The 60948-nt window shown below is 40.2% G+C and overlaps 2 protein-coding genes across 5 annotated transcripts; both read left to right on the forward strand.

Moving 5' to 3' along the window:
• Nucleotides 1-5454: 5454 nt before the first annotated feature.
• On the forward strand, nucleotides 5455-53168 carry myo10l1 (myosin X, like 1). 4 transcript variants are annotated; one of them, XM_026151790.1, is made up of 43 exons: nucleotides 5455-6020; nucleotides 20358-20456; nucleotides 30760-30918; nucleotides 31998-32185; nucleotides 32823-32957; nucleotides 33526-33650; nucleotides 33827-33840; nucleotides 33955-34039; nucleotides 34266-34372; nucleotides 34751-34880; nucleotides 34982-35100; nucleotides 35227-35373; nucleotides 36362-36462; nucleotides 36606-36672; nucleotides 36941-37033; nucleotides 37123-37191; nucleotides 37275-37357; nucleotides 37731-37833; nucleotides 37992-38072; nucleotides 38194-38318; nucleotides 38420-38537; nucleotides 38654-38760; nucleotides 38842-39109; nucleotides 39178-40059; nucleotides 40194-40317; nucleotides 40486-40627; nucleotides 41226-41330; nucleotides 41635-41730; nucleotides 41834-41927; nucleotides 42149-42204; nucleotides 43082-43224; nucleotides 43506-43700; nucleotides 43941-44098; nucleotides 44190-44310; nucleotides 44767-44915; nucleotides 45026-45174; nucleotides 45272-45479; nucleotides 45811-45947; nucleotides 46046-46169; nucleotides 48824-49177; nucleotides 49381-49557; nucleotides 49646-49837; nucleotides 49949-53168. In XM_026151790.1, exons 1-43 carry the CDS (start codon nucleotides 6000-6002, stop codon nucleotides 50051-50053), a joined length of 6255 nt encoding a protein of 2084 aa, XP_026007575.1. In that variant the 5' UTR covers nucleotides 5455-5999; the 3' UTR covers nucleotides 50054-53168. The 4 variants fall into 4 exon arrangements, with proteins under 4 accessions (XP_026007575.1, XP_026007576.1, XP_026007577.1 ...); XM_026151791.1 differs by having other exon boundaries at nucleotides 40486-40624; XM_026151792.1 differs by having other exon boundaries at nucleotides 39178-40011.
• A 472-nt stretch (nucleotides 53169-53640) lies between these two features.
• Nucleotides 53641-60163, forward strand: pttg1ipa (PTTG1 interacting protein a). The gene is made up of 7 exons (XM_026152785.1): nucleotides 53641-53935; nucleotides 54811-54863; nucleotides 55156-55264; nucleotides 56995-57097; nucleotides 57982-58047; nucleotides 58611-58657; nucleotides 59527-60163. The coding sequence occupies exons 1-7, from the start codon at nucleotides 53848-53850 to the stop codon at nucleotides 59562-59564; spliced, it is 504 nt and encodes a 167-aa protein (XP_026008570.1). The 5' UTR covers nucleotides 53641-53847; the 3' UTR covers nucleotides 59565-60163.
• Nucleotides 60164-60948: the final 785 nt, after the last annotated feature.

Here is a 60948-nt window from a genome sequence, read left to right on the forward strand (position 1 = left end):
ATATTGTTTTAATATAGCTGCACGTAGCCTAAATATCTACACATAAACTGATGTTGAAACATCTTATATGAAGTCACATATTCAATCACATTAATAAACCCGTCTCCACCCATTTTTATTTCAACAGATGATTTGAAAACTCAAGATCCTAAAACAACATGCACATAAGATCATATTGATATCAATTTCCTGTTAACGTTTTACAAAATTGGAGACATGCTGACAAGCTTAGATTGTTTTATATGCTCGTGTTACATGTGCAACCTGAATAGAAACATTCCTAATCCCTGCCTTTTCTGTTAGTCAGGCCAGATACAATGTAAAAATTAAAATATGTATATCTAAAAATAAATTTATGTATCAATGGAATCACAGCTCATTGGAAGAGACTGCGATCTCTCTATAAGAGCCCACAGCAGCAGGAATCAATGTCTGCTGATAGTTTAAACATGTATATTTGTACATTTTACAAGAGGCCAGCCCACCACCCTCAAACCTTAAATGAAATATGAAAACATATTTCTTTCTGGGATTTATGATTTCAGGGCCACAAACATTGTTGCCTGACTCATACAGATCAGGTGACATCACATGTATATCACTCTGAAAGTGCTCATGAATTCATGAATGCAGCATTCATTCCTCTGTTCACCATCCCCAAGGAGTGAACTCTGACACCAGGATGCACGAATCATCTCTCAGAAGAACCACAGTGGCTCAGCTTCTTTGTATTTATTATTTCCGCTGTACCTTAGCTTAACTTAGCTACTGATACTACAGGAAAATTGCTTTGTAACTCGTTACTCATTTTTCTGTCTTTGCAGTCTGCACTCTTATCTCTGTTGTCCGTGCATTGTAAATGCTTTAATATTGTGCAGCCAGACATGCAAATCTTTGTGTCTGATTTTAACTGGGTTTGTCTTTATGTGTTGGTGAGTATCTCAGTGAGCATTGCTAAAATAAGTATTTGTCCTCTGCTGGCAGAGATTTGATATTTATGAGTAATTTGAAACAAATCAAATTAGAAAGACTTAATAACCTCAGATTCCTTACACCAAGCCTGTGTGTGTATCTCTTATTATTGTAAAAGCATGCAAACCAACATTTAAATGTGAACAAAACTGCTACAGTTGCAGTAATAATACTTTACTGCAACTGCAATAATACTTTTAATAATACTTTGGTGATTTATTGCAAGACAGAGACATGTTTAAATATTTTCATAAAAGAAAAATAGCCAGTGGGCACATTATACGATCTTACAGGGCTCTGGCTAACAACAAGGGCTGCGAGTCTTTTATCCACTTGTTAAATTATTTCTTTAAATATCTACAAGTCAGAGACTGTTTTAATAAAGAGATGAAACCTAATTTGATTAACATATTTGATGACTAAAAGATAAATAAAAGATTGAATATATGAAACTCCTAAAGGTTACCCTGTTAGGATGCCTGGGTCGTCGACCCAGGGTTTTTGAGTTTATGATATTATTTATACTGTCTAGTTTTTGGTTTCTTTGAGTTCTGTCTTATGGCTTAGGTCTCTGTCTTCTTTAGTTGCTCTGTCTCCCCTATCACCTGCATCCCCTTGTCTAGTTCGCGTCTATGTGTATCTTAAGTTCCTATATCCCCGTGTTCAGTCAGTGTTTGTGTCTGCCCTGTTCCCTTTGTAGTGCCTGCATGTGAGTCTGTGTCTTTGTTCAGTCTGTGTTATGTGTTTCCTGTTTTACTTTGAAGGTCTCCGTCTTTTCTCAGTGTGTTCAGTTTACGCTTCTTTGGTCTCGTCAGTTCTGATTTGCCCCAGCTGTGTTTCCCTCCTGTTACTCATTTCCTGATTGCTCCCTCTGTGTATTTAAGCCCTGTGTTTCTTAGTGTCTGTGTCGCGATCTACCGTTTTCTTAGCTGTGTGTTCTGGCATTCCTCTGGTTTAAGTTTGTTTTGAGTTTTTTCAGTTATGTTATATTTTTGAGTACCAAATTAAAGCCTTTTTGAGTTCACGTCTGTCTCCGGAGTCTGCACCTTGGGTCCTATTCCTGCCTGCACACAGCCACACCCAACATACCCAGCTGCTGATATTTGAGGATGATTGCAGTAATATCTGGAACAAAAAGCCTTCTTCATAATGGGAATGTTGGAGGCAGAGTGGTAAATCAGTCGCAGGCCATTTTTCATACATTTTCCTTACTTTACTTTTCCTTTATTTTACCCAAGGGATTGTTAGTGAAGAATATTACGTCTGTGAAATCACTGTCACATCATAAATGGGAAAAATCCAGAATAAACTAAAAAAAAAAACCCAAAACCTTAGTTTATCCTGGTCACAAGCTTGAACGTTATCATATAGAGGTGGATTCAAAGGATGACCCATCTGCTCCATCAGAGAAAAAATGAATTTTTTCGTAAGAATGCAACCTCATAAATATTTAAAGAAATACAAAACATTGACTAAATACTCCCTGTGATCCCATGTAACCTAAAAACTATTCTGTGATGCATATCTGTCCATGTATCTGACCACACAATGCTTTTTTTGTCTTTGTGTGACCATTTATAGAACTTGCTGAGAACTAAATATAGCCCTGAGGCCTTATTTTGGATTGCCCCATTTTACCAGTTAATCACTACAAAGTAGGGTTGATGATCAACTGGGACATTTCACGCTGAGTTTCTCTGGAGCTCTTTCAATCAACGTGTCCTTTCAGACAACCATAAACACATCCAAAGTGAGAGGGGGAGGTCACAGAAGATCAAAGACTTAAAATGAAAGATGGTAATAAATGTAGAAAGATTTATGGGTGCTCTGCTCATAAAACTGATTGCATGTATCACCGGGAGTGATGCCTGTTAGCACATGCAACATATGACATGCACACACTCAGTCAACTCAATTGTTAAATTACACAAAAGTCTTGATCCGGTCTTGGAAGGTGGCAAATAGGTGCAGTGGGTGGAAGTACAGTATGTAAGGTAAAAACTGAGTTTTCACAATACAAATGAGCTTGAAAGTCAATATTTGGTATGACCACCTTTAGTATTTAACCAGTTTTCACCCAGAGTACCATCAGACTTATTGATGATCTGTCCACAACACCCACCCACACCCACACAAATATTCAGTTAACAGTAAGAGGAGAAGGAGACATCAAGGGGAAAGAGATGAAGCTGTGGTCAGATGAGTAAGCAGAGTTGCTCCTGACTTGCAGGGAACAAAATCTATCCCACAATTCACTGCTGAGGGTCACTCAGTCCTGGTGTTGTCATGGTAATGAGAATTTAATAGCCCATACTTTCTTGTCTGTGTATTTCAATGCTTGTGTGTGTGTGTGTGTGTGTGTGTGTGTGTGTGTGTGTGTGTGTGTGTGTGTGTGTGTGTGTTCCTGTACACATGTGAACATTGGATGAGTTAGTCTGCTGGGTCATGAACAGCAACGACTCCTCTGTCTTTCCGCATCAGAGATCTTTCTGGGCAAATTTGTAGCTGTTACTTTTGCTCTATTGACTCCCATGTAAAAATCAAAAATACAGTCAGTGCGTTTGTTTAAATCACCCTCATGTAGCAGCCAGGAGGGGTTTAGTGCTGACAGATAATCAAAAAGAAGATCAGTGTGTTGTGTAGTTAAAACTTGAACTGGAAACAATAAACAACAGATTTTTTCATCATAGACATTTTTATTTTGCTTAAGAGATCATTTGTGGAAGCCCTTTTGCAACATCTGAGACCTGAGAGTTTCAACTACAGTAAAAAAAAACAGAAGGAAGCAGGAATTTTTTCCCATTTGATGGTCTGGAAGTAGAAAAAATGTTTTAGTAAATTTTAAAGATGATAATTAAAACATTTTTCGGATCAATTTGTGCTGAGCATTTAATCAGTGAATCAATAAATCAACTAATCATTTCCATTTTGCTTAACTTTACCTGAACTGTCTTAGTGTGACAAACCCCAGTCATTAGGTGTAAAATTGATGCTCAAAATCAGGTGAAAGTCCCAGAGTACCAATGTTCCTTTTCTTTCAAAAGTGAGATCAGAGAAATGATCAGTAAGATTGGGTCTCATTTCCTGAGTGTTTGTGTACATGCATGTGTGTATGTGTCTAATCACAAACACAAAACGCGCATGGGGCCCTGCTGGCGGGTCTAGTTTTTGAGCTGTTGCTCTGATGAAGACGGAGGGTACAGCTAAATAATACTTCCAAGCATGCACACAGGAGCCTCTCCACCCCTATACCTCCAGGGCTCCGTGGGGAACAGGCTGAGCTTGTGCTTTACCCAAGAGAGGCCTCAGCCTGCTGGGCTCCTAAAAGCTGCACCTGGCCCCTGCAGCCTGGTGCTGTGAAAAGAAGAATAAAAACCTCACACGGTCCACATCACATAAACCAGTTGTCTGTTTATTTATACCAAACTGTGGTCTTTGGAGACTTCGTTGGTTTTTCTTTCTGATTTTGGGATGTTTCACCCTCACTGTTATGGTCGTGTGTGTGTGTGAGTGTGTGTCATGAGATATCATTTTTCAGCCTGGGGGCAGGGGCTCTGACTGATTCTGTAACCAAGCCTACTCCTATACACCAAGCAACATTTTTTTTTTTGAAAGAAAGAAAGATTATATAGCAATGCCCCCCACCACCATCACCAATCCCTCTGGCCCCACTTTCTCTTTGTGCACTGGTTTTGGAAAAGCATGAATGCTCTTGACAGCACTTGCCTCATTGCTAATTTAGATATCATTTATTCAGCTTTATAAACTTCCATGTCAGCTTGTCTGTATTCATGGCCTTAATGGTTATAATAACTTTATACTCTTGATACACAAGCAAATTTTTGCACAGAAGGTAACAGCTGTGGTAACAGGTTTTATACAATCTATCTGATGTCTTTATTACTCAAATGCTCACTAATACTCTGGGAGCTACATCAATAGCAACATCTTGTGATTCACTGGTAAATGAAATTACAAGACAATAAAATTCAAATAATTTTGTTCATGATTTTTTTTGCGGCACATGCTTTTGAAAAAGATCAGACATCAAAAAACTATACATTACAATACATTAACACATTAATTTTTTTAAATAAAGTAGTTCTATAACAAAAAGAAACCGTCTACATTGGCTTTGAGTTTTTCATTCTCGAGCATTTTGACAGAACACATTTTTAAATAAGAGACCTAATCTCTCCAAACAAGGCAACCTGCTTCACCAGCATTTATCATCTTATTTCATTTATAAAAACAAAAATACTCTTTTCTTTCTTTCTTTTTTTCCGGAACTCATTGCTTTATGAACACTGACGTGATGGGATGAAGCCGGATAATCTGGTTCGGGATGATCATCTGTAATTAGACCAAGAGGGACAGAGGTTCTTTCATCTGTCAACAACCACAGAAGCGTCATCTCACCTCTAGGTGGACTGTCTGTGACCGCAAAAGCGCTGGTTAAGGTTTGCTTGCACATCTGTACGTGTGAGCTTATAATGTGTGCTTTATATCGGAGGGGGCTGTGTCTGCACCGCCCCATCGGTGTGTGCGAGTGGACAGCGTCAAGCTCATCCTACCCCCGGACTGGTCCTCTCGCAACCCCACGCAGGATACTCACATCCTCACACGTGCACACATACACACACATATATCTACACACATACGCTGATACACAAACCAGGCAGACCTGGAAAACCGGGGCGCTTCAATTAGCGTTCCTCCGACGGATCCCTGGCGTGGACATTTTTCATTTTTTTCCTCTCAGCCTCCGTGGAATTTTCTCATGTGTGGTTTTCTTTGCGCATAGAGCGTGGACGCAGCTGAGGTGTGTTTGAGAAATTGGGCTATTTCGGAGGTCATAGAATAAACGCTCGTTGAATGGGAAACACCAACACAGAGGCACTGCTACCTTTCCCTCATCTCGACAAACAGGCTCACTCTTCAGTTGGTGAGATTTGCGCACCCGAGACCGGAGCCGGTGTCTGCGCTCTGCCGGGCCGGGCGCGAGTCGTCAGGGAGGAGTAGGCAGGATGGACGCGTTTTTTGCAGAGGTAAGGCCACTGAGAATCTGTGTCACGGTTACGGAGATAAACATGAATGACATTAATGGCGTGATGATGCCTGGATTTACACCGCTGCATGTCTATACTGCAAGATACGGTTTCATTTTGATTCACGTCAATTATGGCAGGTGCCGCTTTGCTTCCGTCGAGCAGAAGCATCCTCACCGTCCGCCCCCCCAAAACCCAGAGGAAGGCCTGGTCCCACTATATGTTATAGTCTTCATGTATCTGGGGGAAAAACACCGTTTGTTTCATTATCACTGCAGAGGATCAGGGCCTGACTACCGGCTTGGTGAATTAATTCAGAGCAGAGCCGCAGAAAAATTGGCCAAACGGGAGCTGACATGGGCTTTTGCATCCATAAGGATGACTGCCGGATTAAAGCCAATCTGTTAAGGGAGGGTAAACCGTGTTGGCCTTCAGCAACAGCCCTACCACGGCATGCTGCCGCGAACAGACCCACTCTGTGTGTGTGTGTGTGTGTATTTTTTTTTTTTAAATTGCGCTGTGAATGGGATAGAGATCGGATCCATGGCAGGGTTTGGGCCGGTAGAGGAAGGTAAAAGAGGAGGGAGGAGGAGCAGTGCAAGGGATATGTCTGTGTGTGTGTTTGTGTGTATGTGAGACCGAATAGGTGAAGCAGGAGGGAGATAAATTAACTGCCCTTGTAATTGAAAATTAAGTAAAACATTGGTTATTAATCAATCTCCCACTCTCCCACTAAGATGACAAAACCAGTCTCATTTTCCTCTAATCTGATCCAGAGTTGTAAGCATTTTAGGCTGTCATTGTCTGTTGCTTTATTTTCTTTCCTTATAGGTCCTTTGCCGTACATGTTCACACCCTAATCAGGAGATACAAGCTTCCTACCAGTCCCTGTCTTCATTTGTGTCTTGTTCCTCAGACCCCCCATTTAGTGGCTCAGGCACCCAAACAGTCTCGTCCACTGACTCCGATGCCAGTATCCATCCTCTCCAAGCTACTTATCCTCCCTCCATCTTAAGTTAATCTGATATGGGTTTAAATGCCTCTCACATTGGCAGTGATGTCATGCAATTTATTAGTGTGTGTGTATCCATGTGCTAGTGGTTGTGAGGGTATATGTTTGGGCACCAGAGCTATAAGAATCACTGCTGATCATACTTCTTCTCAAACTGCATGACATAACCACCATAAGCCCACAGATTACCACACAACTACACCAAAACACAAAAACCAACACTCCCGCTTCATTTCCCATCAGTTTGTCTGTAATATATTGATCATAGCATTGATTCACAGACCACCATAAAGCAGCCCCACACTGCACAGACTATGAAAGGCTGCATTAGATCTGAAAATGGAGTGACTTATTGAGTTACGAGGCCCTGCAGACATGCATAAGCTGCTACCCAGAAACATGACTTCATGCAGTAGTCGGGTGCTGAGTAATCAATCCTTCTGGGAGGTGTCTGTCCAGCATCCACTTAGTTTCTTTCCTCTTCTGCTTTCATTGCTCCATCCTGTACCCCTGCATTCCTCCATTTGGATCGCTGAAAAAAAAAAAGAGTGAACAACTGACCGCTCTGTCTCTGTCTCTCTCAACCCAGGCAGAAAATGTGATGGCCATCCAGCCAAGCATGAAATATCAGGTGGTATTAGACTACTGTATAATCCCCGCATAATCATACTGGCCTGGTTAGTAGTCAATTATGGCAGTTGTGGTGACTTTATGCACTCTTAATATGAAAAGAACCCAATCACTTCCTTGTTATGGTGGCTGAAAAAAAACAAATTGTTACTCCTGGTGCAGATTCCATCTGGTATTTTGAGTGTTTTTTAAATTTAAAAAGTGCTTCTTAAGTTCTTAGATACTCTTAGCTAGTTTCAAACAAGTTATTTCCTAAACTGGGTTAAAATTTTAAAAACTTTTAAAAATGTCTTAGCTTCAGTTCTGTTGTTTATATGTAAACCTGACTGGGCTTTACAGAAGCTGGAAGTTTTGGAGCACAATCAGCAAACATTTTAAGTGCTTTGTCTTTAATAGATTCTATACATACAGTTTTATGTTTTATCAGTTTTATCAAAAATAATTTTCCCTGGAGCTGCTTCATGATGACTGCTGAGTACTTTGCTGTCAGCACTTGAGTATCTAAATTTGAGTATCTAAATGTGCTTATGAGTGAGTTGGGTGACATTTGTTTTCAGAGGTGATAGTTTGCGTTCGTGTCAGTGCACGTGTAGTAGATTTGAACAGGTGTAAAGCTGAAATGAACCAATAACTGTGAGATAGGCATGTGCGAATAGACAAGGAACAGCTTTGGTGCCATTTGTTTTTATCCAGTTTGATATTCACTAAAGACCCTTCTGTTTCTGTCTCGCTTGCTTGTCCGTGTAACTGAATAAACAGTAAATCTTTATTTACTACCTTTCAATTTGTTGAGTGGTCGCTGTATCCTGTACCGAGAGTAGCTGAGGAGCAATAAAAGGTTTCTCACACTATGAGGGTGATTATAAAAATGTAATATTCAGTGTGCATTCTCCATGGCAATTTGCACATATGCAGTGAAACATTCATGGAAGCATTTTTATGCAGCTTGAACAGCATAAAGTGTCTTCTAATTGCAGAAAAAGAAAAATCGGTCCTTTTTCTTTCGTGCAATGGGTGTTCATGGAAAAAACCTTAGGGTAAATTAAGCAGAGCCCATGCCAATCCATTGTGGTACAAATTATGCCGGATTTGGTATGAAGTGCATACTGCAGGAATCTGGTTCAGTGGAGGTAAGGGAACAGTCACTGGAGATGTGTGACCTATATTCAGCAGCTCCAAACACATTTGTTCTGCTTTGGAGCTGCATCAGTTTTGCTTCCCTCTCTCTCTCTCTCTCTCTCTCTCTCTCTCTCTCTCTTCTTTTCCCTTCCCTCTGATGCTCTCTCTCTCCCTGCGGCCACTCTCTTGGTGCTTCTCCATCTCGCTCAACCAACCGCTTTAAGAGCTGCTCAGTCAGCCTCCCTCCCCCTTCTGGCAGCTCTGTCTTTCTCTATTCTCTCCTCTCTGTTTCCACTTTATCTTTTTTTCTCCTTTAAATCACTTCTTTTTTTTGTTTTTTGTTTCCGCCCCCCAGCATGTGTAGGTGAAACAGCTCTGCCTCATCTAAAATAAAGCTATGTTACAAGATATGAATTTAATTACATTTCCCATGATGCTATGGTAGTATACAACTATCAAATGTCACAATTTTCTGGGTAACAATAAATGAAACCTAGCATATTTCATAATTTCTATTGTATTTTGTCTTTCCTGATTTAAAAGTCTTTAATTATATTTATGGGCTTCTGGACTAGACTGTGCCCAATTTGATTGATTGGACTAATGGTCCTAAACCAACAGAGCAGTTCGATTTCTAAACCAAATGAATTTGTCTGGTTTGTCCAATGTCAAAAAACATTCTAATGCTATTACGATAAACTCAGATATCAGATATCATACATATTAAGTTGTAATTAAATTGGCAAAAATCTGAACCATTTCCACAACCATTAATCATTATTAAAACAGCCATGAAGTAAACCATGGAGCCAGTGTACTCTCTGTACTGGACATTTGGTGTTAAATCTTTGCCAAATCAAACATGCGGATCGTTGAGAATGAGATTTCTTATGCTGTTGTTGAGTGAAAACAAAGGAAGAGGAGTGGGGGTAGGCACGTTTAGAGGCAGCGACAGAGAAGGGAAGGTAGTATGGTGGCTATAGAGAAGAGTTTTAAATGTAGGGACTGTGACTGGTAATGCCATTGAGGCAGGAGGAAAGAAAAAGGAAGATTACATACAAGGTTTATGGATATAGTGAAGGAGGACATGCAGATCGTTGATGTGTCAGAAGAAGATGCAAGGGAGAGGATAAGATGAAGGAAGATCATCTGTTGTGGTGACCCCTAATGAGCAGAGGAATGAAGAAGAAAAAAAACATTAGGCATGATTAAAAATCCCCACAGGCCATTGGCAGTGTTTTGCAATTTTTTACTATAGGGATCTAGATATGCAGGGTTTATTCCTCTGACCATGGTTCACCTCTAGAAATGTCATGAAAATTGCTCATTTAGATTTTGCATACTCCTGATGACAAGTTGCAAAAATTCTGCACTGAAAGCAAATTATCCCTTGATAGAGATCTGCACCAAGAGGTCTTCTTTCAACCCTGCTAAGCTTCTTCATTGCTGAAATTTGGTAGTTTTTGTGTAATCATGGTGGCAGATTGACAGACAAACAACAATAAAAATAACAATAAAACACAAGCTTTAGCACAGACGAAGGATATTTAAGACAAGTTAAAAACAGTTAAAAAAAATTAAACAAAACTGTGAGAACAGTATTAACATTTACTGTGTTCTTTGGTAACAGCCTAGTCCTTCATCAAGTTTTCTAAAATTTGACTTAGTTTTTGCTTAACAAACAAACAAACTGTGCTGAAAACATTCAAATCAGATCGCAACCCCCTTCACCTGGACATCAACTCCCAGCATCTACCAGTGCCTAGAGGAGAAAGGCTGTTTCCATGGTATCCTGTTTCCACACTGTTGCCGTGGAGTCCTGTTGCCAGGGTGTTAGTGGGGGTGTGACTGTAGTTTAATCCAAGATGTGAGAGAATGTGATAATTAGCACAGAGCTCAAAGAGGATTTGTACTTTACATACACACACACTTGCTCCTGGTTTGTAATTTAACAGCAGACCTTGATCCAGTTTACCTTCGGAAAATCATGTTTGTTTTGGAATTAAGCTGTCCAAGGCTTCAGATATTCCTAAAATAACAGCTATGCAGCCAAGCAGGAAATAAAGGGCACTTATGTTCTTAAAACTCGTTGCATTTCTGCTGTCCAGTAGTTATATGGACTGCAGGTTAAATCCATGACGTAAAGATCTTTCTGCATAAGTGCCTTTGCCATCCTAGTTGGATGGACACAGGGGGATAGAAATCAGGCACTTTGTTAATTGTAAAAAGTTTTGAAAAGGAATCACGTAGAGGTAATTTCTAAACCATACTTTAAAAAATCCCAGGCAACTATGGGAATGTTGGTTTCTTTCTTTTTTCCCTGTAAGATTGTTTTGAAATTAGCAGCCACCCATGTGTTCCGATCATCCAAGATTCCCCAGAAAAAAGTAGTTCTATAAAGATACATACATATACACTACATTAAAAACACAGGCATCCTGGTACATACATATAATGGGAAAACACTGAATGATGAAGTGTTTTCCATTGGTGGAGATGATGTTAGTAACCAGGACTGATGTTGTTATACATAGATCTGTCATAGTTAAAATGGTTTCTAATGCCCAAGCGATTTAAGATTTTTAAGACCAATGCTGATACTGATATTTGGTGATTTAAAAATCTGATATTCTGGTATTTTGGCCACTATGTTTTTCTTTCAGCTGCACAAAACCTAAACAGATTTCTGTAACCTTTGTTATGTGTGGTAATTCTTTGAGTTATTTATGCTCTGCTCAGATCAGTTATGTTTGTCAGTTGTTGTCTTTGTGCCGTTCCAAATGCATGTTGGCATCAGGCAAGTGGACAGACTATGCAATGTTAATCCTCTTAACAACATTAAAGGGTGTTTCTCACCTGTCTTATTTATTGTTTGTATTTTCATTTGTTAGCTGTTACAAATGCCAACACTAATAGAGCTAATACACTTATATTAGCTAATATTGTAAAAGTTATCAGTCTTGTGATACATTGACCTGGCTCTAATGGTTTCATTGCTCATTATCCTCAAGGTGCCAACATAGGTATCCAACAATTGCTAAAGAGCACTGGTAACAAAAGATGGCAGAGACTACAGAATGTAGACCGCTGACATATTCTGTTCTCAACTGCATAGAAAATATGGATTTTTCAAGATTTTCATTAAAAAGCAAAAAGAATGAATCAAGACACCTGAGTGATCAGAGACTACATTTGAACATACAAGCTTCTAGATAAAGAGGAGGGAATTCTTCAATTCTTTGCAAGAGTAACTGTGACCACCCCACATGAGTGGTCACATGGGGTTACGTTTGACCACTCATGTAACAATTTGTTACCTTATGCTATATGGTTTCCTCCAAGGATCGATTCTTGGACCCTTTTTTCATTTGAACATGCTTTCTCAAAGTGAAATCTTTTAAAAGCACCTGGAGACTCATAATATCTATGCAGATGACACCCATATTTCTTTAGCTCTCTTCCAAAAAAACCTTTGTAGATATTGATTATGTTTGTGTCTTGAAAACTCCCCTAAAAAGGGTTTTTGGCGACAACTGATATCCCAAACTTTCTCATTGAACCTTCCAATTTCAATTTAAAAAGTGTTAGTTTTAAGCTTTGTTTCCTACAAATAATAAAAAGGATAAAAATAAATAAATAAAAATAATTATAATTATAATAATGATGCCCCTGCAACATTTCAAAAAATGACCTGGAGTCATTTTATAAAACCTAAATTAAAAGACACTCATGGTATATGACTATGGATAAATTAATATGCTCTTAATGTTTTTTGCTGTGATCATGTTTCCATTTACGCTCAGATGTTTATTTATACCTGCAGTGTTGAATCTGCACTGCAATCCCTTTTAACGGCAGATGTACAGGCCAGTGACACCCACTAGCCCACATGCACATAAGGATACACACAGACACACCAACATGCACAGACCGCACGGATAAACACATGCTGTTGCTCTCCTTCCAGCAGCCATAATCTGCTAAAAGCCTCGCTGTCCTGATTGTATTATCACCTTTAATGGAATATTACTGACACAGTTTAGGTCTCCAACACAGGCAGCGCTACGCTAAGACGACAGATCAGAATGCTTTTTGCAAGGAAAAAGGCAAAGGAAGCTGTCTCTCCAGTTCACATACAAATTTACTACATATTTGTGATAATCCTACTTTCTAGGATTTTCTGCTGCTCTTTGATTTGTGCTCTCTGCCTCATATTGACAGTTCACTCGTGTGGCATTTTCATAACGTTATGGTGGAACTATAACTAACTAACTAATTATATATAGTGATACAGGGTTAATTAATTAACTGTTAATAACTTAAACTACAGTTAACTGAAGATTTGTCACATTATTTAACAAAATCACAGAGGACCAGGCCATAAGTGGTCCCTTCATCCTGGAGCCTAATAAAAATTACTACCTGATGCTTGTGGTTAGAAAGGGATTGACAGTTTTTACAAACACAGATACACAACCCCCCCCCCCCCCCCCCCCCCCAAAAAAAAACCACGCTGGTTTTTATTTTTCCTTTTATCTGCTGCTGAGCAGTCATCTGCTCTTGGCATCATTTATTAATTCGTGTCTCGTTTCTGTCATTTTGTGTCTTCTTCAACCTCCTGTACTTGTAACCTTTTGTTACACACTTTGCTGTTTTCCTGCCCTCGTCTTCATTGTCCTCATTTTCCCCATTTGTCTGCCCTCTCTGTCTGTCTCCTCTCCTCTGTTGTCCTTTTAGTTTACACTGAGTTTGTCAGACGTGACTTTGCCCCACAGTGACTCCTCTCATTCTTTAAGCTGTCATTTATTTATGTGTAGTTTGACTTTTTATCTCACCTTTTTCTGATTGCCATTTTTTAAGTCTTGTAGCTGTTGGTCAAAGTCAAAGTCAAAGTCTGACTGTCAGTGTGTCCAGTTTGAACATCTACAAGAAGCAATGGAACATTTTTCAGTGTCCTGATATTCAGTTTCCTCTGAAGATGGACCAGTCCAATATTATTATAACTCGCACTTAAACTTTGTATTTTAAATTAGCTAAACATTAAATTGCTAATACCAACATGTGCCATTGTGCATGTGCATTTAGCTTAAAACAGCACAACTTCACAGATAGCCAGGGCATCAGGACCAAAAGTGTCTGTTGAGAAGGTTAGCGCGGGCTCATTAGTGTTTGTAAAACATGCACAGCTCTTGAGTATGCTTACATAAAGAATTTTATGGTGCTTTTACAAGCCAAAATCATGCATGATTTAAAATCCCCTTCCTGTGTCCCTCAGAACGTCTCCCAGCTCTGCAGCTATTTTTAGATCACTCCCTCTAAGTCCTGTTCTGACCACAAAAAATGATATAAAACCAAAACCAAAAAAGCAGCACTAATGATAGAAGAAGTCCAGAAATGCACAAAAACAATCTTTAAAGGGTGGAGTCATGAAACACGTTGTCTACAGTTGACCCTTTGTTGCTACATTGGATTCATATGAACCAGAGGGGTTTATTTCTTCGTCTCTTATCTTTCTTCTCAATGCAGCCATGACAGTCAACAGCTTCTTTTTAAGTTGATCACATATCTCAGCTCGTGTTAACCACAGAGCATAGCTTTATGTCATGACCAGTGAAAAACATTTAAGGTTTAATGAGTGATTCCATTCCTGCGGATGTTGGTCATATGTTTGCACTCAGCATTTGCTTTGGAGAGAGCTCCTCTCAGAAGGAGAGATCCTTCATCAGAGACTATCTCCATGGGAAGAGCCTTAATTATATGGCACAGGTGTCCATGTAATTGCCTGAACAGACAAAAGGGCCTCTATCAAACATACGTATAGCTGAGCGCTCATTGGATATGTCTAAATTTATACCTAAATGTCTGACTTTAATCTCTAAATTGTGACTTTTCTCAGAAGAGGATTAAGGCCAGAATTCTGATAAGAATAATTCACAATTTGAAAAAGTGTTGAGTTCAATCAATCAGTTGTGAATAAAAAAAAAAAGAAGATTTGGGGCTCACAGAAGAAAAAAACACACTCATGCATTAGCCATCATCATCATCATCATCATCATACATATCCTGGCTGTACTTGAAATTATGCTGCTGTATTTCTGTCACAGCATTCTACAGGAAAGATGTCTCGCTATTGTTTTAGCATTTCTTGTTGGTTATAGAGTCGGATGTAAGACTTGAGGTCAGAGGTCATCTCTGAGGGTAAAGTGACAATAGACGCTTAATGGAGCTTGACGAAAGGGTAATGGGGCGGAGCCTGGGGCCTGTTTGACTGTGGTTTGGTTTGAATTTCATGGAGCAGAGAAACAATGCGAAGCATAGTGTTAAAGGCGATGTTACAGCCATAGATATTAGGCCACAGAAAGGTTTGGTGTTTGTTGTCATGCATGGCTATTTCTGTCTGTCTGGGGCAGTAATAGATGGGAGGAGGGGAGGAGGACACAAACAGGAGGAGGAGAGGATGAGTCTGAGTGGAGGCTTTGGTGCTGGCAGGTCATTTATAACCCTCTGTCTCCCCTTAGTTTGCCCATGAGATTGCATATCGATCTGGGACTGGAGACCAATTTGCTTAAAGAGGAGACAGAGAGAGAGAGTCAGAAAGCAGAAACATTCATTGCTTTCTGGTTCACATAAGGTGAGTTTATGTCTGTATGAGATATAAACTTGCTGTCTTATTTAATGAATCATTTCAATGTAAGCAGCTATCTCCTGGAAGTTTTCAGTCTTTTGAATATGTGGCTTTACAGCTGAAGGCCCCATCCAAAGTTGTGTTTCTTAATGTTTACAGGCCTCCCAAATACTGCACAGACTTTTTTAATGACCTCAGTGAACTGCTGTCTGTGATCTGTGTTGATTTTGACTGTGTAATTATTGCTGGGGATTTTAACATTCATGTGGACAACCCTCAGGACAAAGGGACTAAAGACCTGAGTAACACTCTGGGCAACTTTGGGCTGACTCAGCATGTAACAGAGGCCACACATAATAGAGGACACACTCTTGACCTACTGATCTCCAAAGGCCTGAGCATTTCAAAGGTTACTGTGTCTGATGTGGGCCTGTCTGATCATTACTGTGTTTTCTTTGAAAGTAAAATCTCAGCCCATACAAATATATCAACAACAGTGATCACAAAACGGTGTATAACTGAACACAGTAGTGCAATTTTTAACCAGGTCTTCCCATTAACACCTGACCTGTCCAGAGGGTCAGTCAATGAGCTCGTCAATAGCTTCAATGCTAACATGTTAAATGTAATGGACACTATTGCTCCCATTAAGGTGAAGGTTATCTCTGGAAGGAAAAAGTCTCCATGGAGAAACTCCACACTGGTGAAAAATGAAAAAAGAGAGTGTAGGAAAGCTGAGCGCAGATGGAGAAAAACAAACCTCCAGGTTCATTATGACATTTATAAAGAGAAACTTCACAATTATAATTTACAACTGAGGAATGCAAGGAGGTCCTACTTCTCTGACATCATCACTAAAAACAGCCATAATGCTCGGGTCTTATTTTCTACAGTTGACAGGCTAACAAACCCCCCTGTGTCAGTGGCAGCTGAACTTCATTCGACCATGGCCTGCAATGACTTTGCCAAATTCTTCACTGAAAAAACCCAAAAAATTAGACAAGCAATTGGTACATCAACAGCAGATCCAGGATATGTACTGTGTCCACCAAAAAACTGTTTAAACACCATGAAACAGTTTCAACCTATTAACAGCAAAGACCTGGAGGACATCTTAGGTCAACTGAACTCCTCCTCCTGCTGTTTAGATGTCCTGCCAACAAGTTTTTTCAAAAAGGTCTCAAAGACTTTAGAGTCAGACCTGTTACAGATCGTCAACTTTTCTTTATTATCAGGTGTGTTTCCAGAATCACTAAAAACTGCTGTAATCAAACCTATACTGAAAAAGGACAATCTTGACAAGACACAAATGAACAACTACAGGCCGATCTCAAATCTCCCGTTTTTAAGTAAGATCATTGAAAAAGCAGTTTCTCAACAGCTCAGTTACTTCTTAAAACAGAATAATTGCTACGATGCCTTCCAGTCAGGTTTTAGACAGAATCACAGCACTGAAACCGCTCTGACCAAAGTGTTCAATGACATATGTCTGAATACAGACAGTGGAAAAATGTCAGTCTTAGTTTTACTGGATCTCAGTGCAGCATTTGATACAGTTGACCACAACATATTACTCAAATGACTGGAGAACTGGACAGGTCTTTCAGGAACTGTACTAAACTGGTTCAAAACATACGTAGAAAACAGGAAATACTTTGTATCAATAGGTAACTTCACATCTGAGCAGACAAGTATCACATGTGGAGTTCCCCAAGGTTCCATCTTGGGACCCCTTCTGTTTAACATCTACATGCTCCCACTGGCACAGATTATAAAGAACAACAAAATAAACTATCACAGCTATGCAGATGACACACAAATATATATCACAATGTCACCAGGAGACCGAGGCCCTGTACAGGCTCTTGGTAAATGCATTGAGGAAATCAATGACTGGTTGTGCCACAATTTTCTCCAGCTAAACAAAAACAAAACTGAGGTAATAGTCTTTGGCGCCAAAGAAAAACGATTACAGGTCACCAGAGAACTTCAATCTATACATCTAAAAACCACAAACCAGGCGAGAAATTTGGGTGTAGTGATGGATGCAGACCTAAACTTAGAAAAACAAATTAAGACAATAACAAAGTCAGCTTACTATCACCTCAAGAATATATCAAGGATAAAAGATCTGATGTCTCAACAGGACCTGGAAAAACTAGTCCATGCATTCATCTTTAGTAGGCTTGATTACTGTAACAGCATCTTTACAGGTCTACCTAAAAAATCAGTCAGACAACTACAGCTCATTCAGAACTCTGCTGCTCGAGTCCTCACTAAGACCAAAAAAGTGGACCACATCAGTCCAGCTCTGAGGTCCTTACACTGGCTGCCTGTCCGTCAGAGGATAGACTTTAAAGTTCTGATGCTGGCCTATAAAGCTCTGAATGGTTTAGGACCAAAATACATCAATGACCTCCTGACCCAGTATGAACCATCCAGATCCCTCAGGTCATCTGGATCCGGTCTTTTATCAGTTCCCAGAGTCAGAACCAGACACGGAGAAGCTGCATTCAGCTTTTATGCTCCTTATATCTGGAACAAACTCCCAGAAAGCCTCAGATCAGCTGAAACACTCAGTTTATTTAAATCCAGGTTGAAGACTCACCTGTTCTCAGCTGCATTTGAATAAAGCACCAAATCCACACTTTAAGCTTAAATTTCAAAACTTACATTTAACTACTGATTTTATCTACTGTTCTGATTTTATCTGTTTTGATTTTATATACTGTTGTTTGTTTGTTTGTTAATTAGTTAGTTAGTTTATTTGCTTGTTTTAATCAATTTTAAATCATGCTTTTTATTTGTTCTTGTTTCTAATGTCTCTGTAAAGCACTTTGAATCACCTTGTTGTTGAATTGTGCTATACAAATAAACTTGCCTTGCCTTGCCTTGCCTAAACTCACCTACACAATGACTGTGCTTCCGGTCAGACGCTACAGCACCAGTAATTGAAGATTAAGTTGTCTCAAAGGCCAATTTATTAGCTAAAACATGTGGTGGAGTACCAGTGAACTGTGAGTAGGTCATCAGGTCATAATAATGTCTCAGTGCGGTGGAATCTGACAGGAAAAAAGACAGAGAGGATAAAGAGGAGCAACAAGGCCGCTATATATAGAGAGAGTTGCTGTGCAAAGAACAGTGAAGGAAACCTTTTTGCAGACTAGTGCAGAAGATCAACTATAGATGGGTTTATGTTTTGCAAAAGCCAACAGCCTTAAAGTCTGTTTTCAGATGGATTCAGTCATTTTATCCCCTAAGCCTCACCTTAAGCAACCCATTTGTGTGCATAAGTAACACACTGTATTGGTGTGTGACTGGTTTCTGCCTGGTTAGCTTCATAGCCTGAGGCATGACTGGGTTTCTGTTATTATCCGTGTGCGTATGTGTGGCACTGAGGGATTGAAAGAACCCAAAAAGAGAGAGTGGGAGAGAGGGAAGAGGAAACAGAAAGTGATAAAGGTTGTCAGGGGATGCTTGGGGCTGTGGCACCATCTGTTGCTAAAACAATTCTTTTCCATTTGTCTTCTGCTGCTCACGCCATTCATATGCACACATCTGCTGGTCCACCGAGCCTTTTAGGACTCACGCCTCTGCTTAGGATTTAGACTGGAGCACTTATGCCACGAAACTTTGCTCTAACTACAAGAAAATTCATACATTATGGATAACACCATCACTTAAAAGGTGGACTCATCAACAAGAGTGCAGTGAATGTGATTCAAACACCCACAAACATCACCATCATTATGACTAATTTGTCAGAAAAAGTGAAAAAAAAAAACCATTCCACACATTCCACATGTGAGAGCACAATGTAGAAAGAAATAGTTTAAATTAATTTCAGTGCACAAAATTCAGCTCTCTAGTGAGATTTTGTCGTTAACAAACTACAGTACTGTGTGTTTTCTCTGTTGACAGTGTAACCTTTTATTTTAACTTCCTCTGTTTTGAATTCAAACAGTTAACAGAGTGCAGAGAATAGTAGTCGTATTCAGCTGTAAGCACATTTTAAGTATTTATTGATGTAAAGTGTTTTTCATTAATAGCTTCTTGTCTGAGGATATATTTTATACTGTAGTAACACGACACCAGCCTCCAGCAGGCGCCCCGTGGTTGGAGTTCTAGTCGTTAATAAAATAAGCAACGTTTTTTATTCAAGTATTGTTTTGATTACATTTGACACCACTTCTTGGACCTGTTTTAGAGGCAGTGCTTGGGTAAACTCACAAGCGATTCAGTTTAAGCTAAACTGTACAAGTGGACGTATGGTGTGCCTCCTGTTTTTCCAGCGCTTCAGTCGCTCCATTGACTCATCTGTCCTCTGTTGCACTGTCCTTCTGTTTATGGTTTCAGGTCAGAGGTCAGTGACTGTGTGAAGGAGGGCTTTGTCTGTTTAGAAATATTTAGGAATAGTACACTTCCTCTGAACATGAATAAACTCCTTGCACAAAAAGATAAAGACACCAACTGCAAGCGCTCCTGCTTCACCATGTTAGAAATTAGGTGTGGATACTAATTGGATGGGATACTAATTCTAGCTTGAAAAACTAGCTTTAAAACAAAATGTACATACTTTATATCTGAGCAAAGCCAAACTATGCTTTGAAGTCACTCAAAGCATAAATAATTATCCACAGCTTACATCAATACAGTTTATCTAGATGAATTTTAGCCTGGCAACAAGATTTAGCAGTTACATATTTTCCTAACAAGTGAAAGATTTCCAGTTTGATTCCAAGATGCAAGAGGAGATATAAATCCTTTTGAGGTTGCATCAAGAAGGGCATCTGCTGGAAAAATCTGCCAAATCAATCATGCAGCTGTGGTGACCCCTTGTGAATAAGGGAGCTGACCAAAGTAGCTAAAAAGATGAATTATTTAAAATCTCACCTGTTTAGGGTTGCAGTTATTGGCTGCTTAACATATGTGATTTGTGTGCTTGTTACAGGGTGCCCGCGTTTGGGTCAGGGAGAAGGAGCAGCTGCTCCCAGCCACCGTCAACTCCTGTGGAGATGGAACCCTTGTGGTCACAACAGATTATGGGGAGGTATGAAATGCACACTTTGCACGACCGTCTTTCTGATCTCTTTTGTCTTCAACACTGTGATGAGTGAGCAAAAGTCTGATTAGGACCCTCCATATACAACCATGCATTACACCGCTCATCATTGATGTGAAGGTGAAGCAGCTGTGTAGGTACATCTTCTCCTGTGCTGATCAATGCAAACTCCTGGTCATGATGTTCCACTTTCCCTGCCCCAGTTTCTTCCTCCTCCTCTTCCTCCGCCTTCTCCTCCTCATACATATTCAAAATTCATCTCTGGATCGCTGACACACATTCTGCTATCAGAGGAAAGCCAGAATAGATAGAAGGCATTATGGGAGTGTAGATGAAAACGGTCAGATGTAAGGATGGGGTTGCCTGCGGCTGATCTAAAAAAACAAAACAAAACAAAAAAAACAACCTCAACCTTTTGATGCCACGCACACTGCCAAAATAATGGAATTGAATGTTTAAATCTCATTATAAATGTGTGTTCGTGTGTGTGTGTCTGCGCTCATCTAATCTGTGTTAGATCAAGGACAAGCACACATTGCTGTTTGGATTTAATATGTTTACACACACACACACACACACACACACACACACACACACACACACGCACACACACACACGCATGCTCTCCAATTGCTCTCCATTTAAAGATGGAGGTAATAATAGATTTGTTTATTCCTTCCAAAATCAAGAGTCTTAATCCTCCTTTTCCAGCCCTACAAGAACACAGTAGATGTACAGTAAAGATGTACAATGAATTCATGCTTTTGAAGTTGTTCCACTTCTGATCCAACTACTTCAGTGTTTCTGTTCAGTGGCCCAGGAGAGACAGACAGGGATTTCCCAAAATAGAGGACCAGTTATAGGAGCAGGCATTCTCTTTGCTCTGGATTATGAATGTCCTTAACCTCCCTAAAGCCCCATCCATCTCTCTGCCCCCCTTCTCTGCTAGATGATGGTGTTTAAATGTTGACTCTGCAGGAGGTGATGAATATTTGATGGAGAATCAGCAGGATGGTGGGGTTATACCCCACAACAACAGGATCTGACCCATGAAAACAGTCCCACGGTCCCTATTCATTCATTCCCACAGCTCTGCACCGTGTTCTCCTGCTCAGAAATAAATGTTTGATTTGAATGACTGCAGAGCACAGTGAATCCTAACCTTGTTTTGAAAGTAAAGAAAATTGCAGCAGTTTGCAGGTTTATGATTTTTTTGCTATGTTATACATGCCATCAAGTTACGCTTTAACAATGAAACACTTGTTAGTTTAGTTAGTGGCATGGAACACAACCCCCCTCCACATGTGAGCCTACAGTATAAAGAAGCCTACAGGTGAGTTAGGGTTTATCTTTACACTATATGTATAAAAATATTGGACCACCTACACATTACACCTACAGGAGCAGCTAAGCCATGGAAACTGATGCCATGAAGCTTATGGAGCACAGTTTTTGTGCTGATATTAATGCCTGAGGAGGTTTGGAAGTCAACAGACAATTGATGGACTTTATGCACTGCGCACCTCAGTGACCTGTAAACTTTATGTGGTCTGCCTGTGGTTCCTTAATGCTTCCATTCTGCAATAACACAGCTTAGAGTTGATCATGGAGGATCTCTGAATATAAAGATTAAAGGGTGTGGCCCACTACTTATGTTCCTGTATATCAGGGGTCCCCAACTCCAGGCTTCGAGGGCCGGCGTCCTGCAGTTTTTAGATCTCACCCTCAAGGCCTGGAGTTGGGGCCCCCTGCTGTATATGGTCAGTGGCACTTCTCAATGCTCTTTGGTGTAAAAACTATAGCAACACTAGGTCTTTTCAACTGTTATGAAAGCTAGAAACCCCACGAAAACAAACTACAGCCGTACACTAAGCTGAAGACATAATAGCTATAAAAATCTCCTAATGCAGTAAACTCAAAGGGCTCAAATAACTCTGATGTAGGTCGACATGAAGTGTTTAATGCGAGCACTCACTGAAGCCTTCTCTCCACGTATTGGCATTATATTGATTTGAGAAAACCACAACCTTTCTCACTTTCTCAGAGGAATACATGAAACAACCTTGAGGGTTATTATTGTTTGTTCACACTTTTGCAGTCTTTAATTACATCATCTTGTTGTGTGTTATTTTTCTGCAGTTACTTAATGGAACAGCGCCTTCAGCTGTTCATCTCAATAAACCGACTCCTCATGTAACTGTGGTGATTAGAAACACCGGCAGCAGGAGATAGCACTTTCATCACAGCTCGAAGAGTTTACACATTCTTCCTGTGGCTGTGTGAGCTTCCTCCCACAGTCTAAAGACATGCAGGTCAGGTGATTCTAAATTGGCGACAGCGTGAATTTGAGACATTTAAGGTGCTGTATCAATGTTTATGTGAGTGAATCTGGATTGGTAAAGCACTATTATTGGTCCAAATAACCGTTTATTCCAATTTCAAAGAGCCAGACTGTTGTAAATTTGTAGAGTGGTCTAGAGCAATAGTTCTCCAGTTTTAAACCGTATATTTGAGCACTTTGTTATTAGCAGCCTGTCACAAAACAAATCATTTGTTCTTATTTCTTTAGTTGAATCTATGTAGACCAAAGACAACACAGTTTAAAACACATAAAATAGTGTTTTAACTCCACCAATGTGGTTCCAAAAGGGACAAAAAACTTGAAGCAATATTAGTCATGGTTTGGCCTCCCCTGAACCTTTGCCTCAAAATTATTGAAGGAGTCTCGGATCATCTTGAAAGAAAACAGAATGAAAGGCGGGATGGCTGTAGCTCAGGCAGTAGAGCAGGTCATCTACTCATTGCAAGGTTGGTGGTTCAATCCCTGGCTCCTCCAGTCTGCATGCCAAGTATCCTCGGGCAAGATACTAACCCCAAATTGCTCTCTGATGCGTTCATTGGAGTATGAATGTGTATCAATTAGGAATTGTTAGCTAGCACCAAGAAACTTAGAAGACAGTGCTGGTGTGATTGGGTGAATGTGTTGAGCACACCGGGAGTATACGAATCAGTCATTTTAACATTAAAAGGGCTTTGAATAGACCTTCAAGAAGACTGGAGAACTATTCCTGAAAACTCATTTGAGTTTCTTGAATTTGCAGTATCATCCCATCTCTCACCTCATGACAAACTTATGACCATGACTGAGGGTTAGAGCTAAGCCAATCCAAATGCACTGATAAAAACATCCACCTTTTCCTTTAAGTCTGAATAGTTTTCTTGGTAGAGAACTTGATAACGTTAGGCTACATAAGGCAAAAAATGAATGAACCTTTGGGGAAACTGGGTAATTTAAAAAATGGGTAGATAAAACATACAGCAAATAGAGCACTTTAACTAGTTGCAATTGATTTCAAAGAGCTCCCATTGGCATTCTGAATATCCTGTTAGTTTGTGTTTGATATGATTAAAGGGCTCCTATCTATATATTCTTTAGTGGGGGATGTTACATTTTCTGCCTCCACCGGGCACCTTTGCCATACACTTATATAGCACACACACACATGCACGCACACTCAGGTTACGTTTGCGATGATTTATGGACTGTGTGTGCTGTGTGACCTGGATTTCAGTAGCTAGCGTGAAAGCTGCAGCGAGAGCTCACGCGAGCACAGAACATGCTGCAGGGATGCAGCACTCCTTGTCCACACACACAACAATTGCATACTTAGAAACACACACGCACACATGCACTACTACGCACAACTACTCCTCCCTCGTACTCGGTCAAATGTGCCTAATGAAAAGTTCAGAAATGTTTGGGCCGATTCGCCACGGAAGAAAGCTAGTGTTGTTGTGATCTCCTGACCCACTTCCTCTACTCAGTTTCACATTTCTAACCCTCTGAGGATCCCCGTAGTTACACACTTGCTCTGTATAACATAATGAGATTAACATAATTTCACACAAAAATACGGATGAACGCACACACATTTTGCTAAAGTATCTGTCTTACTCACTTGCATTTCATCTATTCACACCTTTCCAGGCACTGCAGTGTTCTTTATTAATGCAAGGCGGAGACCCCCTATAGGGTAGTGTGAGTGCTAATTTTTAAAGGAGGATTTTTAGTCCAATTTTAGTCAGTCCAGTTGATTAGAACACATATTCAGTGCTAATTCTGGCTCTGTGGAATAAAGTAATGTTTTAAGACAGGGCAAATTTATTCATCAAGTTTATTTGGATTTTATAATAGTCACCTAGTAAAATAATCATCTCCATGGGTGTTGGCTCTGTTTTATGTTTGATGCCAGTTGCAAAACTGTTCAGATGGCGATCAAGGCAAATTATTATTGAAGCCATGTTAGCATACTGATGCTAATGTTAGCACCGCTGCTCCGTAGTTTCCCTAGTTTGTGAGGGTGGTTCACAAATTACAATCACATGCTTCACACAATTTTAGTGTTTCCTCTTCAAACTCAAATCCTATTTTTCCTTAAAAAGTAATGCAGTACATTATTTAATTACTTGCAGGAGAAAATTACATTTCTCATTACCTTATTTTCTCATTACTACATAAAATAACCTGAAAAACATTTAACGTAAAACCTTACCCTACAGTCCTATACACCGACACAAATCCTTGTTACAAATCTCACTTATGTGATCTTTCTTTTAGTTTTTATGTATGAACACAAAACCGACATCACAAAACAACGCTGAAAACCAGCACATTGAGACTTCCACTGTGATTCCACTTTAGCAGCATGAGCAGGAAGAAACGAAGGTTCCAAGCCTGACTGATTATCTCTGCTTTTGTTACCTGTTGAACTTCTGGCTGCTGAGCTGTGGTCGGCTTTCACTCAGCTTCATCATCACTCTGTGTTCCTGTTTAGTTTTGTGTTAACATGCTGTCTTTGCAGGGGCTTGCAAAGAACTGAAGTTCTGCTAGCAGCATAATGTGGCTGTTCCTGATATAGTTGCTTTACTACAATAAAGCTGACTATAGCACAGAAAGAAAAAAGCTTGTTATCCACCTGCTGTGCAGATAACTGAAGAACCTTTGTAAAGCAAGTAACAATGTAATGCAGTTACTGAATTAAGTCCAGTAACGTGTTCCTTAAAAATGCAAAATGTTTACAGTAGTGTGAAAGCAAAACCAGTCATTATAATGTAATGCATTACACCCAATACTGTCTTGACTCATACCCAAGCAAATCAATGTTGTCTGTAGTCAGGAATGCTGATAAATGTTTTAAAAATCCTTCTTCATATTCTGCAGGCTTGATAGTTTTTAGCAAACGAGCACTGCTAAGCACTGCTGGCTGCCGTTGCCCACAGTGTACTTTGATTTCAGTGATCAGATTACACTAAAGACCTGCTCATCCCAACTGCACTCATTTAGAGCTGACACTTCAGATCCAAGGTCAGTGAGGAGACCTGCAGGTGCTGTACGGAACTATGTGATACTAAATCTGCACTGGCGAATAGAGGTCTACAGAATATGTAGGTCACTGTGCTCACAGCTCTCTTCCTCTCTGTCTCTCCATCTTTATCTCCTCGCTGTGGTTGCAGCTAATATGTGAAGTCAGATGAAGAGGCTCGTCTCCTCCGGCTCTCCTCCTCAATCATGCAAAGCAGCTTCAGACATCAGAGAGTTTTACAGAAAGACTCGAAGCACTGCATGTATATGTGTGTGAGCTTAAAAATGTCTTTACATGGCAAAGAAAATGATAAAAGGGAAGAAGTGTTCTGAAAAAGTGAATCATACTAACCTGTTTTGTCATTTTCAGTCTGAGATCATCCCAATAGGCTTTCTTTGCAATGAATTTGGTGCAAGTTTTCTAAAAACAATACTACTCAGCCACTTTAGGAAAGTAGTTTTATCAGATAACTATCTTTGTGAATCACAATTTTAAGTCTGGCGTCTTCAGCAGAGTGTAGGCCTGAATGTTAGGTGTTGTGAAGTCAGAGAGTACTCAGAGATGGACTAAAACAATTTTTCAAATTTTGTGGTGGGATTTTCTGACCACCTTCTCGCCGAGTATGATCTCCCACTCCTGTCTTAGTGAAGACAGATAAGAGTTAGTTAACCATCCTCTACTTCTACTTCAGCCTATCTCTGTATTTTCCTCTCGCTGTTCTTCTGCTCCTGTTCTGGATGATGAATTATTGAATATGAACTATCCCATTTTAGACTCTCTGGGTAGTCAGATTTATCGTGCGTACATCTGCATCTGCATCACAGCACAGTTTGAGTGTGTTCGTACCTATTTTCTTTGTGGGTTAATGTGCAGATAGGCTCCATGTAGAGAATGTGTGTTAAAACCTATTGGAGGGCAATGAAAGAAAACAGAGACATCTGCAAAATTCTTTTCCCCCTCTCTCACTTCAGCTGCAGGTTACTTCAGTTACTGACACACTTTCCAAATTTGAAGCATCTCATCTCCCTGAATTACTTGTGAATATCTGCTTTAAATGCTGGGGGTTTTTTTGGCTTCATAACCAGTTATATGTTGCAGAAAAGTATCCCAGGAATTTATTTGTTTAGTTATTGTGTTAAGAAATTCTTCAAATATACATTTTAGCAATCCCCTCCCCCCTTTAATGGTAGTTTGCCATTTGTTTGCCATTTTCTCTTGTATGTTATGAGGATGTGATTGTGGCTCGTTTGAATATTCTTTCAACCCTGTAGGCAGTTTATTCTTTCAGCTCCATACAAATTAAATATAGATATAAAACAACCAGTCTGAACAAATATAAAAAATAGGTTACCATTTATATACAAGTTGCAGTTTGTGGAAGAGAGTATGCTCAAATAAAAAAAAAAACCTAAAAGGAGATTAGGTGCATGAGTTTAACTCACTGATTTTCCTATTGTAGAGCTTCTTTTTCCAATATTATATGGATATAAGTGTCCTTAGGGTAAACAGTACAATCAGTAAACTCCTTCACTTCAGTTTGACGTAATTCTGCACATTTACAGATAAAACTCAGCCAGTGTAGAGAATAGGTCAGCTATCTCAATGACGCACAGTGAAATGTTAAAATAATGTCACAGCAGCTGCTGAAAAATAAATAAAAGAGCAGGAGTGATGTCACAGGTGTTACAGTTTGAATGCATGTCTATGTTTTTTAGTGCTATCCCGCTAACCTGTTATACAGGAATGTTAGACTTGTATGAGGAAGTTGTTAGAATTTATAGAAATATTCAAAATCCAGAAGAGCAAAATCAAAGATTATTTTAATACATTTCAAGACTACTGCTGGATATTCCTGTTGGTCAGAGTTATGAAGATAAGTTATGCAAATATAGCTATGTAAATACAACATGCAGGCATCCATTTGTGTTTCTTCTCTGTTGACCTGGTGTGTTTTTTTTCTTAGTGTTGTGTGTGTGTGAAGTCTTAGCTTCCCTTCCACTGTAATTTACTCTGGATTGCACAGGCGTGCTTGACTTTCTGATTGAAAAGGCTCTCGGTGTGCCTTCAATTACAGACGGGGGTCTCAGATTGAGCCATTTAGGCATTAAGTGATTCACTGTGAGGGATACACATACACAGATAGATAGCAAAGTATACTGGAAAGACTTGAAGTATAAAAAACAAGCTGAAGGAAAACAGTATTGACGACGAGAACAGCAATACAGAGGAGAGGAAAAAGGAAAGGAAAAATGCAGTGTGGGGCAGATAGAAGAGAAGGAGGTAAATTAATGAAGAGTGGAACGATAAGAGAGGCGAGATCGAAGGAACAGAGACACGAGAAATGATGGGGGAGGGATAAAAGACGGGTGACATACAAAGAGAAAGAGAGATGAGAGAGACAGAAGTGATGTTTAAGACATGAAGACATGGAGAACTTCAGAAAAAAAACAGTGGGAGATCATGATTTAATAGGATGAGAAAGTAATGGAAAAAAGTGGAAAGAAAAGCTTTATGGAGTGGAGATCTTTCAAGAGTATTTTCATCTTTCTATTTTTAAAAAAAGGTCTGCCTGTAATATCTGCAATATGGATGTGCACAGCTGTCCACATCATGACAAACAAGCACGATGGTCCATCTCATTTCGTAGACAAGCGTGTGTCTAACTCACACATCAGGCAGTGATGATAGCACAACCACACTCACACATAGATCAGCTTCAAAGGTTGAAAATAGCAGGACGTAGCATTAATTAAACCAAGAGAAAACAGATACGGTCAGATATGGATCAACATCATCATTCATTCACAGGGTGGATTTAAGTTCAATATTCATCCCTGGTCTCCGATGAGCTTTTAAATGTCTGGCTTTTTAGCTCTTAAATGCTCCACTATGATTAGCAGCTGGTTGCTACCTTTTTTGGTCTGTTTGGTCGTGAGCAGGTAGCATAAAATGAAGCTTTAGAGATTCTTTAGCAGTGCAAAGTGTGAATAGGGAAGAAAGAGCAGTGGGTCCCAAAATCAAAGCAGTGAAGTGAAGACTAATAACTCAGACATTCAGATAAATATATCATAGATGTTTTCCATCTTCTCATGTAACTCTCAGCAAGAAAGTAAATGACGCTGAGTTCTTAAATTATAAAATATTAGTAAGTTATACTACGTTATCTGGTCACAATCCTCTTCATCAGCTTCATGCAGCAAGAGGGTCAACACTCAGGCAGTCTTTTCCATGCATAAAGCATTCTACAGCACGTAACATTAAATTGATCCAATTTAGAACACAGGGCCTTTTAAATGGATGGGGTCACAGTAAAGATGCAGAGCTGTTAGCTGCACGTGTCATCATACATGAGTCATGCCTTCTATAATGGAGGGTGAGGTACAATTGGGTCATTTCATTTACAGCTCAGTGAGTGCAGAAATGTTACCGACTTCATTAGCATTGCGATACTTTAACTGATGTTTTGGCATTTCAGAGAGAGAAAAGTGGAAACACGGCAGCATATTGCACACAGGTTTCTTTTGTCAGCCACATGCAACAAACAGTTGGCATGGGATGATTTCTTTTGCCCTGAGAGAGTCGTCGGCACGCAACAGCTCTGTGCAGTGCAAGGCAGCGTCACTGGAGTGAAATAGATTTATTTAAGAACAGGATGTCGGAATGCCTACAGCTCACCCTTCTGCCGCTTTCAACAGACTTCCACCACATCTGTTACAGCAGCAAGCTCACTCAGGGTGGAGGCTGGCTGTGAGACTGAGATGACATATTAACGACCCAGTATCGTAAAGGCCGTGGTTTCTATTCTTGGCCGGGCTGATTTCGCTGGAGTGAATGAGCGACCTTTACGCTGAAGTAGAATGACAGCCTGTGTGCGTCTGTGCACCGTGTGTGAGGAAGACGGATGGGAATTGTGGCAGCAGCATCCATGTGCCTGACCTGAATACACACTGAGCTGCATTCACTTGTCATGTCCTTCCAGATCAGATCCATTGCCCTCTCTCATCTTCTCTGCTTCTGTCCTCACGGTGTTCCTCTCTCGCTTCTTTCTCCTCCCCTCCCACAGCCGGCTTCTCCACCCGTTTTGTCCCCTAATTCTCTAGTTGCCATGGCAATGGATGACATAGATGAGATGGGGGGTCTGAAGGGAGCCGTGAGGCTCTGTATTCTCACCATGTGGATTTTCATCATGTTGCATCACAATTAGCCTGTAATGCTAAAAATGGAGAGACGTTGGAATGCTGGAGTCTTTCATGTATTTGTTTGTGTCAGAAACATTGATTAGCCAGTTATTCAGTTTTGGTCTGTGTTATTTATTAGAATATTTCCTTTTAAATTACAAACAAAAGCCTTTAAAGGAATATTTCTAGTTTTGGGGACTACATTTACTCTAATTTCATTACAGTGAATATGAACCTATTTTACACCAGTGACAGGTTATGTTAGCTCAAAAACAACAATAACAAAAAAAGGTAAAATATAATTAAACTGGCCTAGAAACCTTTAGACTCAAGAAACTTACAAAAACAGCAATAGCAACAAAAAAACTACTAAAAGGAATTCCCTTAATAACGGCTGAATAGCACAAATAACCTAGGCAGAAAAGCAGCTCTGGACTCATAACATGTCAAACTGTAAGACGTCAAGGCTTCAGCAGCAGAAGACCACACTGGTTGCCACTCCTGTCAACTAAGAATGGGAAACTGAGGCTGAAATTCACACAGATTCAACGTTACCTGGTCTCACGAGTCTCGATTTATCCACATTTGTTGTCTCCAAGTGACTGTCAGTGTTGCACAATCAGCACATATGCTGCTTTGCATTGCTGTTAGATTGCTATTTCACAACACTTGTGAATATTATTATATTATTTCATGCCAAAGTATGAAGTCAAAAACTGGGTGATGATCTTTACGTCTCCTTGTATACAGGTGTTTTACTTGCAGCAGGCCGAGGTCACCAGGGAGCGAGTGTACGCTATGCACCAGTCAAGCATCGATGGGGTGGAGGACATGTCAGCACTGGCGGAGCTGCACGAAGCCGCTATCATGCACAACCTTTACCAACGCTACCAGAAGGATTGCATCTATGTGAGTGCATTCAGCGAGCCATGTGTGTCTATGTCTATGTCTGTGCAGGGCCATTATGTGTGTTTATATTATCACACACCTCCTTCTCCTTTGCTTACACGAGTGAGGCTTTTAGAAAGAGACACAAATCCACTCATCAGGCCTCCCCGTCTGTAAGTGAAAAAGACGGAGAGAGAAGTGAGTGCTATGAAATGAAATTGTCAGTGGTTAGGACAGGCCAACTTTAGCTCTTTAGGAGGACTGAAAATTGCTCCTTATTGAAACTGTCTAAAACTTTCATGTTTTATTAAATCAGGTGGTCATTTAGTGATTCTGCAGCAAGAGGAACCTAAATCGTCTCACGCCATTGGCAGGATTTATTCTATTTTTTCTTCTTACGAAATAAATTTATCTGCTTTGTTTCATATGTTGATATTTAAGCCCACTAACTGTAGAAGCATCATATCCCTGCTCACCATTTCACAGCATATATCATTCTCATTGCAAAAAAATAACCATATGAATGACTTTATGGTGCGATAGTGCAGTTTAAAATCTGCAACATCACTTGATTTGATGGCCTTGTGGTTTGAATACATGCGCGTTTTACAATGCAGATAGGAAATAAAACGCATAAAAGTTTCTTTTTGATCACTAACCCAGGCATCCTTACACATGAATGCCCTCTCCTCCAAACTGTGGGATCAGTATGCATTGCAGTCTTTACATTTTGATCACTTTTATGCTGATGCACAGAAATTTTCAAAAGTCTGGAAACCTGGAAGATTACCAGACAGCTAGATTATCTAGACTGCCTAATCTAGATGATGAAATATTGTCCATATACGGATTTACCTTAAGATGATCAAAATAATTTCTCTTGTGTGAGTCTGCTTTCTGTATTACTGCGCTCTCATGCACTCATGTGTATCTGTGTCCTTTAGCACTATTTTATATGTGGATAGTCCACTAAATGTGCCAATAAGGTCATATGAATATAGAAAGTGGATAAACGTGGACCAAATATAATCAAATAATAAAAAGAAAGGAAAGATGATACAGACACTGAACCTGAAATGTCTCTCCTTCGCTGTTTTCAGACTAACATCGGCAGCATCCTGGCAGCTGTCAACCCATACAAGCAGATCCCTGGTCTGTATGACCTAGAGAGGGTGGACTTGTACTCCAAGCACCATCTGGGGGAACTCCCTCCACACATTTTTGCTGTAGCCAATGAATGCTACCGCTGCATCTGGAAACGCCACGACAGCCAGTGCATCCTCATCAGGTAATGATGGAGGACATTCAGGGAATTCTTTACCCATCTATCCCTCTATCTTTCTCTACTAAGCTATCAAAACATGACTTTGTTTCCTAAATCTTGTCTTTCTAGTCTACTATTTCTAGTATGCTTATTCCCAGAAAATCCTGCTGTTCCTATGCCTGTTTGTAGTTGAAGCCTGTGCATAGATAGTGAAACACTGACAGCTATTAGACCTAATGAAAAATCAAGGTAAAGGCTTAAGGAAGTGGAAGTGGTTTGCATCCCAGACATATTGATGTCAGTGGTTGATTGGAAATGCGAGACAGAGCAATATTCAAGACCAAGCTAGAGAACAAATAGATTGTGATCATGACCGTGTCTCCCTTTGTTTTGAAAATAAATACAATTTCCTCTTCCAAATTAAAGTAGGGTTATTGGTTCGCATGATTAAGTGGCCTGATCTGGTTCTAGTGTCCACCATCCCATCATGCTTTCACTTGTGCTCAGCCTGATTACGATAGGCTGAATATCTCTGAGGTCTATCAACCTGCAACACCAATTAGATAACCGGAGAGGTTCAAGATACGGGAATGTCGGTGAAGGTCATTGTGTGTAGGATTTAATTGGGCTATGTGTGTCTTTGTGTGTATGTGTACTCCAGTGGGGAATCAGGAGCAGGGAAGACTGAAAGCACCAAACTGCTGTTGCAGTTTCTGTCAGTGATGAGCCAGAACTCAGCCGGAACTCCTCCCTCAGAGAAAAGCACGCGTGTGGAGCAAGCCATCGTACAGAGCAGGTATGCGAATCAGTGAAGTAAACATGACAAGCTTCAGGAAATGCCAAGAAACAAGTCAGTGGGTTAGCATCTTTTCCATGGAGCGTGCTACCTGCTAGGCTGTGGTGAAGAAATAATCACTAACGCCAGAAAATATGATGAAGTCTAAGTTTCTGTAATGACTACTTGTGTAAGTAGTAAAAGGACGGGATTAGGAGTGTGTGTTTTACACATTTTATATATCAGATTAACAGCTTACATGGTAAAGATGGCAGCCATTCAAGGCCTGCTTATGGCCTTTGCCTTTTCTTTGGGATTTTACCAGCTCATTTTACTTGAGACTTTAAAGCCTTTTATTTACATCTCTAACAGGGTGTTAAGTTCTCAAAGAATAATGTTTTGTGTAACTGAAATTTCATATCATTTAAATCCAAGTGTCAGGATTACAACTGTGCGAGTGCTAAGTGAGCACGGTTTGAGCTCATATGGATATTATGTTCTCCTTAAAATGTCGAATTTGTTGAAGTTTTTTCTGGAAAACATATGGTAAAAAAAAAATACTGTAAAAATAATTTTTCCCCCTTTTCAGTCCCATCATGGAAGCTTTTGGTAATGCTAAGACTGTTTACAACAACAACTCCAGTCGCTTTGGGAAGTTCATCCAACTTCACTTCTCTGAGAGCGGCAACATCCAAGGAGGCTGCGTCATAGATTGTATCCTTGCTTTAAAGCACAATACATCTAACTGCATGAAATTTACACCTGTGTATGATTGAACGGGTGCTTGTTTTTGCATACACGCATAAAAAGTTGTGGTAGAAATGTATGTTTCTGATTCTTAGAAGGTGAATTATATGAATGATGAATTTCTTTGACTCACTTCCTGTCAGATTTACTTGAAAAGGTAAGGATGTCTCGACCTCCTCGTATCAAATTTATTAGGAGTCACGTGTCAGTCTTACATTGTCAATCACAATAAAATGTTCATGGAAACTTTGCTACCCTGATTTTTCTGTAGAACCGCGTGGTACGACAAAACCCCGGAGAGCGAAACTACCACATCTTCTACGCTCTGCTGGCAGGAGCTAGTAAAGAGCAAAAAAGTAAGAAGCTGTGCGAGCGTAAATATAAACAGCGAGCTTTTATTATTTTTATTATTTTTCAATGATCCAATTTACACTTTTGGCTTCATGTGAGAAGTTATTGTAAAAATAGTTTGATTTCAGTTATAATAGAGAAGAATAAATATTGATGGACAAACATTATTAATCATTAACTTTTACCTGTGAATACATATCGTTTGCTCACATTATACATTTGCTCTTGCAGGCCTCTACTTCCTGGAGGATCCCGCTGAATCTTACCACTACCTCAGCCAATCAGGATGTCTTAAGGACAAGAGTCTAAATGACAAAGAGCTGTTTAACAGTGTTATGGTCAGTATTGATTTTGTCTTCAGTTCTTCAAGTAGATGTACTGAGGTCTGTAAGAACAGTTCTCTATTGTTATCTATTGTTTTTTTTATCCAGTTACAAAAGTAGCAGAGAGATTCCAACGCTAACAGGATGATAGCAGGGAGGATTGGTGGCCTTAGATTGTAAAGTTTGATGTCCTCACAGCCATAAAACTGTTAATCTTTTTTGTTGAACACTGACATATTGTTGTCTTAAGAGCAGAGCAGGTTAGCCTCAGAGAAATAAAGATCTTTTCCCCTCCATTTATCAAACCTTTTTCTGGGATGTGAATGTTATCAATGAACCTTTGGCTCTGAGAAAGTGCTCACAATCTCTTTCCCCGTGCTCGTCTTTGCACAGGAGGCGCTAAAGGTCTTGGAGTTCACGGAGGAGGAGATCAGAGACATGTTTAAGCTGCTGTCGGGAGTCTTACAACTTGGCAACATTGAGTTCATGACTGCAGGAGGAGCTCAGATCACCACCAAGCAAGGTCAGAGAAGTGCTCATAGAAAGTGAGTTAGATGATATAAAAATCGAGGTAGACATAGAAAACGTTCCAGATGTTTAACATGTCTTTGTCCATGTTTCCAGTGGTTACCAATGCCAGTGAGCTGTTGGGGCTGGATGCCTTCCAGCTGTCTGAAGTCATGACTCAGCGCTCCATAATCCTCAGAGGAGAGGAAATCTGTTCCCCACTTACTATTGAGCAGGTCCCTATACACACATGCATATAAACACACTTTAATTTACCCCTCCATGTTTGATTTCTGCCTCTTCCTGACATAGTCACATTACTCATTTCATTCCTCCCTTGGGTTTCCCCCTCATTGCTGCAGGCTATTGATTCCCGGGACTCTGTCGCCATGGCGTTATACTCCCAGTGTTTCTCCTGGATCATCCTCAAGATTAATCAGAAGATTAAGGGGAAGGAAAACTTCAAATCCATCGGCATCCTTGACATCTTTGGCTTTGAGAACTTTGAGGTGAGGGCTTTGACCTTCCCTCTGTTTGGCATATTTTTGATTTTGAGGTCATGAATTTTCTCCTCCGCTTCCTAAGCTGCCAGCTGCTACTCATCCTGTTACTAAGCAAGATTAATGAGTTTCTTACTACTGACTAATCACTTCACTGAAACACTGAGTTATCATTCGTACAGGATTCTGACAAAGACAAATGAAAAAGCTTACTAATAAGGTTTTTCTTTTCTATAAAAGAAAGAGCTATACGAAAAACAGAAATTAGAGGCCAGGTGTAACAGAGAATAATTTATTAACAAAACTTAAGAATTTACAAAAGTATTTTTTGAGTCTCTTTAGATCAGGGGGATAAAAAGGCAGAGAGGCAGACGGGAAATAATATGGAGCTGGCAGGTTGAGTACTGACTGCAGGAGAGCACTGAGATGATCTGAGCCAAGCCAAGGAGAGGACAGAAGGAAAGCCAAATTAGGGAAAGCTGCAGAAGCAGGAAAGCTCGATAGGACCAAAGCAGGACCGGATCTGCCATCTGATTAGTGGACACAAAAAACCCCCCATATAAACAAACATATTAAACAGCGGTTGAATGAGACTAAATGGCAGTCTAATGGTGGAGTTTTTAAGGCAGAGGAAACCACAGAAGAGGGTATAGGGTTCCTTTCTGCTTGGTTAACTTCTAACAGATTAGCAAATGCATTACTTGTTCATAATGATACAGCAAAGAGCCAGAATTAGGACACTTAAAATAAAAGAAGAACTTGAATAAGCATTTTCTCTTTTTTCTGGCAAAACTGGAATACTTTGGAAACGTGCTACTAGCTGGATTCATGAACCCAGAGTTAGCTGAGCCACACGATAACCAGCTTTGTGATTGCCGTTATGCAGGATCGCCATTTTTAGATTCACTGATCCAGATGATCCAGACAAAGTTGAGCTTGTTTCACGACACAGAACCATGACATGTCTGTAAGTCAATCCCTGCCTCTGTGCCTGTAGGTCAACCGGTTTGAACAGTTTAACATCAATTATGCCAATGAGAAGCTTCAGGAGTACTTCAACAAGCACATCTTCTCTCTGGAGCAGCTGGAGTACAACCGGTACGGACGTGAATATGGAACCTAAAGACATTCGGATTGTGAAGCGGACTTTAAAGTGTTTAAGGAAAAGGGAATGGAAGAGTAAATTTAAATATGACCTTTTTCTTTTTCCTTGCATAAATATTTTGTTGTGCTCTCCACAGGGAAGGTGTTCAGTGGGAAGCAATTGATTGGATGGACAATGCCGAGTGTCTTGACCTCATAGAGAAGGTAAAAAATACATTTGCTATAACTCATAGCATAAATGTAATGAAGATGTTAGTTTTTGAGTGCATGATCTTTTCTCAGTCCGTTGAAGGGAATTGAAATAAAAACTCCAGTACTTCACCATTACTAAAGACCAGCTTGGGTGCCTCCTTCAGATCTGTTTTTGGAAATCTAATAATTTGTGGGGCCGATGTCTTAGAAAGTGGTGCTGATTTCATAATACTGATGCAATAACACCACTTTACCCCTCCCCCCTCCTTCTCTGTCCTAGAAACTGGGCTTGTTGGCACTAGTGAATGAAGAGAGCCGATTCCCCAAAGGAACAGACTTCACTCTGCTGGAGAAGTTGCACAGCCGACACTCTGTGAGTTATTTACACATCTCCTAATGACCTCTATGCGTAATTCACTAAATGCTGAGCTTATGTTAAATGCCATGCTTCTGTTTTTGCAGACAAACCCTTACTATGTCAAGCCCAGACTTGCTGATCATCAGTTTGGTATCAAACATTATGCTGGAGAGGTGAGTTTTATTCAGAACGGACCTGCTGCACGCCATCATTGTGTTGTAAAGTCAGTGTAGTTTATAATATCTGTTTCCGACAGGTCCTCTATGATGTCAGAGGAATCCTGGAGAAGAACAGAGACACATTCAGAGATGACATCCTGAACATGCTCAAGGACAGCAGGTAATATCTGCAGATATGATGGTTAATTAGGACTCAGAGGTCTAATTAACCAGTCATTCAAAGAAAGAAGGGTTTTAAAGGTAAATCCATGTTTTGTTTGCCTTGTTTTAAGCTGATATGAATTATTGGGCTGAAGTCCAAACAATAACCAAAATAATGGATATTAGTTTCTGAAAATATGAAAAAAGTGTTTCTAAAAGCTTCTAATGAGCTTTGAAACTGACCATCCAAACACACTGTGGTGGATTTTTTGTTTATTTTTTCCAGCTCTGCCAGTTTCCTTGTTGTTATCCCAATGTACCCTGTAATACGTTTTCTAACATGAGTTAGCAGATGCGTGTGTTTCATCCTTTGTATTTCTGTCGATTCATAGACTGGACTTCATCTACGACTTGTTTGAAAAGGTCGGCAGCAGGAACAATGAGGAGAAGATGGGAACAGCCCGGCGTAAACCTACAGTGAGCTCCCAGTTCAGGGTGAGTGATATGATGTTGGTGCTAACTGTTAACTAAGGGTCTTGAACTGAGAGAATAATTAAAACGCATTAAAGAAAATGTTTTTGGGGTTTTTTGGAATGGTAGTTATGATTGTTATGGCGATGTATCGGCATTTATTGTTTTCTTAATCTCTTTAGGACTCTCTTCACGCTCTTATGGCCACTCTGAGTGTTTCCAATCCTTTCTTCATTCGCTGCATTAAGCCCAACATGGAAAAGGTCTGTTTTTTCTATCCAATGTCTTTATCTACTCACATATTCATGTTAATATCACTATCTGACAGTATTATTCTGTACTATATCAAGGTTACGTGTTAAATCCTTTGTATCATCCTTTCAGACTCCAAATGTGTTTGACCCGGAGGTCGTGCTGAATCAGCTGAGGTATTCTGGGATGTTGGAGACCGTGAAGATCCGTCGTGCTGGCTTCCCAGTTCGCAGAACATTCAAAGATTTCTTCTCTCGGTAAAGATCTCTAAATCTACATTCTTACATATTTTTCTATATCTGTGATTTGTTTTTTAAAAGTATCAATTCTTTTCTTTAACGTTACATTTTTATGGCAGTTATAAGATCATTCTGAAAGAAAAGGTGCCGACAGCAGGAGATGATAAGAAGAGAACCACAGACCTTCTGACCAAATATGATAAGACCAAGAAGGAGTGGCAGTTAGGCAAGACTAAGGTGAGGTTTTTTTTTTACCTTTTGGAGATCTAAAATGGCAAAGTTTTGTACAGTGTCTCATATCAAGGTTGTTTAACAGGCTGGCTATAAACTGTTGTCACCTCTTTGTTTTGCAGGTGTTCATGAAGGAGTCTTTGGAGCAGCGTTTAGAGAAAGACAGAGATGAAGTCCGCCGCCAAGCTGCCATGATAATCCGAGCCCACCTACTCACTTTTTCTGCTAAGTAAGAATCTTGTGACGTGAAGTCATGTTTTTGGGACCAGTTATGTTTGTTGCTTTGAATTTTGTGTTATTCGATCCACAGGAAGCACTTCAAACGTGCACGTGCCAGCGTCGTCACCCTCCAGAAACACTTACGAAGGCACATCCAACGCAAACGGTTTGTGAAGCAGCGCAAGGCAGCGGTGGTGCTGCAGAAACACCGACGAGGTCAGGTGGCGCGTGCTCACGTTCGAAAACTGAGAGGGGAGAAGAAGAAGGAGGAAGAAGAGCAAAAGACGAAGGAGGAAGAGGAGAAGGAGAAAACGCTGGGCGAAGGGGAGACGGAGGAAGCGGAGGGAGCAGATGCAAAGGTAAAGCCTTCAGAAGCATCTTCACTGGCATTAATGGGAGTGTTTTAACCCTTTCGTCTGCTCTTTAGGATGAAACTCGCCAAATGGAGGAGATCCTGCAGCTCGAGAGAGAGATTGAGCGCTTGCAGAAGAAGAGGGAGGATGAAGTGTCGCAGCTCTGTGAGTCGTCCAAGCAGGAGCTGCAGCTGCGCCGGGACGCTGAGCTCAAGCGGATGAAAAAGGAGGCATCGCGCAAGGCCACGGAGCTCATCGACCTCCTGAACTTTGGAGGCGTTGATCCCTCACTGGGAGCAGTCGGGGCTAAGCCCGCTGCAGAGGTGAAAGCTCCAAAAGGTGCCAGCACCACCAGAGGAGCATCCAAAGAAGAGGATGTAGACGAAGGCTTTCATGCTGAGGAGGAGTGTATCCCCTTGCCTGACTTCCCTCCCCCTGCTGAGACAAATGCTCCTGTGGATCAGGAAATATTTGCCCAACTCCCTCCTCCACCACCTGCCTTTGCAGAGGGAACAGTGCCCCCTGTACCACCTCCTCCGCCCCCCCTTCCATCAGACAGCATGCTTGCGGGTGGAATTCCTCCTCCACCTCCCCTCCCTCCACCCGGAGATGGCACCACTGTGCCTCCACCACCGCCTCCACCAGGAGAGGAGGAGAAGAAAGAGCCAGAAAGGAAAGTGAGCATGGTGGAGAGCCTCGTAGATGGCGAGGAGCCGATCTACAGCATGCCGGCCGACACAGAATCAGATTACGACCAAGAAGAGGAAGAGGGGTCAGTCACCGCCGGAGACGACAGCTCCGTGTCGGGAAGCAACCGAGGGAGCGCGACTGTGGCGGACGAGGAACACCCCAGGAAGTCGACCTGCACCAACGCCAGCATCGAGTCCTACAGAGGCAGCTCTGACTCTGTGAGGACACACACTTACACGCATCCTCACAAGCGTGCACGCAGATATGTATGAGCAGCTAGAGTATACAGTGCATTTTAACTCATTGTAATAAACTGTTAGCGTGCTATCTCATTATGGAATAAAAGTAATTATTATTAAAAGCATAAGCAGGTCACTAACGTTCTTGTGTCATGTTGCAGTATGCGGACAGTGATGATGAACATGATGGCATGATGGACACTGATGAAGAAGTGACAAATGGCAGGGTGACTTTGCTCAATGGAAATGGGCCACCATATTTCCACGGCTACCTATACATGAAGGGTATAGATGTTTTTCTTTGTAGAGCTGGTGTTTCTGATCTATTTCTATAGCACTTGCATTATTAAATATAGCAGATAATCATAGCTCTGCTCTTTCAGTGTGGGCACCAAATCCTATCCACTAGACCTTTTTTTTAATTGACTATGTCTCCCAATTGTGCTCCCTCAGCTGGTCTCATGATCCCATGGAGGAGGCGCTGGTGCGTGTTAAAGGACGAGACCTTCATGTGGTTCCGGTCCAAACAAGAGTCTCTGAAGTCAGGCTGGCTCTACAAGAAAGGAGGAGGACTGTCCACTCTGTCACGGAGGTTGTTGTAGTTATTACTGAGCGAAGCCTGCATGCTTTGCAAATAAAAGCACTATTACAGCTCAGCGCCATCTGATGATGTGATGATTTTTACAAAGCTGTTCAGAAAATGTCAACAAGATGGGTCTGTGAGATCCTACCACACTGCCAAGCAGAAGATCTTAAAATGTAACTGAATGTTTCATATTTCCTCATAATTCTATAAAAGGTGAAGTATAATACAGTATGACAGCTTCATGTAACACCACAGTGTTTGTTAGCTTGATTTATTTAAATGTAAATAGCTTAAAAGTCACAGATTTATTGAATCCGCATGAATGGGTTAATTTGTCTGTAGTTCTGAATGCCGTTGAGTATTTGTGTAACTATAGGGATTAAACCCCCTGCAGGAGTTCACTACAATACATTAAAGCCAATGTATTAAGCTTTTAGTGGTTCTTCAATTAGTTGGTAATTGATTTAGGAAAAGTATGTGTTCAGAGTAAAAGTTGGTGGTTTTCTTTTTGGGGAAAGAGATGTAGTTGTGATCTTGTTAAATAGAAAGGTTGAGAGGGCAATATTAAGCTTATGAAGAGTGCTCATGGTGTCTTATTTCTCTGCAGGAATTGGAAGATGCGCTGGTTTGTTCTGAGGGACAGTAAGCTAATGTACTACGACAACGACAGTGAGGAGAAACTCAAGGGAACCATCGACATCCGAGCAGCCAAGTAAGATTTCTGACAAACCCCACCACCAGAAAATCACACAAAGTTTTCTTCACTATTTGTCTAGAGTTGTGTGGCTAGCAAAACTCAAGAAAAAACAAACAGAAAATCACAAGCAAATACAGAAACATGTTTCAAGCAGACCAGATCATAATGGAAATTTACTGATTTAAAATGTGTTGTATGCAGCTCGGGCATGTTCTTCAGCTTCTCGCTGGATCAATGGAAATTTCCTCTTGATTTCTGGTCCACTGGTCCAGACAGAACCTGAATTTCTCAAACGAGTGTCCTTTTTATGACTTCATAGGGAGATTGTGGATAACCATGAAAAGGAGAACGCTCTGAACATTGTGACCGATGAGAGGACATACCAAGTGTTCGCAGAGTCGCCTGAGGATGCGAGGTATGACGTAGACTTGACCATAGACTGCTAATAATAAAAACAAGCACCTATCCCTGTCTGATTTCATAGCTTTAACATGATGGCATCCTCTTCGTCTGTGCAGTGGGTGGTTCAACGTGCTCAGTAAGGTGCGAGTGTGCACTCCCGAGCAGCTGCTGGAGATGTCCCATGAACAGGCCAACCCCAAAAATGCTGTGGTCAGTCTTTTAAAAACACGAATCAGTAAATTCCTCTGATCTGAAAATATTCTTCCCACAAAATGTGCATGTTCGATAGCTTGTAATTGGTTGTAGGTGATTATTGTTTTAATGGTTTTCTTATCGAAAACGATACAGATAAGGTTGTGAACAGTCACGAGTTGGATTGGTTTATTAAGACAAATAGTTCAGTTTGAACAATGCTCTCCTTTCTCATTCAGGGAACTCTTGATGTGGGATTGATTGACTCCGTTTGTGCATCAGACAACCCTGATCGGTAAGTTTGATCAGCTAGAAAAGAAGCTGATGTTCTCCTCATATGCAGAAGAAGAAGAAATTCTCTCTCTGGTTGGAGTATGAATGAAGAACTTAGTAGAAAAGAATGACGAGCAACTTTATACAAGACCTGAGACTTACTTTAGTGCCAAGATCAGCACTAAAGAAATGCAATGCAGCCACAGGTGCTTGTTTTGCACCATGTGGCTGCAAAACAAACCCAAATCATCACCCCTCCAAAACCAAGCTTGACAGTTATTATGAGGTGTTTCTCCTGATTTGCTGTGATTGGTTTTCACCGAGCGTGCCACTGTGCATTATCTACAAACACTCCACTTTAGTCTCATCTGTCCAAAGGACTTTGTTCTTGTTGTGTGTTCAGATGTAACTGTGGAAACCTAAGCCATACTGTTATGTTCTTTTTAGAAAGAAAGAGGCTTGTTCAGTCTTCTTCTAATTGTGCTGTCATGAAATTTAACATTTAGCATGATAACTGAGGTCTGTAGAGTGTTAATTTTTGCAGTTTATGTGCACATTGCTTTATCTGAGCTTGAGATGAAGTCGCTCGCGGGAAGACTGGCATCGGTCTTGAATGTTTTCCACTTGAAATCTTTCTCACTGTAGCACCATGGTTTCCAAATTGTTTGGAAATCAATGTTTGCCTACTCAGACTGACTGGCAGCAACAGTTCTATCTCTGAGATAAATGCTGATATTTTTCCTCTGTGGCATGATGTCAATACCTGAATGGTCCATATGAGAAACCTGGCAGAATTTCTCACTATATTGAGGTGGTCACGCTTGCTGATCATCAATTGGTCAAGTGCATTTTGTTAGCAACACCTGGCTGCTACTTACCCTCATAGTTCATGTTTTCAGGCCAAACTCTTTCGTCATCATTACGGCCAATCGTGTGATCCACTGCAACAGCGACACACCAGAGGAGATGCATCACTGGATCAGTCTGCTGCAGAAACCCAAAGGAGATGCCAGGATAGATGGACAGGAGTTCCTTGTCAGAGGTGAGGGTTTTGGATATTTTCAAACTTATAGATGCAACTCTGTGCTTTCTATATTTTATTACTTTTTTTTTTTTTACTTTTGGGAATATTTTAAGCAAGAAAATATTGGGCCATTTATAGATGTTAGAACTATACGCATTATCTGTATTTAATTTTCGCTAAAAACACCATACTGTCATTTTTAAAACAGTCTATCTTCAACGTAAAGGTTTAGGTATCACAATATTTTCTACATTCTTTTTCCTCTTGTTGCCTTCCTCCCCTCTCCTCTCCATCTTCAGGGTGGCTCCAAAAGGAGATGAAGACAAATGCCAAGAGCACCTCCCTTAAGCTGAAGAAGCGCTGGTTTGTTTTAACCCACAACTCCCTGGATTACTACAAGAGCTCAGAGAAAAACTCCTCCAAGATGGGAACTCTGGTCCTTAACTCCCTCTGTTCTGTCATTCAGCCGGATGAACGAGTGCACAGGGAGACAGGTGAGCAGAGAGAAATGAAAGGAACGGGAAAGAAGGGCACATTTAATCAGGGATTATACTTACGAGGTTAGGGATATATGCCGGTGTCTCAGTTTACAATTATAGACTTGATAAATGTACCAGTACCCTGGTTTTATTGAATTAGATTAAAAGGATTTATTGCACAACTCTCATAAAACTTAATCACGATGTTAGTAGAAATAATTTTATTGGATTTAACCCACCCTCTGTTTTTTACAGGCTACTGGAACATCATCGTGTACGGGAGGAAGCATTCCTACCGTCTTTATACTAAGATGCTGAATGAAGCCATGAGGTGGACAGCTGCTATACAGGGAGTCATAGACAGCAAGACCCCAATAGAAACACCAACTCTGCAGCTCATCAGAGACATCAAGGTAAGACGCTCACATAGACAGAGTAAATTCAAATTCATCAGAAGATGTGTGTCTTTAAGATGATTTTTTTTACACCATTGTGTCTTCTCAGGAAAATAGTGTGAACCCAGAAATAGTGGAGCAGATGTACAGGAGGAACCCCATCCTCAGATACACACAGCATCCTCTGCATGCGCCTCTACTGCCCCTCCCTTACGGAGAGGTCACCAGCTGTGAGTGAAATAGAGAAACCTCTTACGCTCCCAACTTCCTGTTTCATAGGAAATTAAAGAGGCCAAAAAAACCCACTCAAAAAAGTGTAAAATGGAGTAAAAGTTCTGTCATAGGGTGAAAAACTGGGTATACCCAGGAGGGGTCGCCAGCGGATCACAGGACTAACATAGAGCTAGACAAGGACAAGCTCACAGATCCACAGCCAGAGCTAGTTTAGAGTTGTCATTAAATTTAACAAGCATTTCTCTGGACTGTGATAACAATTGGTTTCCACAAACAGGAGCTTCAGAAGGGAACCTGCACGGGCAGCCACAGGGAGAACATGCAGACAACATGTTTAACACTTTAAAATGCTGACATTGGCACAACAGTCATCCTTTAATGTAATCTTTCTTGATGTTACTGTTCTCATCTTTAGCCTAATTGATTACCTACGTGTTTTTTTCTCCGTGCAGTACAAAGGCAGCAGGGTTACGCCAGTCTGCAGGATGAGGCTGTGCGAGTTTTCAACTCACTACAGGAGATGGAGACACTGGCAGACACGGTGCCCATCATTCAGGGCATCCTGCAGACCTGTCAGGACCTGCGCCCTCTCAGGGATGAGGTACTTTTGTATATTTACTTTCAGAATAAAACTTGAATATTTTATTTCCCATAGAATATTCTTTCAGTTTTCCAGCTGTTTACACTCTGATAAAAATCTTTTCCCCACAGGTTTATTGCCAGGTGATCAAGCAGACCAATCATGTGCCTCAGCCTAACAGTCCAGCCAATCGTGCACACTGGCATCTGCTCACCTGCATGAGCTGCACCTTCCTACCCAGTCGAGCCATCCTCAGATACCTCCGCTTCCACCTCAAGAGGTGAGCGTCTGCATTAGGGATAGCATTTCCCTCGCAAAGCATCCATAAAATGCATGCGTGTAAATGTGTTGTGTATATTTGTGTATTTGTAACTCAGGATACGTGAGCGTTATCCAGGCGCGGAGATTGAGCGGTATGCCACCTTCATTGGAGAATCCCTGAAGAAGACCAAAACTCGTGAGTTTGTTCCCTCTCAGGAGGAGATCGCCGCCCTGCTGCTGAGGCAGGAGATGAGCACTACTGTCTACTGCCATGGAGGAGGTTCCTGCAAGATCTCCATCAACTCACACACCACTGCTGGAGAGGTGCATAAACACAATAGATACACAAACATATTTCTCTTTGAAATGCATTATTTAAAATGCACACCTGTAAGATAAAGTTAGAAGTGTGTTCATTTTACACTTGTATTGAGTGTAATGATCCATCACTCACACCTATATCTGGAGACTTGCAGTCGCATTAGCTCATCTTAAACATAAAAGAACAAAAATTAACCTTGAATAGAAGGAGAAAGCTGAGGCTGGGTGCATGTGATTTGCAAGTGATCTTTGAATTATTTGAAAAACCCTTTCAAGATGAAATAAATCAGTTTCAATGGGAATACTAAACGCCGTCTGAATGTTGTTACTGCAGGTTGTAGAGAAGCTGATCAGAGGTCTGGCCATGGAGGAAAGCAAGAATTTGTTTTCTCTGTTTGAGCACAACAGCTTCACAGACCGAGCTCTGGAGAGCAGAGTGATTGTGGCAGATGTTCTGGCCAAGTTCGAGAGGTATCCGAGTCTTTGTGAACAAACACTGCCGTCCATTTAACCGTGTCTTTGTTGTACACTTTGCAGTAACGCATGGCATGTTTTCCTTTATTTTTCAGACTGGCAGGCAGTGAAGAAGAGGAGGAGGAAGGAGAATGGAAACTCTACTTTAAACTGTACTGTTTCTTGGATGTAGAGAGCATGCCCAAAGAGGGAGTGGAGTTTGCTTTCATGTTTGAACAGGTGAGATTTACTCTAATTATTATGTTTAGCTCAAAGTGATAACCTAAATGCTGACACAAGAAGAAGCAGGTGAGACCAAAAAAGGTGAGCTTTAAAAAATATTGCTGAAGAAGAACAGAAGGTAGATCAGGCATGAGTAAAAAACTCTAAAGGATGTCCGAAAGAAAACAAGGAAATCTTATTTGTATAGCACTTTTAAAACCAAAATGCTTTAGAATAAAATTAATGAAATTTTCATAAAGTTTAATCCTACACACATTCACAATATTTCTACATAATAACACAACAGCAGCCTGTCTTCCAGAGTTCCAGAGATTAGCAGCTTCTAGAAGCTTCTCAAAAGTTATTAAGAAATAAACCTTAATAATCTTGAGTCAGTGTGGGTGTCTCGGGTTGGTGTCAAGGTTGACCCAAATCCACAAGAAGAAGTTCAGCAAGTGACGGACAACAATGTCTATAAATCGAAGCAGGAGGAAACATAAAGAGGCAAAAGAGAACAAACAGAGAACAAAAAGCACAACAGGGCAGAAAAATAAGGCAACCTGAGGCTTCAAATATACTGGTGACTACAGTTAACTAAAAGTGATCTAACAACTAAAACTAACTAAACAAAAATAAAAACTAGACTTTAAAAAAACCAAAACGATCTGAAACAGTTTTGTATCCATCCATCCGCTTCTGTTTATCCTTTTCGGGGTCGCGGGGGGCACTGGAGCCTATCCCAGCTGTCTTAGGGCGAGAGGCAGGGTACACACTGGACAGGTCACCAGTCTGTCGCAGGGCTAACACATAGAGACAGACAACCAATCGGACTCACATTCACTCCTATGTGTAATTTAGTGTTTCCAATTAACCTAACCCCACTAACTGCATGTCTTTGGACTGTGGGAGGAAGCTGGAGTACCCAGAGAGAACCCACGTAAACACGGGAAACATGCAGACTCCACACAGAAAGACCCCAGCCTGATGGTAGAATTGAACTCAGGAATTCTTGCTGTGACGCAACAGTGCTAACCACCGTGTCACTGTAAAATAAAAATATAGATGAAATATCGCTAATTTTAGTATTTGTTAGCTTAGCAAAATTGTTATTACAGGTTGCCTGATGTATCTGTTTATTCAGACTCTGGATATCAACAAGACTCTAAATCAACTGCTATGAAAAAGTTCTGTGTTTTTAATTTTAATATATTTACTGATTTTCCTAAATCTTGCCTTTGACATATGTCCACCATACAATGATAATTAAAAAGACCAAAACTTACACTGAAACTAATAAACCTAACCATTCTCAAACAATAAAAACTAAACCGAAACAAGAAAATCCACTCAGCAAACTAACTGAAAGTACACTGTACTTAAAAAGTCAAAATGAAATAAGAATAAAAACTAATTAGAAAAAAGTAAACTGCAATGATTCTTCTGGGGATTAATCTGGTCACAGCTAATAAAGCTGGAGAAAATAAGGAACAGGTGAAACAAATGAATGATACCAAAACATGGGAAGTAAAACTTCAAACATCAAACACAGGAGTGAACTAAATACCAGAGTAAAACAGGAAGTGAGCAGGGCACAGAGACGGCCACTTAACATGGGAACACAGGTGAGGCAGGAATAAACTGAAAGCATGAAATGATATGAATCACCAAAAACAGAAACCAGATAGTGAGCAAGAACACAAATAAGAAAACTTAAACAGAAGAAAGAAAAACTGGACTCATGATATAACAAATCTAAGTTAAAGCAACAACTCTACAGTAGGCAAACATTACTCATAAACCCAAACCATGCGATAACTAAAGATTCAGATGAAACAAAAAACATTGATCCAAAAAGAAACTAAGAAAACTCAAAATCCTGCGTCAGGGACCCAGTCATGTATGTAGGTTCAAGACCATTTAGGCCTTTAAACACAAACAGTGCCACTTTATACTGGATGTTTCTGTAAATTTTGGAATAACTAATAGATGATAGATAATTGACTAACTCCAGTGTACAGTGAAGAAAAAGATAATAACATCATCCTCCTAAGATAATAAGATAGTTCTGAGCTGGAAGAAACTGCTCTTGACCCCAACATTTCTTTGTTAAATTTCAAATTAATGTCCCAAGATTATCCCAATGTTTTTAACATGAATGAAAGGAATTAAAAAGCCCTTAAAATGTCTTATTTAACCTCTTAATTCGTAATCGTGCCAAATTATATGACCTCTGTTGTGGTTTAGCTGTAAGAAACTGTGTGACATCAAGTAGTTTTTATATCTAAAAGCTCCTTGAATGAAGAACAAAGCCATAATAATCTCAAAGGAGTAAAAACCAGAAACCAAAACTAATTAATGTTGACACCTGACAACAATCAAAATCTAAGTCTGGGTTAAACAAACTGGGGAACGATACACAGATAAATCAACGAGGACCTAAAGATTGTAAGTAAAACGAGGCTTTCCTACATGAACGATGTAGTGGTGGCTGTTGACTCGCTGGTTCTCTGGCATGAATGTATGACTAGGTGTATTCATTTTTAGTAAGATTACAAAAGCAGTATTTGAACGCAATTCCAATTGAGCCTGATATTTTCTCTTCCTGCTGAAGATGTGATCCAGTCAGGAAATATAAGTGTCAGAAATGCAGACTGTCTTGCTCTCTCTCCCAGGCGCACGAATCTTTGATAAGTGGTCACTTCCCGGCCTCGGAGGAAACGCTGCAGCACCTGGCCGCTTTACGTCTTCAGTATCTCCACGGTGATGGGGCAGGTCGAGCCGGGTGGAGCCTGGGGAGCGTCTACCCAATTGGACGTCTGCGCAACCGCATTTTGCACTCCACCAAACCGGGTGTGGGGGTCACAGGTGGAGCTGGAGGGGCTGGAGGTGTTGGAGCTGTAGATGGAAAAGGCGTGGCAGTAGGACAAGGTGGTGTCGGGCCCTGCGTAGAGAAACGAAAGACTCCGAGCTTCCTGGATGGCACCCTTAGGAGAAGTTTCAAGACTGGTTCACTGAAGAAGCAGAAGGTCAGTGATGGAGGAAAAAGTAGCTTTTCATTAAAGTTAAAGAAAATATAGCTACTTCATTTTAAAATTCTACTTTGCAAAAGTGATTTGTACAATTCTGCATCTTAAGTTCACTGAAATCCGTCTCCTGCTATACTAAATAATAAATGAATAAATAAATAAATATACACATGATAGTTCGGAGGATTCGCTGATTGTTTCAGATGGAGGATGAGCAAATGCTTGAGATGTGGGTGAAGGAGGAGACGTCTGCAACACGGACCAGCGTGCTCGAGAAGTGGACTCGTCTGCAGGGCATGCCGCAGCATCAGGCCATGCTGAAATACATGAGCATCATTAAGGAGTGGCCAGGATATGGCTCCACCCTATTTGATGTGGAGGTGAGGAAAAACGCTCAGAAGATCAATTTTGGAGCTTTGTACAAATAAATTTGATCTGCTTCTTTTCCCTTCTCTCCTCTCTTGCTAGTGTAAAGAGGGAGGTTTCCCTCATGATCTGTGGCTGGGTGTGAGCGCTGACAACGTGTCTGTGTATAAACGAGGAGAACCCAAACCGCTCGAGACCTTCCAGTACGAACACATCACCTTCTTCGGAGCGTCACAGCCCTGCACCTACAAGATCATCGTGGATGAGAGAGAGATGTACTTTGAGACTCCACTGGTGAGAGCTCATCATTCGTTGTCTAATCACCCCCCCCCTCAGCATATTTTCTCAGCGTAGGATTTGATACCTCTTATCTAGGATGTACTAATCTCCTTTTTCACATTTTAGGTCGGCGAGATCACCAAGATTATGCGGGCCTACATCAACATGATGGTGAAGAAACGCTGCAGCATCATGTCTGTGTCCAGTGTTGCCAGTGCCTGGGTCAGGTGATCTCTCCCAGCCAGTCAAAGCTCTTCGTTCATCCATCTAGTGACACCAGACGCCTTGGCTCCTTGCATTGGTTGGTTGTGTTTTATAAAGGGCAGTCGCACCAACCAGCTCAACCTCCCACGTTGAATCATGAGCAGGGAATGAGCATCAATTACAAAAATGGGGAAAAAGTGGACACAGAAGCCAAATGCACACTCAACTGGCCTGGAGATCTATTAATAACGTAACATGAAATAGCATGAAAAAAAAAACTGTTTTGGGGGGCTGTCCCATCAAATACATAACCCTCAGCAGTAGTCCTGCATGTAGATGTTCAAGCACACACCAAACTCTCCGTTTTTGGACAAATTCAGAAACAACAAGCACAAAGCAGCCACCCAGTCCCAGTCAGCCCCAGGTGGCTCCTCCAACCTCCATTGCACTGCCAGACAGAAGAAAGCCACACTTTCTCAGTTTTGTTAGTTTCTATCTCACTTCTCCTCTAATTTCCGAGTCTCTCTCTTTCTCTTTATATATCCTCACTCTTTGTTTGCGGTCGCTGTTAAGTTAAAATGCTAAATTCTTGTTCTTGCTTGCTTTCTCTGTCTGTTATCGATAATATCAGCTCTGTCACGTCTGAGGAAAAGGACTCGGTGATTCGTCACCAAACAACATAGTGTTCACCTGCTCACTCGTCAGCGCCACTGTGTGGCCACAAGAAGAAAACTCAGCCAAAGGAAGCGGCTTTAAGTATTTAAAAAAAAAAAAAATCCTATAAATATTCCAGAGAAGAAAGATTTACTTTGGATGCTCTCCAAAGTATGTGCATGGCTACGAGCCTCACTTGGCTCTGCAAGAACAATATCCAGAACAATGGCCAGAAAACCCCCCAACAAACTTTTCCCTATTTATGTCTACATGTCACACAAGCTGGATAAATGTGTATATTCGCCTACGTGCACACATAAACTGAACAAACATGTATCATTTTGTATCGTATATCACACATTATAATAAGAATTATTGTTACATTTTTGGTGGCCGCTGCACTGTACAGTATATAAATGCCATACTAAATGCAATGTGACACCTGCCATGTAAGATACATGCAAGTGATTGGTGTTAATAATGACCACTGTATGTCTGAATATGATGCCAATACTGTACACTGGCTGTGCCATTAATGTGACTCACAGAGAAGTAAGAGTAAGATAAAAAAAAAAAAAAGGAAACAGACTATAGTGAGTCTGGCTGGTATCGTGGTCATATTTCTAAGAGCATTTTGATGAATTTATCATTGTTGTTATTTGTTGGACTCACTCTGAAGAATTAATTGGAGCCATGAAATCCTGTCTATCCTCATCTGCTCAAGCTATTCTCATTTTTTTCTTCAGAGATCAGGAGACTTAAGCAAAAATGCACACAACCTTGTTTGTCTGTGTTTTTAGCCTATTTATGAACATGTGATTTTTATTTAAACAATTACTGATAATACTGTTATTATTGTATTCCCCCTATCTTAGCCAACCTAAAGTGCTGTGTCTGCATTGCTGCTGTGTGTGTGAGTGTATTAATGGCGTAAACTGTTGGATACGAGAAGGGAAAAGAGAAGCGATACTACTGAAGTGATACTAGTGATACTACTGTATTCCTTGGAAAAAAAGAGATGAATTTACATGAGTAACTTTTGCGAAGAATGGTGTTGTAATTGTGAGTTAACGGGAAAAGCATGGAATATCAGGGGAGGGTTGAGGGGTTGTTTATTTCCTATTGTGCTGTATGTGTTGCAAAGTTTGTTCAGGAAGAATGAAAATATGCTTTTGATTATTCTTTTTTTTCGGCATCAGTGTACAAGAAGCAGATATGACACTGTGAGGACACGGGCTTGAAAAAAGTTTAATTGTGCACTTGGAATGCTGAAATTCATCACTGCTTTGTGTGTGTGTGTGTGTGTGTGTGTGCATGCGTGCGTGTGTTCTTTGGACTCGAAGTGAGGTCACCTGATGCTGTGCATTGCAGCTAGATGGCACTCATGTCAAACACCTGCAGAGAGCACTGTAAACAAAGTGTTCCCACAAAGCAGATATCCACTGGGAGTGCTCGCATAGCATGGAAAGTTACCGTCCAGCATGACAACATGCTCCAGTTATTTGTCTTATCTGGTTTAGATGAAGTTTCTAAACTTGTTTCTGTGGCAATAAGATTTTCAGGATTTGCCCCAAAGACAGATCTGGTTTGGCTTTTCACACCAGACACTAAAGTGAAGTTCTTCAGGTGAAATATGTTGTTGTTTTTCTAGTTCATCACATACTCTACAGGGTGGCAGCGATGATTTTAGAAAAACTGAGGCTGTGAATCCAAAACCCCTCCAACCCCTCTGAAGTGTTGCCCAGTAACCAAAAATAAATTTATCCACAGATTTAATGGAAAAAAAACCTGAATTGCTTCTTTAAATATAACAATTTAAAGTCTAAGAATATTGAAATCAGTCTCTACGACATGTAAAGTTGTAAGTGTACAATGCAGAGATTTGCTAAAATTCTCCAAATTTTAATAACCTCAGTGTCTTTAATCATAGCTACGGCCTGAAAGCATACACACAGCCCACTGGGATCCTGCCTGTAGATTTAGAATAAGCAGAACTCACTCACAGGTTCCACTTTGAACTTTTGGTTAATTTAGTTTAATCTTAAAAAAAAAAAAAAGGAGTGAAAAACTGAAAAATTGAAGTTCACAAGCCATAAATCCTGAGGACCCTGGAGCTGTGAGATCTGGTTATTCTACATCTGTGGTTCTGTCTGTCACTGATATTACACTGAGTAAGAAGAACTTGCCCTGTAGTTGCTGAAATGTGATCAGCATGTTTCTTAATGGAAATTCTGATTACAAATCTGTCTTCAAGGGCAACTTCATCACAAAGGGTCCTGTTATCAGCCGCAGGCGGCCAAAGTGGGGCCCACTCTTATCTTGTGTTACGCTTATTATCACCTTTACATAGTAAAACATTGTGCTTGTTTAAACAAAAAGAACAACAAAAAAAAAGAGAGAAAGAGAGAGATATGTGTGGTGTTCTTTTTTTATTTGTAACTGGCTTTACAAAATTATGCTTTAATAAATTATTGAAAATGGTCCTATATTTACCGTGATCTTTGTGTACTTATTTTTGAACAGAGTGGAAGTTTTTCAGGGAGCTGTGCATGTGCTGGCACTAGGGCTCCAAACCTCTTTGCCTTTGGATGTCCTGTTCGTTTCATGAAGTTTATCATCTAATTTGTTGAAACAAAATATGGAAGCTTTAGAAGAGCTGAGGAGCTAAGCTGCCCAACAACATCTAGCTCATGAAGTCCTCTACAACAATTAGCTGTTATGTGTTAGCATTTGTTATAGAGTCACTTTCCTACTGTGGGAGGCCAACACAGAGCTTGGGAATGAATGGATTAAACGAAACAGCTGTAAAAAGGTATGATCCATCAGGAAAAAAGCTAATGTTTTAACTGTGACTTTTTAAAAATATACTTTTTGTGTGTGTCAAAGCAGCTATTTTTGTAAACTCCGTTTATTCAGCGCATAGTTTAAATGACGTATATCGAAATGCACTGCGCTCTGCCAACGCCTTTCCCTCTTTTGTCTGTTTGGGTGCGTAAAGAGAGCGTGCGTCAGGATTTTGCTTTTGGTTCCTTCCCAGCAAGTTCACTTCTCAGGTTTCAGACTTCTGTCGGAGCAGCCGAGGCATTTCCTCCTTTTGCGCTTACACTGTCTTCTAAAATCTTCTGAAACATAAAAAATTGGAGGAGAATCTGAGTCTACGGTCTTGGATGATGGGTTTACGGATATTATTGGCTGTTCTTCTCTTTGGTTTCGGCCTGGCGAGCGTTTTCGCCGATTCGTCCACACCTGAGAACGGTAGGAAATGAATCGGTGAATGTGGGGGCTGAAGAATTAGTTAAGCTGAAAATCTTTGTTTTTTGTTTTTGATCAGATGTAGCTGCTTTCTAATTCATTATTATTATTATTGTTTTTAGTAGTATTGTTGTTTTTATCTTTATAGCTACGCGCAGGTTGCTCAAAACCCCGAATGTGAGTCTTTTATCTGTTCAGTAAAGTCACAACAGTTTTAAGGGCTATTATATTCATAAAGCATTGTTTCATAAGCCTTGAACTGAGGAGAAAAGCACCCAAACATCTAGAATTAAAATGTCATTGTTTGCATTTTCTACACTGAAACTATTTATTATAAAATATATTAGATAACCTTACGTACCGGCCACATTTAAGCTTAAAAGGAATAAAAACACAACTTTGTTGGTAGAATTGTGTCTGTGTAAGATTCCTGTCTCTGAAAACTGTTGAAACCTCTCAACAGGAACAAGGAGTCTCTTTTTCAGCCCCTGGGGTGCTTGATTGTTTCAGAGCAGAGACTAAGAGAAACTGTGGCACACAAATATGAGACATTGTTTCTCCATTTTACAGATGCATGGCTTCACTCGCACAAACCCGGCTGTTGTTCTGTGTATGTCTGCTGATAATAACATGACTGGTTCCACAGGCTGTGTAGTTGCTGTACTTAGTCGCCATGGAAAATGTCCCAGGAGGATTACCAGTAGTTGCAAAAACCAGAGTGGGCACATGCCAGGCCTTTTTAAATCTGCTCCTCATGGTGCTTTCATTTAAACTCGACAAGTTTTGCAGTCATGTTTGCCTTGACGTTTGAGGCAAAATGTTTCCACCTTGCCCATTATGTCCTTTAACTCGATTGTATTAACTTCTTTGACTTACAGTGTGTGAGTTGAAAAACGGGACAAGCTGTGAGGAATGTCTGAAAAATGTGACGGTAAGTTCGCTGAGAGAGCGTTTTATTTCTGCTTGGCTGATTTCTTTTTTGGGTTAACAGAGTTTCTGTGTGTGTGCATGGTCAGAATAGATGTCTCCTCCTCCAACCCAGACCTGTTTGACTGGTTTGAGAAGTAACTGATCTCATGAATTCTCACCCTGCTCCTTTTTTAGGCTGTGTGTGCCTATCACACACAGCCTAAAAAAGGTAATTTCCTGTAATTAGCCTGCATACCTCCTTTTTTGTTTTTCTGTTTAACTAATAGGGACATTGTGCACATTTTTTTAAACAGTGCTTGTGGTGCATCACAACAAAGTCATGTGTAACATATCCAGTGAGAACCATCCTCCCACCCCATGCGCTCTGCCCTCTGAATGATGCACGATGGGGACTCTGCTGGAGTAAGAAAACACACACACACACACAAGCTGATCACATTGATAACATTTAGTTAATTGAATTAAAGTCGTTAAATATGCTGTCCAGTACACTGTCCGACTGAAGCTTATTTGCTGATTTTCTTTCTTTTTTTCTCTGTGTGTTAGTGATAATTAATAAACGATATTCTTGTATAAGACAAAAATACTTACATGTCCCTGAAGTTGAGAAATTACTGTGTTGCATCAGTCCAATCATGATAAAAAATTGGAAAATTAAAAATTACTCCAAAGAAGGAGCTCAGGTTAAATGAAAAATACAAGAAAGTCAAGTGCTTTATGGATTAAAATCTAAATGTGATACTATACTAGGAGGTTAAACCTAAAATGAAGGCATGTATTGTGGTATGAGGTAGCAAAGAACTTCTGCGTCTGTCCTTGTGGCAGCTGAGCTGAAACAGATGTTAGATGAGGTGTTAATTAAGTGGTGCAGAGAGGATCTATAGCCACAGTCATTTGGCTGACCTCAGCATCAAAATGCAACAGCAACAATTAATTCCCTTTACGCATAACATGGACTCATTCCCACAGCTAGCACTTCAGTGTTCCAGATAAAATGTCTGGGATTGTGCAATCCCTTCACATAACACATCTTACTAAAGTCCTGAAGCCAGGTACAGTCACACTGTGTGCACAGTGTTTTGCTGCTACTCCAACACTCACTGTGTTCCCTCTGCTCTTAATCAGCTCACTGAACTAATCCATGTTATTGGGCAGCCACATACATTCCCCATGATGCTGGCTGTAACAGCTTCGTCTCCATCATTTTCCTCATAGGTCCCCCAGGTTTACAGGCCTCGCTCCGGGCAGTAGAGCCCCTTTCTGCGACTTGCTGAAATTGTAGTGATACGAAAAACCACTAGTAGGCTTGTTAGGCTATTTCACCTCCACATAAACTACAAGGAGCAAGAAAAATCCACTTTAGTAGGTTATGAAATAATTTCAAAATAAATAAATTGGAACAAGAGCTACTGCAACAGGCTCCCAATCAGCACCGTGCCAAGGATAAATAAAAACTAAATAGTTATATTTAAAGGCTCTTTCTCTTAAAAAAACTATTTTTTTTCCTAAAAAACCCCCCAAAACTTACAAATAGAGATTAAAAGATCCTGCATCTTCATAATTCTTATTTTTTTCACAAATGAAGATTGGAACAGTTTATCCTGATTTGCTGTAGATGAAAGTTTCACTAAATCACTAGAGTGGAAAAACAAAAAACCCCTCCATGTTTGTGGATTTTGCGTCTGGGGTTGTTTGTTTTGAATAAGTGCTTCAGCGTGTAGATACGTTTTAGACAATAGCGGGATGGGGGAAAGCCCTATCCTGTTTCACCGTGACAGCCTCTCCCTGTACAAAGCGTGCTATCCAATAGTTTGGTAGTAAAATAGGAACCCATTCATGTTAACATTCATTTTGTCCACATGCTTTTGTACTATTACATCTTTAAAATCTTGATGCAGAACTTTTTACAGAAGTACATTTGCATATTAAACATTAAAATTGTCTTTGATCCTTGTTATTTTTATCAGTGAGTCAAAAAACATTAACGTTTTATTCAGTACATCTGTAGAATGATTTGGTTTGAGAAGAGGAAATTAAACGCAACCTAATGAAGGAGGAAGAACAAGAATTTTCTATCTGGAAGATAAATTTGTGATTTCTGAATGACATTGTCACTCTGGTTCTGTCTGCAGTGAACTTCCAGATCTTGATAATCACCTTGTCAGTGGTTGGTGGCATTCTTATCATTGCCTTTTTGGTCTGTCTGTTCTGCTGCTGCAAGTGTGAGAACATCGGGTAAGTGTAATGTGAGCTCTGGTTGACAAAACCCTCTCATTCCAGCCAGTGTGATGCTGGTAGAATACATTGTAGCAATTATATTATTAGTTGTGTGCAACAGGTTAAGATATGTACTGACTACCCATCAAGTCCTTCAATTAAATGATTATGTTACACGTAAGCAATCCTGAAAATGGGAGTGTTTCCGCTTATGCGTGAGCGTGAAGTAGCACAAAGGCAGTCTGCAGGCAGTCAGGTACTGCCCGTCTACCTGCAGAGAGTGTTTATTGTGGATTGGGGCTGTGTCAAAAACATGTGACACATCCAGTCTGTGGGCTACTCTTGCTTCTGCTGTTGTTGGTTCATGAGCCAGCCACAGAGAAAAGTGAAATTATAACTACAAAGAGCTGAAGTGAAACTGTTTAAAATCAGTGAAATGTGTCTACTGTGGAGCCTGTCTGTGCTTTTCATGGCATATTTTTATTCTTTGATTTACTCTTTTCTCATTCTTCTCCTGTTCTTGCTGGACTCTGTTGTCACTCTTTAACTCGACCCCCTTGTCAAGCAATTGGCAGTTGACTGATTCATAGGTCATCCACATCTGGCACCATTTTTGACTTTCAGATGCTGTTTTATTAAGTTAAGGCTGAACTAAAGTTGATTCAGTTCAGAAAAGTGTGGTAATTTAAAAAAAAAAAAAAAAAGAAGTTTTCTACGTTTGCAGGGTTCAACCCCATCTTAAACTCACAACACTTGCCCACATTTATTCACACTAGGAATGCCACTAAATTGCTTTTCTTTAAATATACCTTGCAATGATTGCTTTCTTATGAGTTTGTTAGTAATAATCAGCAATCTTTTCCTTCTACTACATAAATCTAACACTGGTCTTGTTTTTTCAGATCTAGCAGGTCTGAGGCCAAGATGCAGCGGCAGGCCAATAAGCTGAGAACCAAGCAGGACGAAAGGTGGCAATATCATGTTTTGTTTTGTAATACTGTTTCACCCCCTATGACTGGTTGGTCTCTGTATTTGATACATCCATAGCTATAACTTAACAAAACGTGGCTTTAAAGAGTTGGTGGACTCTAAATTGCTGCCTAAATCTCTAGTTTATATAATTAAAATTCAAAAATCATGAGAAAAAACAAAACTACAGTTCAGCACCATGTCTTTATGACCAAGTTTCTTCCTATAGAACAGCATCTCTCTCAGCTAACATTAAATATTTGCTATAAACACATACAAATTGGAGTTATTTCTCTATACTTTACATGTATTTCCTCTAAACAACAATTATACATTTTGGGCTTTTATTGGTTCTGTAATAGTTGCACTAGGTGCGACACACCGGCTACCTTTTGCATTGATAGCTATGATTAGCATCGCTTTCTTTCAACACACACGAGGGGGAAAAATGCAGACGTCATACTGTTATCAGCCCAAACTGGTTTGTTTCCACGAGTCTGACATTCTGAAAAATCATTAGTCGTCGCCCTGTGACTTATGGAAGAATGTTTTGTCTTTACAGGAGGGCGGAGATGAAGCAGAGACACCAGGAAATCAGGCAGAAATATGGTGAGCTTTTCTCTTTGTTAGTCTGTGTGTGTCAGCAATCGGCTACCTATACAGCATCTAAATTATGACTTACTCTACAAAACAAAATGTGGCTCTTTTTACACCTGTAATGTCATTTAGTAGATATGAGAGCGCGTGATTAAGAAAGTTGATTCTGTATTGTGCTACCAGTATGAGGCACTTTGCCCAGTTTAGCATAACTGCTGGGGAGGGGAAAAAAGAGCTTGTCTGACTGTGTCCATAAGGTCCAGAGAGTTCAGAGCTATACTATTTAAATGTCTCTTTTCTACTAATGAAATTCAGATGTTTATGGATATGGAACTGGCTACTGCAAGAAATTCAGAGAAAGCATCAGATTATGTCCTCCAGGTTTTCTTTGAGTGGAAATCACCCCAGTGGGCAACACATAACACTATGTTAACTTTGCAGGCCTGCTATAATATGAATGATTTTCAAAAGACACCAATGAGTAATTACTTCTGCACTGGCACTCGCATAGTATCAGGGTTAATTGAGCAGAAAAGATAGACACAGTCGCAAGACTTGTTCCAGTTCATCCTGCAAGAGCACCTCCTGGAGTCTGATCCATGGAGGCCCAACCTACAACCTAAATGTTCCTGCTAAGGTCCTTGTAATGTTATGGCTGATGGGTGTATACCATAAAGCTAAATATAAAAGTTTAAGAGAGGCTGGTAAGTTTTTATTTAGCTATGATACAATACAGTGCGAGGCTAGCCATTTACTCCTGTCCGTGCTAAGCTACGTTCACCGTAATCTGGCATTGACTTCATAGTTACCATTTTGCGTGAATATATCAAACGATTTATTTAAATCAGGGCAACTCTTACTGATTGTTTAATGTTTTCCAGGTCTAAGTGGACAAAACCCATACTCCAGATTTTCTTGAAATGGATTTGTCAACTGAGATTATTAACTGCGGACAGAGGACATCCATGAGCTGTCTTGAAGTGACATGATTGGAGAATTGTTGTAATTGATATAAAAAAATCAAATGTAAGAAAAGTAGTTTAAATAGATCAGGGTCATTTGGTCAATGAAGCTTTCAAAGAATCCTACATTTACTGAAATGACCCAAGAGGCTGGAACCAAATGCTAGAAGAGATATGTAGTGTTGGTATTTTTCCAAACACTTGTCATTTATCCTGTGACTCAAGATACTAATCTGCTAATCTACTATTTATTTGGGTATTTAGTCTAATGGTACTGAATGGAAGGAGTCCAGTCTGGCTGCTGGAATATTCTTTCCTTTAGCTTCTGTTGTAATTGTACATTTTCACATTGTTTTTGCTGCTGAGATTTTACTTTTATCTTGTTTTAAATGTTTTTTCCCCATTCTGAAATCTAATTACTGTGTTACTGCTGCTGTTTCCTACTGTTGACAACGAATTTTAAACCAATCACATTTGCAGAATATATTCTGAATATATGAGGTCAAAATGAACATAATGAAAGAACTTAAATAAAAGATTTCAGACTGATCCCTAATTCTGATAGTAACACTGTTTATGTTTATTTCCCATTGAGCTTTCATGTTAACCTACCTTTATAAAATACTGTATGTTTTGTACAGTTTATCAATAAATCAAACATTTGATTAAAAGATGTGTTATTCCTTAAAAGAAAAAAAATCAATGATCTTCAGTTGTAGTCAGAAGATTACGTATGCTCACCACGAGTTACGACTTTGTACCACGTATACATATGGTATACATAGACCCACACTATTTGTTTAAATCTGCCTTGGTAAGTTGCACGTCAATCAGACACTTTTATCCATCAACAAGCTTCTGGCATATTTCTGGATAGATTTTTTTAACACTCATGGCAGAATTCCTTTAACTTGGTTTCAAGACACTCTTAAGCATTGTTGCCCGATTTTCAGTATGATCGAGGTTGAAGCTCTAGGAAGGCCATGGAGTGGGGGGGTCATTGCCCTGTTGGAGCACGAAGGAGGAGGTCTACCTCAAAACAAACACAAACAAATGCTAAAATAAAACCATATTTCAAAACATGAAAAACTATGAACTTATCGACTACTTAAATCAAGTGAAATAAAATGTAAAATAAAAAACAACGAAGAGGCACAGAGGACCTGATGTACTGGCAAAGTCTGGATCTTTAATTAGGCTGACCAGGTATTCCACTTTTTAATGGTATCTGCAAAGCACTTGTATCCCTTGCCCCATTGTTTTATGTATTTTATACCAAATCTGTTTGTCTGCAAACTCCACCAACATGCAGTCAAACTTGATGGTGATATACCAACAAGC

This window comes from Astatotilapia calliptera, chromosome 19 (assembly GCF_900246225.1).
Source record: "Astatotilapia calliptera chromosome 19, fAstCal1.2, whole genome shotgun sequence".
In the NCBI taxonomy this organism is placed as follows: domain Eukaryota; kingdom Metazoa; phylum Chordata; class Actinopteri; order Cichliformes; family Cichlidae; genus Astatotilapia; species Astatotilapia calliptera.

What these genes read in the sequence shown, in the direction of transcription:
- pttg1ipa (XM_026152785.1), top strand. Translation starts at nt 53,848, where the DNA reads ATGATGGGTTTACGGATATTATTGGCTGTTCTTCTCTTTGGTTTCGGC. An exon ending in TGCAAGTGTGAGAACATCGG is followed by an intron (nt 57,098 to 57,981) that starts GTAAGTGTAATG and finishes TTGTTTTTTCAG; the next exon opens with ATCTAGCAGGTCTGAGGCCA. An exon ending in AGAACCAAGCAGGACGAAAG is followed by an intron (nt 58,048 to 58,610) that starts GTGGCAATATCA and finishes TTGTCTTTACAG; the next exon opens with GAGGGCGGAGATGAAGCAGA.
- myo10l1 (XM_026151790.1), top strand. Translation starts at nt 6,000, where the DNA reads ATGGACGCGTTTTTTGCAGAG. An exon ending in TCACAACAGATTATGGGGAG is followed by an intron (nt 20,457 to 30,759) that starts GTATGAAATGCA and finishes CCTTGTATACAG; the next exon opens with GTGTTTTACTTGCAGCAGGC. An exon ending in ACAAGCGTGCACGCAGATAT is followed by an intron (nt 40,060 to 40,193) that starts GTATGAGCAGCT and finishes GTCATGTTGCAG; the next exon opens with TATGCGGACAGTGATGATGA.